Below are 57,597 nucleotides of genomic sequence, written 5' to 3' on the forward strand. Positions count from 1 at the left end.
GACATTTTGGACAATTTCATGCTCCCAACATTGTGGGAACAATTTGGGGATGGCCCCTTCCTGTTCCAACATGACTGCGCACCAGTGCACAAAGCAAGGTCCATAAGGACATGGATAAGTGAGTTTGGGGTGGAGGAACTTGGCTTGGCCCCTTAGTTCCAATGAAGGGAACTCTTAAGGTGTCACCATACCAAGACCCCAAATCCATATCATTTGGTGGAGGGAGGATTATGGTGTGGGGTCGTTTTTCAAGGGTTGGGCTTGACCCCTTAGTTCCAGTGAAGGGAACTCTTAAGGCATCAGCATACCAAGACGTTTTTGACAATTTCATGCCCCTAGCTTTGTGGGAACAGTTTGGGGACGGCCCCTTCCTGTTCCAACATGACTGCCCACCAGTGCACGAAGCAAGTTCCATAAAGACATGGATGAGCGAGTTTTGGGGTGGAGGAACTTGGCTCGGCCGCTTAGTTCCAATGAAGGGAACTAAGTTCCTCCACCTCAAACTCGCTCTTCCATGTCTTTGAAGAACAAGCTATTGGGTCTTGGTATGGTGACACCTTGAGAGTTCCCTTCATTGAAACTAAGGGCCAAGCCAAGTTCCTCCAGCCCAAACTTGCTCATCCATGCCTTTATGGACCTTGCTTTCTGCACTGGTCCATATCATTTGGTGGAGGGGGGGTGGAGGATTATGATGTCGGTGGTTGTTTTTCAGGGGTTGGGCTTGGCCCCTTAGTTCCAGTTAAGGGAACTCTTAAGGCGTCAGCATATCAAGACATTTTGGACAATTTCATGGTCCCATCTTTGTGGGAACAATTTGGGGATGGCCCCTTCCTGTTCTAACATGACTGCTCATCAGTGTACAAAGCAAGGTCCATAAAGACATGGATGAGCGAGTTTTGGGGTGGAGGAACTTGACTGGCCTGCACAGATTCCTGACCTCAACCTGATAGAACACCTTTTGGGATGAATTAGAGTGGAGACTGCGAGCCAGGCCTTCTCGTCCAACATCAGTGCCTGACCTCACTCTTCTGGAAGAATGATCAAACATTCCCATAGACACCCTCCCAAACCTTGTGGACGGCCTTCCCAGAAGAGTTGAAGCTGTTATAGCTGCAAAGGGCGGAGCCAACTCAATATTGAACCCTCCGGACTAAGACACAGCGAGTCGAGTTGATGCCAAAGAGCTGAATTTTGGTCTCATCTGACCACAGAACTTTCTCCTAATCCTTCTCTGAATCATTTAGATGTTCATTGGTAGACTTCAGATGTTCCTCTACATGTGTCTTCCTGAGGAGGACACGCCGTGTGTAGAGGAAGGAAAATGCTGACTATGACCCTAAGAACTCCATCCCTACAGTCACACCCTATCCCTACAGTCACACCCCATCCCTACAGTCACACCCCATCCCTACAGTCACACATCATCCCTACAGTCACACATGGAGGTGGAAACATTAGGCTTTGGGGCTGTTTCTCTGCTGGAATAGTGCCCCATCATTGGTATCAGTGGGAGGAATAGTGTCCCATCATTGGTGTCAGTGGGAGGAATAGTGTCCCATCATTGGTATCAGTGGGAGGAATAGTGTCCCATCATTGGTGTCAGTGGGTGGAATAGTGTCCCATCATTGGTGTCAGTGGGTGGAATAGTGTCCCATCAGTGGGAGGAATAGTGTCCCATCATTGGTGTCAGTGGGAGGAATAGTGCCCCATCATTGGTATCAGTGGGAGGAATAGTGCCCCATCATTGGTGTCAGTGGGTGGAATAGTGTCCCATCATTGGTATCAGTGGGAGGAATAGTGTCCCATCATTGGTGTCAGTGGGTGGAATAGTGTCCCATCATTGGTGTCAGTGGGTGGAATAGTGTCCCATCATTGGTGTCAGTGGGAGGAATAGTGCCCCATCATTGGTGTCAGTGGGAGGAATAGTGCCCCATCATTGGTGTCAGTGGGTGGAATAGTGCCCCATCACTGGTGTCAGTGGGTGGAATACTGCCCCATTGGTGTCTATTATTTTCCTGACACCAATGATGGGGCACTATTCCTCCTCCTCTGTTGGGGGGGAACGGATCAGATTTGTCTCTTTATAAGCCAATGAGCAGCGAGGAGACAGGAAGTTGTAATCCTGAAGAAGTAAATGGAATCTTCTGGATGTGGATCACATGACCGGCTGTACAGAAGATGTGCGGCTCCCTCTGTCCCTCTTTGTCCCTCATGTCAGTCTGATCTGTAAAGTTGTATATAAAATGTTCTATTTATCTATCAAAAAGTGTTTCCTGGAGCCAAACTTTTCATCTGATCTTTAAATTGCTACATTTGTAAATTTGAGAAGTCGATATAAAGGAATATAAAGAAATATAAAGGAATATAAAGGAATATAAAGGGATATAAAGGAATATTGGCTGGTAAAGGAGCCCTTGTGGGTTTAACTAATCAATTTTCTGTGCAATTCTACTTTAATGGGGGCGTGGCAGGGGCGTGTCCTGTGCCTGCATACTTTTGCTGATAGGTGTCCCTCAATCCCATCTCAAAAAGTTGGGAGGTGTGGCTTGAGGTCAGTGCTGATCCGGAGACGGCCAGGCACCCGGCATTTTCAGCAATCTCCCTATCTATTACAGTGGGAGCAATTCCTGGCCCCGCCCCCCTCATCATCATAATAATGACATTTGATTCCCCAGTTTCCACAAATTTATTTTATACACTGTGATGTCATCACCGGGTCTCTGTGCTTCTCTATGCAACGCTGGGGGGAGGGGCCGGCAAAAAAATCTCAGTCCTCCTCTCAAGAGCCCTCAGTGCTGATGCAAGCAGTGGGAGGAGTTATGCACATATCAGACAGCCTTGGTGGGCGGGTGTCAGTCTGGAGGGGTGGGCGTTCCCAGGCAGGCTGCATTTTTCATAGGTTGCCTGTTGTCATTAATCGTTAATGGCGCCACCCCCCCCCTACATCTGCAAGCGCCAAATGGCACAACGCGTTTCGGAGAGGCACACATTTTTGGACCAGGGTCAGGGGCTTCTTTTCTGCATTTCTAACTGGTGGGACGGCCCATTGAAATGGAGGCGTGGCTCACACCCCCGGGAAAAGAATCTCTCGGAATTGCATGGCGCTCGCGTTTGCAGATGCGCGGGGGGGGCCATTAACCACAAGGCTGCATTCACACCGGACCGCATTTTTCAAAGTTTTTTCTGGTGTTTTTTTAGGGTTTTCTTTCTGAGCATTTTTGAAGCTTTTTTTTTATTAGTCAATAGAGAAAAATATCAACTTTTCCATCTTTTGTGGCTTTGCTTTTTAGCTTTTCATTCACTTTTATTTATTTATTAGTTATTTATTTAATACTTTTTTTTTTACTTTTTTTTGTAAGAGGTTAAAGGTTATGGTGAGGGGTTCATTTATTTATTTTTACCTTTTTTTGGAAGGGGTTATTATTAATATTATTGTTTATGAATTAGTTTTACTCTTTTTGTAAGGGGTTAAAGGTTATGGTTAGGGGTTAATTTTATATATTTATTTATTTATTATTATCATTTATTTATTCTTTTTTTTTTACTTTTTGTAAGGAGTTCAAGGTTATGGTTAGGAGTTTATTTATTTATTTATTTATTGTTATTATTGATGAATTTGTTTACTGTTTTTGTAAGGGGTTAAAGGTTATGGTTAGGGATTAATTTTATATATTTATTTATTATTATCATTTATTTATTCGTTTTCTTACTTTTTGTAAGGAGTCCAAGGTTATGGTTAGGGGTTAATTTATTTATTTATTGTTATTATTTATGAATTTGTTTACTTTTTTTGTAAGGGGTAAAGGTTATGGTTAGGGGTTAATTTTATATATTTATTATTAACATTTATTTATTAATTTTCTTATTTTTTGTAAGGAGTTCAAGGTTATGGTTAGGGGTTTATTTATTTATTTATTTTATTTATTTTATTTATTTTGTTAGGTTAGGGTTAGGATTAGGGGTTAATATTATTATTATTATTATACAGGATTTATATAGCACCAACAGTTTGCGCAGCACTTTACAACATCGGGGAAGACAGTACAATTACAATACAATTCAATACAGGAGGGATCAGAAAGCCCTGCTCGTTAGAGCTTACAATCTAGAGGGTTAATTTATGTATTTATTTTTTTTATTATTTATTATTACAAATTTTTTTTTGTAATGTATTTATTAATAAATTATTTAATTTTTTAACCTTTTTTTTTGTAAGGGGTTAAAGGTTATGGTTAGGGGTTTAAATATTTATTTGTTATCATTTATTTATTAATTTTCTTACTTTTTGTAAGGAGTTTAAGGTTATGGTTAGGGGTTTATTTATTTATTTATTTATTTATTGTATTAATTTACTTATTATTATTAAGGTATTTATTTTCTTAGGTTAGGGATTAGGGTTAGGATTAGGGGTTAATGTTAGGGTTGATTTATGCATTTATTTTAATTATTATTTATTTATTACTACAATTTTTTTTGTAATGTCTTGTAATGTATTTATTAATAAATATTTTTTATTTTTTTTAACCTTTTTTTTTAACAGGGGTTAAAGGTTATGGTTAGGGGTTTTATTTATTATTATTATTATTTTTATTTTTTTTACTTTTTTATAAGGGATTAAAGGTTATGGTTATTGGTTAATTTATTTATTTACTTATTATTATTTATTTATTTTGTTATGTTAGGGTTCGGATTAAGGGTCAATATTAAGATTAGGGTTAAGAGTTATTATCAGGGATTTAATATTAGGGTTAGGGTTCATTTATGTATTTATTTTTTATTATTATTTATTTTTTTATTACTATTATTTATGTCATTTATTATTTATTTGTTCATTTTTTTTACTTTTTTTTATAAGGGGTTAAAGGTTATGATTAGAGGTTAATTAATTAAATCTTTTTTTTATTTACTTATTATTGTTTATTTATTTGTTTTCTGAGGTGAGGGTTAGGATTAGGGGTTAATATTAGGTTAGGAGTTCAGGTTAATTTATGTATTTTTTTTTTATGATTACTATTATCATTTATGTTATTCATTTGTTATTTATTTATAAAGTAGTAATATTTATTTTGATTTGATTAGAAAAACCCTCAAAAACGTGCAAATCGAGCATTTCCATGAATTTCTACGGAACCGAAAAAAAAAAATTCAAATACGCGCCAATCTGCACCGATTCGCACTACAAAAAAAGGGACCCGGGCGAATGGTCTGCCCGGCGTGCAGCGGCGATCGGTCACTCCTGTAGGTGGGAACCAATCCTTGGAGGATCATTAAATCAGGACAGGCAGCCAATGAAATCGGACCAAAATCCAACCTCCAGATCTGTCCGAAGCCAGTGGGTTGGTATGACAGCCAGGCGATGAGCATTTTCCGGAATGTGACGGTGCAGGTTCCCTTTAATACAATCCTGCCATAGCAGTGGCGTGCCTGGGGGGTGCAGTACCTTTTGTGTCCAGCAGGTGTCACCGCACCACCCTCTTCCTCCTCCTCCTCCCCCCTCCTGACTCACAGCTCACCTGGATCAGGAGCCGCCCAGGTGAAGGGACACCTGAGGGGAAGACAGACCCCCGCCCAGCACACCGAGACCCCAGAGGAGAGGGAGAGTCTCAGGAAGACCCCAGGAAGGGGGCAGAGCCGAGGGGCAACCTGTGTGAGACCTCCAGGGGGGCAGAGACTCTCACCTGGGCTACCTGCAAGATACTCACCTGGACTACTGAGACCTCCAGGGGTGGGGGAGACACCGGAGGGGGATGTGTATGTGACACCCAGGAAGACGACACCCCGGAGAACCCTGCAGCCCCCTGAAACAGCAACACCATGGTGAGTACTACCCCCCTCCCCCACCATGATCACCACCCCACTGACAGTCCCAGCAAAGTCTCCCCGCCCCCAGGGGATGAAGTCTGATCCTCCAAAAAGTGTATTTCCTCCCCCGGGTGCGGCCCCTAGAAATGTGAGCGACTACTGAACCCCCATTTACAGACCAATGGCCCCTCCGTTCCCAGCGTTACCCCCTAAAACCCACCCCATGTCCAGATCTACCCCTATACAATGTATTGCCCCCTCCTATATCCACATCTATCCCTATACAATGTATGGCCCCCACTATATCCAGATCTACTCCTATACAATGTATTGCCCCCACTATATCCAGATCTACTCCTATACAATGTATTGCCCCCACTATATCCAGATCTACCCCTATACAATGTATTGCCCCCTCTATATCCACATCTACCCCTATACAATGTATTGCCCCCACTATATCCACATCTACCCCTATACAATGTATTTCCCCCCTATATCCACATCTACCCCTATACAATGTATGGCCCCCACTATATCCACATCTACCCCTATACAATGTATTTCCCCCCTATATCCACATCTACCCCTATACAATGTATTGCCCCCCTATATCCACATCTACCCCTATACAATGTATTGCCCCCTCTATATCCACATCTACCCCTATACAATGTATTGCCCCCACTATATCCACATCTACTCCTATACAATGTATTGCCCCCACTATATCCAGATCTACCCCTATACAATGTATTGCCCCCTCTATATCCACATCTACCCCTATACAATGTATTGCCCCCTCCTATATCCACATCTACCCCTATACAATGTATGGCCCCCACTATATCCACATCTACCCCTATACAATGTATTGCCCCCACTATATCCACATCTACCCCTATACAATGTATTGCCCCCACTATATCCAGATCTACCCCTATACAATGTATTGCCCCCACTATATCCACATCTACCCCTATACAATGTATTGCCCCCACTATATCCACATCTACCCCTATACAATGTATTGCCCCCACTATGTACAGATCTACCCCTATACAATGTATTGCCCCCACTATATACAGATCTACTTCTATACAATATATTGCCCCCACTATATCCAGATCTACCCCTATACAATGTATTGCCCCCACTATATCCACATCTACCCCTCTACAATGTATTGCCCCCACTATATCCACATCTACCCCTATACAATGTATTGCCCCCCTATATCCACATCTACCCCTATGCAGTGTATTGCCCCCACTATATCCACATCTACCCCTATACAATGTATTGCCCCCCCCTATATCCACATCTACCCCTATACAATGTATTGCCCCCACTATATCCACATCTACCCCTATACAATGTATTGCCCCCCTATATCCATATCTACCCCTATACAATGTATTGCCCCCACTATATCCACATCTACCCCTATACAATGTATTGCCCCCACTATATCCACATCTACCCCTATACAATGTATTGCCCCCTCCTATATCCACATCTACCCCTATACAATGTATTGCCCCCCTATATCCACATCTACCCCTATACAATGTTTTGCCCCCTCTATATCCACATCTACCCCTATACAATGTATTGCCCCCTCTATATCCACATCTACCCCTATACAATGTATTGCCCCCCTATATCCATATCTACCCCTATACAATGTATTGCCCCCACTATATCCACATCTACCCCTCTACAATGTATTGCCCCCACTATATTCACATCTACCCCTATACAATGTATTGCCCCCACTATATCCACATCTACCCCTATACAATGTATTGCCCCCACTATATACAGATCTACCCCTATACAATGTATTGCCCCCTCTATATCCACATCTACCCCTATACAATGTATTGCCCCCCTATATCCATATCTACCCCTATACAATGTATTGCCCCCTCTATATCCACATCTACCCCTATACAATGTATTGCCCCCCTATATCCACATCTACCCCTATACAATGTATTGCCCCCCTATATCCACATCTACCCCTATACAATGTATTGCCCCCCTATATCCATATCTACCCCTCTACAATGTATTGCCCCCACTATATCCACATCTACCCCTCTACAATGTATTGCCCCCCCCCCCTATATCCACATCTACCCCTATACAATGTATTGCCCCCCTATATCCATATCTACCCCTCTACAATGTATTGCCCCCTCCTATATCCACATCTACCCCTATACAATGTATTGCCCCCACTATATCCACATCTACCCCTATACAATGTATTGCCCCCCTATATCCATATCTACCCCTCTACAATGTATTGCCCCCTCCTATATCCATATCTACCCCTCTACAATGTATTGCCCCCACTATATCCACATCTACCCCTCTACAATGTATTGCCCCCACTATATTCACATCTACCCCTATACAATGTATTGCCCCCACTATATTCACATCTACCCCTATACAATGTATTGCCCCCCTATATCCATATCTACCCCTATACAATGTATTGCCCCCACTATATCCACATCTACCCCTCTACAATGTATTGCCCCCACTATATTCACATCTACCCCTATACAATGTATTGCCCCCACTATATACAGATCTACCCCTATACAATGTATTGCCCCCTCTATATCCACATCTACCCCTATACAATGTATTGCCCCCCTATATCCATATCTACCCCTATACAATGTATTGCCCCCTCTATATCCACATCTACCCCTATACAATGTATTGCCCCCCTATATCCACATCTACCCCTATACAATGTATTGCCCCCCTATATCCACATCTACCCCTATACAATGTATTGCCCCCCTATATCCATATCTACCCCTCTACAATGTATTGCCCCCACTATATCCACATCTACCCCTCTACAATGTATTGCCCCCCCCCCTATATCCACATCTACCCCTATACAATGTATTGCCCCCCTATATCCATATCTACCCCTCTACAATGTATTGCCCCCTCCTATATCCACATCTACCCCTCTACAATGTATTGCCCCCACTATATCCACATCTACCCCTATACAATGTATTGCCCCCCTATATCCATATCTACCCCTATACAATGTATTGCCCCCACTATATCCACATCTACCCCTCTACAATGTATTGCCCCCCTATATCCACATCTACCCCTATACAATGTATTGCCCCCCTATATCCACATCTACCCCTATACAATGTATTGCCCCCACTATATTCACATCTACCCTACCCCTATACAATGTATTGCCCCCACTATATTCACATCTACCCCTATACAATGTATTGCCCCCCTATATCCATATCTACCCCTATACAATGTATTGCCCCCACTATATCCACATCTACCCCTCTACAATGTATTGCCCCCACTATATCCACATCTACCCCTCTACAATGTATTGCCCCCACTATATCCACATCTACCCCTCTACAATGTATTGCCCCCACTATATTCACATCTACCCCTATACAATGTATTGCCCCCACTATATACAGATCTACCCCTATACAATGTATTGCCCCCCTATATCCACATCTACCCCTATACAATGTATTGCCCCCTCTATATCCACATCTACCCCTATACAATGTATTGCCCCCCTATATCCATATCTACCCCTATACAATGTATTGCCCCCTCTATATCCACATCTACCCCTATACAATGTATTGCCCCCCTATATCCACATCTACCCCTATACAATGTATTGCCCCCCTATATCCACATCTACCCCTATACAATGTATTGCCCCCCTATATCCATATCTACCCCTATACAATGTATTGCCCCCTCCTATATCCACATCTACCCCTCTACAATGTATTGCCCCCCTATATCCACATCTACCCCTCTACAATGTATTGCCCCCACTATATCCAGATCTACCCCTATACAATGTATTGCCCCCCTATATCCATATCTACCCCTATACAATGTATTGCCCCCTCTATATCCACATCTACCCCTATACAATGTATTGCCCCCCTATATCCACATCTACCCCTATACAATGTATTGCCCCCCTATATCCACATCTACCCCTATACAATGTATTGCCCCCCTATATCCATATCTACCCCTCTACAATGTATTGCCCCCTCCTATATCCACATCTACCCCTCTACAATGTATTGCCCCCTCCTATATCCACATCTACCCCTCTACAATGTATTGCCCCCCTATATCCACATCTACCCCTATACAATGTATTGCCCCCTCCTATATCCACATCTACCCCTATACATTGTACTCCCCCCCACCCCAGATCTCTCACCTCATACCCAGTTTTACCCCCCCTTATATAATCAATTGCCCCCCTATACCCAGTTATACCCCTCCCCCTTGTACAATCTACTCTCAGGTACCCCTCCCCCACCTTCTGTACTCTCTGTATATATAATCACTTCCTGTCCTCCGTGTGTGTATATATATATATCTATATACTGTCCTGACATAACTGTACGCCCCGTTACACAGCGCCGGTACGCCCGGATCCAAACCACGCGTTTTATTACCTCCTCGCCCGTCGGGCGGCGATCTGTTCTTGGATGAGATCTCACCACACACAATCAGATCTCGTTATGAAGATCCGTCGCCATTTGTAACATTGTAGCTCCAAAAATCCCTCGAATCCCCCCCCCCGACAGCTGCATCCTGATTGGACGGAAATGAATCGTTTCTATAATAATGAACACAGGAGGCCGTTTTGGTAAATCTAGAGGAGATTGTACAATCAGATTGTAACGTGTGTGTCCGTGAGTCCCAGAAATTGATGGCGTCCGCGTGCAGAAGACGGGAAATCGTTAAATGACGGGCGACTGTGAAGTGAAGGGGGGGCTGGGACGCCCGGCAGACCGGACCGACCAGACAACCGGCATTCCTCGGTCTCTTCGTCTGCTATAAACAGAGCGATCTGCATATGAAGAGGACCGGCCAGCCGGGGGGAGGGGGAGAGACACCGATACCAGACCGGTCCTCATCACATGCAGATCGCTCAGTTTGCATGTCTATGGGGGGGGGGGGATGGGTGCTGAAATCTAAACCGTTATTCCAACACTTCATAGACCACACATGAACCAATCTCCACCAATCCGGTGATCATTTGGGGGGATCTACCTCTTCATGGGGGGCACCAACTGTGTGTGGGTGACGGGTCCTCTCTAAGATATTATCTTATTGGTTGGCTGTGGCATGTGATTGGAGAGGGCGGGACAAGAACCGAACTAACCAATAGTTGGCGCTCTTCTTCTAACACTCAATATCTGGACTCCGCCCACCTCTGCGGCTCAGACGCTTTTATTGGAAACGTTACACCGTCATATTTATTACGTGTCTTTATTTATTGGGAGATGTACGGTGTGATTGGAGAGTGTACAGTGCGATTGGAGGGCGTACGGTTAGATTCAAGGGCGTATGGTTTGATTGGAGGGCGTACAATGTGATTGGAGGGTGTATGGTGGGTGTGCGGTGGGATTGGAGGACGTACATTGGGAATGGAGGGTGTATGGTGGTTATATAGTGGGATTGGAGGGCATACAGTGCAATTAGAGGGTGTATGGTGGTTGTGTGGTGGGATTGTAGGGTATAAGATGTGATTAGAGGGTGTAAATGGGAATTGTAGGGTGTCAATTGGGATTGTATGGTGGTTATATGGTAAGATTGGAGATTATACAATGGTTTTGTGGTGCGGTTGGAGGGTGTACAGTGTGATTAGAGGGGGTGCGGTGGGTGTACGGTTGGATTGGAGGGTGTATGGTGGTTATATAGTGGGATTAGGGGGTGTACGTTGGTTGTGTGGTGCGGTTGGAGGGTGTATTGTGGTTATATGGTGGGATTGGAGGGTATATGGTAGTTATATGGTGGGATTGGAGGGTGTACCGTGGTTGTGTTGTGTGGTTGTAGGGTGTACAGTTGAATTGGAGGGTGTATGGTGGTTGTACGGTTGGATTGGAGGGTGTATGGTGGTTATATGGTGGGATTGGGGGGTGTATGGTAGTTATATGGTAGGATTGGAGGGTGTATGGTGGTTGTATGGTGGGATTGGAGGGTGTATGGTGGTTATATGGTGGGATTGGAGGGTGTATGGTGGTTATATGGTGGGATTGGATGGTGTATGGTGGTTATATGGTGGGATTGGGGGGTGTATGGTTGTTATATGGTAGGATTGGAAGGTGAATGGGGGTATATGGTGGGATTGGAGGGTGTATGGTGGTTGTGTGCTGCGGTTGGAGGGTGTATGGTGGTTGTATGGTGGGATTGGAGGGTTTATGGTGGGATTGGAGGGTGTATGGTGGTTATATGGTGGGATTGGATGGTGTATGGTGGTTGTGTGGTGGGATTGGAGGGTGTATGGTGGTTGTGTGGTGCGATTGGAGGGTGTATGGTGGTTGTATGGTGGGATTGGAGGGTTTATGGTGGGATTGGAGGGTGTATGGTGGTTATATGGTGGGATTGGATGGTGTATGGTGGTTGTGTGGTGGGATTGGAGGGTGTATGGTGGTTGTGTGCTGCGGTTGGAGGGTGTATGGTGGTTGTGTGGTGCGGTTGGAGGGTGTATGGTGGTTGTATGGTGGGATTGGAGGGTTTATGGTGGGATTGGAGGGTGTATGGTGGTTATATGGTGGGATTGGATGGTGTATGGTGGTTGTGTGGTGGGATTGGAGGGTGTATGGTGGTTGTGTGGTGGGATTGGAGGGTGTATGGTGGTTGTGTGGTAGGATTGGAGAGTGTATGGTGGGTGTGTGGTGGTTGTATGGTGGGATTGGAGGGTGTATGGTGGTTATGTGGTGGGATTGGAGGGTGTATGGTGGTTGTATGGTGGGATTGGAGGGTGTATGGTGGTTGTATGGTGGGATTGGAGGGTGTATGGTGGTTGTATGGTGGGATTGGAGGGTGTATGGTGGTTATGTGGTGGGATTGGAGGGTGTGTGGTGGTTATGTGGTGGGATTGGAGGGTGTGTGGTGGTTATGTGGTGGGATTGGAGGGTGTGTGGTGGTTATGTGGTGGGATTGGAGGGTGTATGGTGGTTATGTGGTGGGATTGGAGGGTGTATGGTGGTTGTATGGTGGGATTGGAGGGTGTATGGTGGTTATGTGGTGGGATTGGAGGGTGTATGGTGGTTATGTGGTGGGATTGGAGGGTGTATGGTGGTTATATGGTAGGATTGAGGGTGTATGTTGGGATTGGAGGGTGTGTGGTGGGTCTATGTTGGGATTGGAGGGCGTGTGGTGGGTCTATGTTGGGATTGGAGGGCTTGTGGTGGGTCTATGTTGGGATTGGAGGGCGTGTGGTGGGTCTATGTTGGGATTGGAGGGCGTGTGGTGGGTCTATGTTGGGATTGGAGGGCTTGTGGTGGGTCTATGTTGGGATTGGAGGGCGTGTGGTGGGTCTATGTTGGGATTGGAGGGCGTGTGGTGGGTCTATGTTGGGATTGGAGGGCGTGTGGTGGGTCTATGTTGGGATTGGAGGGCGTGTGGTGGGTCTATGTTGGGATTGGAGGGCGTGTGGTGGGTCTATGTTGGGATTGGAGGGCGTACGGTAGGATTAGGGGACGAACGGGGGGTGTCGGGTGTCCCCATTGGAGAGATTTCCTGTCCCAGAGACACAACAGGAAGTGAGGGAAATCCTGTAGTGTCCCCATTGGAAGATTCCCCTCTCTTCTTCTGTTGTGGGGACAACACAACATTTGGTCTTTCCTTTCACACTCGGTGATAACGGGACACATAGAGAGGGGAATCTCACTAACGGGGACACAGACAGCGATAAACACTCACAGGGGCTCTAACACCCCCCCACACTCCATCCAACACTAGAACAAACACTTCACCTTTCCTTCTTACACTTTATTATCGTCATACGATCGCCACATTCATTACATCAGTTTATGATTGCGGAGGCTCCTCCCCCTCGCAGTGGACATTACCGAATACGAGGAAAGAACGCCATCGCCGATCTGCCGCTCCTCTGGCTGCGTCCAGTTGGGACGTTTCTGCAGGAATCATGCGGCCAGTGAAAGTCTCATTGACTTCTTCTGACTGAAGATTACATGGAAGATCGACCGATTTCCCCGCGGCGAGGGAGGATAAAGCTTATCGGGGTCATTTCACCGGGGTTGGGGTGGGCGGGGGACACCGCCATGCTGCCCCATGAACCGCCACCAGGCGGATTACATCATCGGTAGGCGGGTGAGAGGCTCAGATTGGGGGCGGCGGAGCAGATTTAAACTGACCATACACTTTACAATCTGATTGTACAATCTTCCTTTAGCTCATCCAGTAACTGTGTAATTCCAGGGCTGGTCGATCGGATATAAACTGAATGAACGGTTAAGACCGGCTTCTCCTTTGTATACGGCTTTGGCAGATCTCCTGTGCAGAAATTGTCCAATCAGATTGTATATATGTGATTCTATCAGTAGTAGGAAGCAGATCCCGACTATGTAACCGGCCAATGTGGCCACCTCTGTCCTAAAGAACGAGAAACAATGTAACAGACATAATAAGATCTCTGGTTCCTCCTACCAACCATGGCAGAATGCCCCTCCCCCGTTTCTGTCTGGTGGAAGTGATTATTCCCCCCCCCCCCTCGTTTATTCTCTTCTGCCGACTTCATCCCAAGAGATTTCCAGCACTGTCTCTTTAAATCCGACCTGGGGGCGGGGCTGTGACACATTTAAAGGGTTCTTCCACCTGGATGGGGCTGAGCAGTAAGATTGGCCAATCGGGGAGCGATTCCCGCCAAGGTGACCGATCCGTCCAATGTTTAAGATTGGATGGAATAGAGGTGACCCCCCCTCCCCCACACACACATCGGTATCTCTGATGGCCTCGGCGCTCATTGCGGTTATTTTCCAGCACGCCGGACATTTTCTGGAGCGTTCTCCTTTCCCCATACAATAGGGGGCGATGTCTTTAGTGGATGACCCCCCCCCCCCATATCTGTGTGCAGAGCCTAGAGGGGTCACCCCGAGGCACCACAACCTCCCCTCCCCCTCATTCAGCAATCTGTAATCAGTACAGGATATCGATCGACTTGTCTGGACTTTGCCCCCCCCTCCCGGTGTCATCCACAGCACACAGCAGCCTCCCCCATCCCCCACCAGAGCATGATGGGAGTTCTAGTCCCCCCAAATGACCCCCCAGAGCATGATGGGAGTTCTAGTCCCCCAAATGACCACCCCAGAGAATGATGGGAGTTCTAGTCCCCCAAATGACCCCCCCAGAGCATGATGGGAGTTCTAGTCCCCCCAAATGACCCCCAGAGCATGATGGGAGTTCTAGTCCCCCAAATGACCCCCCCGAGCATGATGGGAGTTCTAGTCCTCCAAATGAACCCCCCCAGAGCATGATGGGAGTTCTAGTCCCCCAAATGAACCCCCCAGAGCATGATGGGAGTTCTAGTCCCCCAAATGAACCCCCCCAGAGCATGATGGGAGTTCTAGTCCCCCAAATGACCCCCCCAGAGCATGATGGGAGTTCTAGTCCCCCAAATGACCCCCCCAGAGCATGATGGGAGTTCTAGTCCCCCAAAATGACCCCCCAGAGCATGATGGGAGTTCTAGTCCCCCAAATGACCCCCCCGAGCATGATGGGAGTTCTAGTCCTCCAAATGAACCCCCCAGAGCATGATGGGAGTTCTAGTCCCCCAAATGAACCCCCCCAGAGCATGATGGGAGTTCTAGTCCCCCAAATGACCCCCCAGAGCATGATGGGAGTTCTAGTCCCCCAAATGACCCCCCAGAGCATGATGGGAGTTCTAATCTCCCAAATGACCCCCCAGAGCATGATGGGAGTTCTAGTCCCCCAAATGACCCCCCAGAGCATGATGGGAGTTCTATTCCCCCAAATGACCCCCCAGAGCATGATGGGAGTTCTAGTCCCCCAAATGACCCCCCAGAGCATGATGGGAGTTCTAATCTCCCAAATGACCCCCCAGAGCATGATGGGAGTTCTAGTCCCCCAAATGACCCCCCAGAGCATGATGGGAGTTCTAATCTCCCAAATGACCCCCCAGAGCATGATGGGAGTTCTAGTCCCCCAAATGACCCCCCAGAGCATGATGGGAGTTCTAGTCCCCCAAATGACCCCCCCAGAGCATGATGGGAGTTCTAGTCCCCCAAATGACCCCCCAGAGCATGATGGGAGTTCTAATCTCCCAAATGACCCCCCAGAGCATGATGGGAGTTCTAGTCCCCCAAATGACCCCCCAGAGCATGATAGGAGTTCTATTCCCCCAAATGACCCCCCCCCCCCCGAGCATGATGGGAGTTCTATTCCCCCAGATTACCCCCCAGAGCATGATGGTGATTTCTAGTTCCCCAAATGCATGATGGGTGTTCTAGTCCCCCAAATGACCCCCCCCAGAGCATGATGGGAGTTCTATTCCCCCAAATCACCCCCCAGAGCATGATGGGAGTTCTAGTCCCCCCCCCCCAAAAAAAACCCAGAGCATGATGGGAGTTCTATTCCCCCAGATTACCCCCTGAGCATGACAGGAGTTCTATTCCCCCAAATGACCCCCCCAGAGCATGATGGGAGTTCTAATCCCCCAGATGACCCCCCCAGAGCATGATGGGAGTTCTATTCCCCCAAATGACCCCCCCCGAGCATGATGGGAGTTCTATTCCCCCAAATGACCCCCCCCCCGAGCATGATGGGAGTTCTATTCCCCCAAATGACCCCCCCAGAGCATGATGGGAGTTCTATTCCCCCAAATGACCCCCCAGAGCATGATGGGAGTTCTAGTCCCCCAGATTACCCCCTGAGCATGACAGGAGTTCTATTCCCCCAAATGACCCCCCCAGAGCATGATGGGAGTTCTAATCCCCCAGATGACCCCCCCAGAGCATGATGGGAGTTCTATTCCCCCAAATGACCCCCCCCCGAGCATGATGGGAGTTCTATTCCCCCAAATGACCCCCCCCCGAGCATGATGGGAGTTCTATTCCCCCAAATGACCCCCCCAGAGCATGATGGGAGTTCTAGTCCCCCAGAGCATGATGGGAGTTCTATTTCCCCAAATGACCCCCCAGAGCATGATGGGAGTTCTATTCCCCCAAATGACCCCCCCAGAGCATGATGGGAGTTCTATTCCCCCAAATGACCCCCCCCCGAGCATGATGGGAGTTCTATTCCCCCAAATGACCCCCCCCCGAGCATGATGGGAGTTCTATTCCCCCAAATGACCCCCCCAGAGCATGATGGGAGTTCTAGTCCCCCAGAGCATGATGAGAGTTCTATTTCCCCAAATGACCCCCCAGAGCATGATGGGAGTTCTAGTCCCCCAGCTGACCCCCCATTGACTCTTGGTGTGATGGTGCTGCGGCCCCTTTGGATGCGTCATAACCTCAGGATCACATCTGTGTGTGAAAAATCGCAGAAACGCGTCGTCCTTTAGCAGACGCACGGCGGGGCTGTAATGTTTAATGGCGCCCCCAACACACCTGACAACGCATGTTTTCACACACGTCAGACCGCATGGTGCGGTGCGTTTTTGGAAGAGAGTCCTGGACTCCCTTTTCTGCGTTTCTCATGCGTTGAAATAAATGGGCCGCCCCGTGGCACATGGGAACGTGGCCACACATAGTGACCAACGCATGTGACGGACCCAACTGCAAAATGTGGCTTCTGTCCGCTTTCTTGGACGTGTTTTGGTGCGCTGCCGGCCATAAAGAAAAAAACAACGCACCGAGGTGTGCAATGGCAATCGCCGCATGCAAAAAAAACGCATGTGATGGCCATTTAGTGCAGGGAAGCCGGCCCCTCCCCTAGCAACCTTAGCGGGTTTTCTGTCCGTAGCAACCTCCAACTGTACTCAACATTTCATTGGCTGAGGAAACGCAACAAAGTATCGCGGATGGCATGAAAACGCACATAGAGGCGCATTAAAAACGCCAAACGACGCGCATGCAAAACAACGCAAAACACATGCTTTATGCAACTTCTTACGGGAAATGAGCGCTATAGAAGAACGCGCATTTAGGGCCCCTTCACCCGAGGTCAACCCGAGGTGGGCGTTGTGCATGCGCGTGTTTTTTTTTTTACTTTAAATAGAGTTTAAAAAAAAACAAAAAACTGACGTTCGTTTAAAATAAAAAAAATATGCAGTGCGCAAAATGGAGCGATTATTTCCTCGCCGTCTTTGCGTTGATGGATGCGGAATAATGCAAGGCCGGAAAGTCGCAACATTGTTGAGAAAAAAAAATGTCTGCTAAAAGATTTCTGATTGGCCGGTTGGCTGTGCGTCGCTTGGCGGTCGGCGAGCTGACAGGCGTTGGTTGTCGTCTGGCTGTGTACAGTTGACACAGATAACGTGATCAAGGCTCTGCAGGCTCCGCCCACTGGCAGGCGCATTCCTCACCCCTTGTCAGGACCTGCAGGTAGGAAGGGGGCGGAGCTTCCTGGAGGGCGCGGCCCGCAGTGCATTCCACAGGTGTACAGAGGTCTCCTCTGACTGTTCACTTAAAGGGCCAGCAACCCTCGGTGGTGGGCCTGTGTACGCTGACGACCCGAGAACTGAAATCGCGGATCTGACGCCGTACGAAAATGCAGAAGAATGAGCGAAACGTCGAATAATTCCCTTATTGTGACCGATCGGAAAAATACATAAAATGCAATCCCTGAGAAAGTTTGTTCCCCCCCCCCCCCTAATACTCATAGTAGCATGTCGGAGCTTCTCGAGTGTCAGCTCTGTGGGTCAGTATTATAAATGGCCCCATAATACACAATGCAATATGTCGGAGCTTCTCGAGTGTCAGCTCTGTGGGTCAGTATTATAAATGGCCCCATAATACACCATGCAATATGTCGGAGCTTCTCGAGTGTCAGCTCTGTGGGTCAGTATTATAAATGGCCCCATAATACACCATGCAATATGTCAGGGCTGCTCAAGTGTCAGCTCTGTGGGTCAGAAATATAACAAGTGGCCTTGTAATACACAATGCTGTAGGTCGGGGCTTCTGGAGTGTCAGCTCTGTGGGTCAGTAACATAAATGTATAAAATGCCCCATAATACACATAGCTGTACGTTGGGCCCACTTGAGTGTCAGCTCTGTGGGTTAGAAATAAGATAATAAACAGCCCTTTAACACATTACACAGTATTTCAGGTGTCAGCTCTGTGGGTCAGTATTATAAATGGCCCCATAATAAACAATGCAATATGTCGGGGCTTCTCGAGTGTCAACTCTATTATGGGGCCATTTATAATACTGACCCACAGAGCTGACACTCGAGAAGCCCCGACATATTGCATTGTGTATTATGGGGCCATTTATAATACTGACCCACAAACAATGCGATATGTTAGGGGGGGCGCTCAAGTGTCAGCTCTGTGGGTCAGGATTATAAATGGCCCTATAATACACAATGCGATATGTCGGGGCTTCTCGAGTGTCAGCTCTGTGGGTCAGTATTATAAATGGCCCTATAATACACAATGCGATATGTTGAGGGGGGGGGGCGCTCAAGTGTCAGCTCTGTGGGCCAGTAACACAATAACAATAAGTTGTCTTGTCTCCTCCCCCCGCAGGGCAGCAAGGAGCGCTACCATTGGCAGACGCAGAATGTGCGGCAGAGCGGAGTGGACGATATGGTCCTCCTGTCCAAGATCACCGAGGACGCCATTGTGGAGAACCTGAAGAAGAGATACATGGACGACTTCATCTTCGTATCCTTCACAAAGGGGAACCCATAGCATTACAGGAGGGGCGTGTCACCGCAGGGGGGGGGGGTAATTGAACGGAGGCCGCTGTATATCCCATTCTGTGCAGGCTCTGGAGTTATCTGCTGTGTCCAGGAAACAAAAGCAGTGTCTGTCGTTCCCGATGGCAACGAGCTGCGAGTACTTCAAGAGCCTGCGCTGGCATAAATGAAGGAGAATGGGGCGAGCAATACATTGACCAATACTTAATACACAGCCGATGATGTCACTGGTCTCTCTTTAGAAGAGAAGATGATGTCACTGGTCTCTCTTTAGAAGAGACGATGATGTCACTGGTCTCCCTTTAGAAGAGACGATGATGTCACTGGTCTCTCTTTAGAAGAGCTGATGATGTCACTGGTCTCCCTTTAGAAGAGACGATGATGTCACTGGTCTCTCTTTAGAAGAGACGATGATGTCACTGGTCTCTCTTTAGAAGAGACGATGATGTCACTGGTCTCTCTTTAGAAGAGACGATGATGTCACTGGTCTCTCTTTAGAAGAGACGATGATGTCACTGGTCTCTCTTTAGAAGAGACGATGATGTCACTGGTCTCTCTTTAGAAGAGACGATGATGTCACTGGTCTCTCTTTAGAAGAGACGATGATGTCACTGGTCTCTCTTTAGAAGAGACGATGATGTCACTGGTCTCTCTTTAGAAGAGACGATGATGTCACTGGTCTCTCTTTAGAAGAGAAGATGATGTCACTGGTCTCTCTTTAGAAGAGACGATGATGTCACTGGTCTCCCTTTAGAAGAGACGATGATGTCACTGGTCTCTCTTTAGAAGAGCTGATGATGTCACTGGTCTCCCTTTAGAAGAGACGATGATGTCACTGGTCTCTCTTTAGAAGAGACGATGATGTCACTGGTCTCCCTTTAGAAGAGACGATGATGTCACTGGTCTCTCTTTAGAAGAGAAGATGATGTCACTGGTCTCCCTTTAGAAGAGACGATGATGTCACTGGTCTCTCTTTAGAAGAGAAGATGATGTCACTGGTCTCCCTTTAGAAGAGACGATGATGTCACTGGTCTCTCTTTAGAAGAGAAGATGATGTCACTGGTCTCTCTTTAGAAGAGACGATGATGTCACTGGTCTCTCTTTAGAAGAGACGATGATGTCACTGGTCTCTCTTTAGAAGAGAAGATGATGTCACTGGTCTCTCTTTAGAAGAGAAGATGATGTCACTGGTCTCCCTTTAGAAGAGACGATGATGTCACTGGTCTCTCTTTAGAAGAGAAGATGATGTCACTGGTCTCCCTTTAGAAGAGACGATGATGTCACTGGTCTCTCTTTAGAAGAGCTGATGATGTCACTGGTCTCCCTTTAGAAGAGACGATGATGTCACTGGTCTCTCTTTAGAAGAGACGATGATGTCACTGGTCTCCCTTTAGAAGAGACGATGATGTCACTGGTCTCTCTTTAGAAGAGAAGATGATGTCACTGGTCTCCCTTTAGAAGAGACGATGATGTCACTGGTCTCTCTTTAGAAGAGACGATGATGTCACTGGTCTCTCTTTAGAAGAGACGATGATGTCACTGGTCTCTCTTTAGAAGAGACGATGATGTCACTGGTCTCTCTTTAGAAGAGAAGATGATGTCACTGGTCTCTCTTTAGAAGAGAAGATGATGTCACTGGTCTCCCTTTAGAAGAGACGATGATGTCACTGGTCTCTCTTTAGAAGAGAAGATGATGTCACTGGTCTCTCTTTAGAAGAGCTGATGATGTCACTGGTCTCTCTTTAGAAGAGAAGATGATGTCACTGGTCTCTCTTTAGAAGAGACGACGATGTCACTGGTCTCTCTTTAGAAGAGAAGATGATGTCACTGGTCTCCCTTTAGAAGAGACGATGATGTCACTGGTCTCTCTTTAGAAGAGAAGATGATGTCACTGGTCTCTCTTTAGAAGAGCTGATGATGTCACTGGTCTCTCTTTAGAAGAGACGATGATGTCACTGGTCTCTCTTTAGAAGAGAAGATGATGTCACTGGTCTCTCTTTAGAAGAGACGATGATGTCACTGGTCTCTCTTTAGAAGAGACGATGATGTCACTGGTCTCCCTTTAGAAGAGACGATGATGTCACTGGTCTCTCTTTAGAAGAGAAGATGATGTCACTGGTCTCTCTTTAGAAGAGACGATGATGTCACTGGTCTCTCTTTAGAAGAGAAGATGATGTCACTGGTCTCTCTTTAGAAGAGACGATGATGTCACTGGTCTCTCTTTAGAAGAGACGATGATGTCACTGGTCTCTCTTTAGAAGAGACGATGATGTCACTGGTCTCTCTTTAGAAGAGACGATGATGTCACTGGTCTCTCTTTAGAAGAGACGATGATGTCACTGGTCTCTCTTTAGAAGAGACGATGATGTCACTGGTCTCTCTCTTTAGAAGAGACGATGATGTCACTGGTCTCCCTTTAGAAGAGACGATGATGTCACTGGTCTCTCTTTAGAAGAGACGATGATGTCACTGGTCTCTCTTTTAGAAGGGCGGAGTTGCCCTTTAAGTACAGTGTTTCCGTTTTGGGGTTTCCTTAACGCAGCGCTCCGCAGACATACATCGGGCCGGTGCTCATCTCCGTCAACCCTTTCAAACAACTGCCGTACTTCACTGACAAGGAGATTGAGATGTACCAGGGGGCGGTGAGTGCGCAGATGACATCATAAGATGAGATTTCAGTTATAGGTGGAGAATGCAGGCCGATCACCTGTGGAGATCTCATTCCGAGATTCTCGCTGTGAGATCCAATGGGAGCCCCCCCAACCAAGGGTACAACCAAGAATTGTGTCCCCACCTCTCTATTACACCGGGCACACCAATGGGGACACAGCAATTGCTCCAGCCAGAACTACAATGTATCAAATATTATAACGTGTAACTGAATGATCGATCTGAGTCAAGTGAGTTCAGCCAATGCCGGAGCAGAGAAGATGATGGGAAGGCAGGTGAAATACAGGAAATCAGTCAGCTGGCACCACACCTTAATTAGGAAGGTGACAGAGAGAGAGGTTCATGTGACACCCAGTTATAAAACTCTGATTCTGCGCTGTCACTGTGTGGTCATCATCAGTACTGCATTCCATCCATGCTCCCTGTATGTATATAGCTCTGACATATACCGCAGCGCTGTACAGAGATCACTGAGCCAGTCACATCAGTCTCTATACAGAGGAGCTTACACTCTAATGTCCCCTCCCCCACAGTCACATCAGTCTCTATACAGAGGAGCTTACACTCTAATGTCCCCTCCCCCCACAGTCACATCAGTCTCTGTACAGAGGAGCTTACACTCTAATGTCCCCTCCCCCCACAGTCACATCAGTCTCTGTACAGAGGAGCTTACACTCTAATGTCCCCTCCCCCCACAGTCACATCAGTCTCTATACAGAGGCGCTTACACTCTAATGTCCCCTCCCCCACAGTCACATCAGTCTCTGTACAGAGGAGCTTACACTCTAATGTCCCCTCCCCCACACATCAGTCTCTATACAGAGGAGCTTACACTCTAATGTCCCCTCCCCCACACATCAGTCTCTGTACAGAGGAGCTTACACTCTAATGTCCCCTCCCCCACAGTCACATCAGTCTCTATACAGAGGAGCTTACACTCTAATGTCCCCTCCCCCCCACAGTCACATCAGTCTCTGTACAGAGGAGCTTACACTCTAATGTCCCCTCCCCCCACACATCAGTCTCTGTACAGAGGAGCTTACACTCTAATGTCCCCTCCCCCACAGTCACATCAGTCTCTGTACAGAGGAGCTTACACTCTAATGTCCCCTCCCCCCACAGTCACATCAGTCTCTATACAGAGGAGCTTACACTCTAATGTCCCCTCCCCCACAGTCACATCAGTCTCTGTACAGAGGAGCTTACACTCTAATGTCCCCTCCCCCCACAGTCACATCAGTCTCTGTACAGAGGAGCTTACACTCTAATGTCCCCTCCCCCACAGTCACATCAGTCTCTATACAGAGGAGCTTACACTCTAATGTCCCCTCCCCCACAGTCACATCAGTCTCTGTACAGAGGAGCTTACACTCTAATGTCCCCTCCCCCACAGTCACATCAGTCTCTATACAGAGGAGCTTACACTCTAATGTCCCCTCCCCCCACAGTCACATCAGTCTCTGTACAGAGGAGCTTACACTCTAATGTCCCCTCCCCCACAGTCACATCAGTCTCTATACAGAGGAGCTTACACTCTAATGTCCCCTCCCCCACAGTCACATCAGTCTCTGTACAGAGGAGCTTACACTCTAATGTCCCCTCCCCCCACAGTCATATCAGTCTCTGTACAGAGGAGCTTACACTCTAATGTCCCCTCCCCCACACAGTCACATCAGTCTCTGTACAGAGGAGCTTACACTCTAATGTCCCCTCCCCCACAGTCACATCAGTCTCTATACAGAGGAGCTTACACTCTAATGTCCCCTCCCCCACAGTCACATCAGTCTCTGTACAGAGGAGCTTACACTCTAATGTCCCCTCCCCCCACAGTCACATCAGTCTCTATACAGAAGAGCTTACACTCTAATGTCCCCTCCCCCCACACATCAGTCTCTATACAGAGGAGCTTACACTCTAATGTCCCCTCCCCCCACAGTCACATCAGTTTCTATACAGAGGAGCTTACACTCTAATGTCCCCTCCCCCCACAGTCACATCAGTCTCTATACAGAGGAGCTTACACTCTAATGTCCCCTCCCCCCACAGTCACATCAGTCTCTGTACAGAGGAGCTTACACTCTAATGTCCCCTCCCCCCACAGTCACATCAGTCTCTATACAGAGGAGCTTACACTCTAATGTCCCCTCCCCCCACACATCAGTCTCTGTACAGAGGAGCTTACACTCTAATGTCCCCTCCCCCACAGTCACATCAGTCTCGGTACAGAGGAGCTTACACTCTAATGTCCCCTCCCCCACAGTCACATCAGTCTCTATACAGAGGAGCTTACACTCTAATGTCCCCTCCCCCACAGTCACATCAGTCTCGGTACAGAGGAGCTTACACTCTAATGTCCCCTCCCCCACACATCAGTCTCTATACAGAGGAGCTTACACTCTAATGTCCCCTCCCCCCACAGTCACATCAATCTCTGTACAAAGGAGCTTACACTCTAATGTCCCCTCCCCCCACAGTCACATCAGTCTCTATACAGAGGAGCTTACACTCTAATGTCCCCTCCCCCCACATCAGTCTCTATACAGAGGAGCTTACACTCTAATGTCCCCTCCCCCCACAGTCACATCAGTCTCTATACAGAGGAGCTTACACTCTAATGTCCCCTCCCCCACAATCACATCAGTCTATACAGAGGAGCTTACACTCTAATGTCCCCTCCCCCACAGTCACATCAGTCTCTATACAGAGGAGCTTACACTCTAATGTCCCCTCCCCCCACACATCAGTCTCTATACAGAGGAGCTTACACTCTAATGTCCCCTCCCCCACAGTCACATCAGTCTCTATACAGAGGAGCTTACACTCTAATGTCCCCTCCCCCCCACAGTCACATCAGTCTCTATACAGAGGAGCTTACACTCTAATGTCCCCTCCCCCACAGTCACATCAGTCTCTATACAGAGGAGCTTACACTCTAATGTCCCCTCCCCCACAGTCACATCAGTCTCTGTACAGAGGAGCTTACACTCTAATGTCCCCTCCCCCACACATCAGTCTCTATACAGAGGAGCTTACACTCTAATGTCCCCTCCCCCACACAGTCACATCAGTCTCTGTACAGAGGAGCTTACACTCTAATGTCCCCTCCCCCCACAGTCACATCAGTCTCTATACAGAGGAGCTTACACTCTAATGTCCCCCCCCCCCCCCCACATCAGTCTCTATACAGAGGAGCTTACACTCTAATGTCCCCTCCCCCCCCACAGTCACATCAGTCTGTGTACAGAGGAGCTTACACTCTAATGTCCCCTCCCCCACAGTCACATCAGTCTATACAGAGGAGCTTACACTCTAATGTCCCCTCCCCCCACACATCAGTCTCTATACAGAGGAGCTTACACTCTAATGTCCCCTCCCCCACAGTCACATCAGTCTCTATACAGAGGAGCTTACACTCTAATGTCCCCTCCCCCCACAGTCACATCAGTCTCTATACAGAGGAGCTTACACTCTAATGTCCCCTCCCCCACAGTCACATCAGTCTCTATACAGAGGAGCTTACACTCTAATGTCCCCTCCCCCACAGTCACATCAGTCTCTGTACAGAGGAGCTTACACTCTAATGTCCCCTCCCCCACACATCAGTCTCTATACAGAGGAGCTTACATTCTAATGTCCCCTCCCCCACACAGTCACATCAGTCTCTGTACAGAGGAGCTTACACTCTAATGTCCCCTCCCCCACAGTCACATCAGTCTCTATACAGAGGAGCTTACACTCTAATGTCCCCTCCCCCACAGTCACATCAGTCTCTGTACAGAGGAGCTTACACTCTAATGTCCCCTCCCCCACAGTCACATCAGTCTCTATACAGAGGAGCTTACACTCTAATGTCCCCTCCCCCCACAGTCACATCAGTCTCTGTACAGAGGAGCTTACACTCTAATGTCCCCTCCCCCCACAGTCACATCAGTCTCTATACAGAGGAGCTTACACTCTAATGTCCCCTCCCCCCCCCCACATCAGTCTCTGTACAGAGGAGCTTACACTCTAATGTCCCCTCCCCCACCGTCACATCAGTCTCTATACAGAGGAGCTTACACTCTAATGTCCCCTCCCCCACAGTCACATCAGTCTCTGTACAGAGGAGCTTACACTCTAATGTCCCCTCCCCCACAGTCACATCAGTCTCTGTACAGAGGAGCTTACACTCTAATGTCCCCTCCCCCACACATCAGTCTCTATACAGAGGAGCTTACACTCTAATGTCCCCTCCCCCACAGTCACATCAGTCTCTATACAGAGGAGCTTACACTCTAATGTCCCCTCCCCCCACAGTCACATCAGTCTCTATACAGAGGAGCTTACACTCTAATGTCCCCTCCCCCCACAGTCACATCAGTCTCTATACAGAGGAGCTTACACTCTAATGTCCCCTCCCCCCACAGTCACATCAGTCTCTGTACAGAGGAGCTTACACTCTAATGTCCCCTCCCCCACAGTCACATCAGTCTCTATACAGAGGAGCTTACACTCTAATGTCCCCTCCCCCACAGTCACATCAGTCTCTATACAGAGGAGCTTACACTCTAATGTCCCCTCCCCCCACAGTCACATCAGTCTCTGTACAGAGGAGCTTACACTCTAATGTCCCCTCCCCCCACAGTCACATCAGTCTCTATACAGAGGAGCTTACACTCTAATGTCCCCTCCCCCCCCCCACATCAGTCTCTGTACAGAGGAGCTTACACTCTAATGTCCCCTCCCCCACACATCAGTCTCTATACAGAGGAGCTTACACTCTAATGTCCCCTCCCCCACAGTCACATCAGTCTCTATACAGAGGAGCTTACACTCTAATGTCCCCTCCCCCACAGTCACATCAGTCTCTGTACAGAGGAGCTTACACTCTAATGTCCCCTCCCCCACAGTCACATCAGTCTCTATACAGAGGAGCTTACACTCTAATGTCCCCTCCCCCCACAGTCACATCAGTCTCTATACAGAGGAGCTTACACTCTAATGTCCCCTCCCCCCACAGTCACATCAGTCTCTATACAGAGGAGCTTACACTCTAATGTCCCCTCCCCCCACAGTCACATCAGTCTCTATACAGAGGAGCTTACACTCTAATGTCCCCTCCCCCACAGTCACATCAGTCTCTATACAGAGGAGCTTACACTCTAATGTCCCCTCCCCCACAGTCACATCAGTCTCTATACAGAGGAGCTTACACTCTAATGTCCCCTCCCCCCACAGTCACATCAGTCTCTATACAGAGGAGCTTACACTCTAATGTCCCCTCCCCCACAGTCACATCAGTCTCTGTACAGAGGAGCTTACACTCTAATGTCCCCTCCCCCCACAGTCACATCAGTCTCTATACAGAGGAGCTTACACTCTAATGTCCCCTCCCCCACAGTCACATCAGTCTCTATACAGAGGAGCTTACACTCTAATGTCCCCTCCCCCACAGTCACATCAGTCTCTATACAGAGGAGCTTACACTCTAATGTCCCCTCCCCCCACAGTCACATCAGTCTCTATACAGAGGAGCTTACACTCTAATGTCCCCTCCCCCCACAGTCACATCAGTCTCTGTACAGAGGAGCTTACACTCTAATGTCCCCTCCCCCACAGTCACATCAGTCTCTGTACAGAGGAGCTTACACTCTAATGTCCCCTCCCCCACAGTCACATCAGTCTCTATACAGAGGAGCTTACACTCTAATGTCCCCTCCCACACAGTCACATCAGTCTCTGTACAGAGGAGCTTACACTCTAATGTCCCCTCCCCCCACATCACATCAGTCTCTATACAGAGGAGCTTACACTCTAATGTCCCCTCCCCCATAGTCACATCAGTCTCTATACAGAGGAGCTTACACTCTAATGTCCCCTCCCCCACAGTCATATCAGTCTCTGTACAGAGGAGCTTACACTCTAATGTCCCCTCCCCCACACATCAGTCTCTGTACAGAGGAGCTTACACTCTAATGTCCCCTCCCCCACAGTCACATCAGTCTCTATACAGAGGAGCTTACACTCTAATGTCCCCTCCCCCACAGTCACATCAGTCTCTATACAGAGGAGCTTACACTCTAATGTCCCCTCCCCCCACAGTCACATCAGTCTCTATACAGAGGAGCTTACACTCTAATGTCCCCTCCCCCCCCACAGTCACATCAGTCTCTGTACAGAGGAGCTTACACTCTAATGTCCCCTCCCCCACAGTCACATCAGTCTCTATACAGAGGAGCTTACACTCTAATGTCCCCTCCCCCACAGTCACATCAGTCTCTGTACCAGAGGAGCTTACACTCTAATGTCCCCTCCCCCCACACATCAGTCTCTATACAGAGGAGCTTACACTCTAATGTCCCCTCCCCCACAGTCACATCAGTCTCTGTACAGAGGAGCTTACACTCTAATGTCCCCTCCCCCACAGTCACATCAGTCTCTGTACAGAGGAGCTTACACTCTAATGTCCCCTCCCCCACAGTCACATCAGTCTCTGTACAGAGGAGCTTACACTCTAATGTCCCCTCCCCCCACAGTCACATCAGTCTCTATACAGAGGAGCTTACACTCTAATGTCCCCTCCCCCCACAGTCACATCAGTCTCTGTACAGAGGAGCTTACACTCTAATGTCCCCTCCCCCACAGTCACATCAGTCTCTATACAGAGGAGCTTACACTCTAATGTCCCCTCCCCCACAGTCACATCAGTCTCTATACAGAGGAGCTTACACTCTAATGTCCCCTCCCCCACAGTCACATCAGTCTCTATACAGAGGAGCTTACACTCTAATGTCCCCTCCCCCCACAGTCACATCAGTCTCTATACAGAGGAGCTTACACTCTAATGTCCCCTCCCCCCCACAGTCACATCATTCTCTATACAGAGGAGCTTACACTCTAATGTCCCCTCCCCCCCACAGTCACATCATTCTCTATACAGAGGAGCTTACACTCTAATGTCCCCTCCCCCCCACAGTCACACACTATTATTATTATTATTATACATTTATATAGCTCTGACAAAAACCGCAATGCTGTACAGAGGATCCTGAGCCAGTTCCAGGGTCAGGGGGATGAGGACTTGGGTCAAGATGTCATATCTTCTGATGATGTCATGTCTGATGATGTCATGTCTTGTGGTGATGTCATTCCAGGCTCAGTATGAGAATCCTCCACACATCTACGCTCTGGCGGACACCGTGTACCGGAATATGCTGATCGATGGGGAGAATCAATGTGTCATCATCAGGTGAGGAATGTTGACTTACTGTCACCTACCGTGGGGGGGGAAATAATGATTTGCTCCCCTGCAGATTGTGTAAGTTTTGCCCCCTTACATAGAAATGAAGGGTCTATAATTTTTATCACAGGTGTATTTTATATGATAGAGACAGAATATCAACCAAAAATCCAGAAAAAACACAGGATACAAATGTTATAAATGGAGTAAAATAAGTATTTGATCCCCAACCAACCAACAATAATTCTGCCCCCCACAGACACTACAGTAGGTGCTCATGTGGTCCACAGATTAGTCCTGTCAATGTAAGAAGGTTCTCCTAACGACAACTCGTTATGTGTATAAAAGACACCTGTCCACAGAATCTCTTTCTTCCATTCAATCCTCACCATCATGGGGAAGACCAAAGATCTGTCAGAGGACATCAGGGAGAAGATTGTAGACCTGCACAAGGCTGGAATGGGCTACAAGACCATCAGCAAGAAGCTTGGTGAGGAGAAGACAACTGTTGGAGCGATTATTCACAAATGGAAGAAATACAAAAATAATTATCAATCGGCCTCGGTCTGGAGCTCCATGGAAGATTTCTCCTCATGGGATGAGGATGGTCATGAGAAAAGTGAGGGATCCGCCCAGAACTACACGGGAGGAGCTTGTGAATGATCTCAAGGCAGTTGTAACCACAGTCACCAAACAAACCATTGGTAACACAATACACCACCATGGATTGAAATCCTGAAGCCCCCGCAAGGTCCTCCTCCTCAGGAAGACACATGTAGAGGAACGTCTGAAGTCTACCAATGAACATCTAAATGATTCAGAGAAGGATTGGGGAGAAAGTTCTGTGGTCAGATGAGACCAAAATTCAGCTCTTTGGCATCAACTCGACTAGCTGTGTTTGAAGGAAGAAAAATGCTGACTATGACCCTAAGAACATCATCCCTACAGTCACATCATCCCTACAGTCACACACCATCCCTACAGTCACACACCATCCCTACAGTCACCCATCATCCCTACAGTCACCCATCATCCCTACAGTCACACATCATCCCTACAGTCACCCATCATCCCTACAGTCACACATGGAGGTGGAAACATGATGATTTGGGGCTGTTTCTCTGATAAAGGTTCAGGCCGACTTTGCCGCATTGAGGGACCAATGGACGGGGCCATGTATTGTAAGATCTTGGAGGAGAACCTTCTTCCCTCAGCCAGAACACTGAAGATGGGTCATGGATGGGTCTTCCAGCATGACAATGACCCAAAACATACCTCCAAGACAGCAAAGGAGGGGCTCAAGAAGAAGCACATTAAGGTCATGGAGTGTCCTATCCAGTCTCCAGACCTTAATCCTATAGAACATTTATTGAGGGAGTTGAAACTTCGAGTTGCCAAGAAACCTTAAGGATTTAGAGAAGATCTGTAAAGAAGAGTGGACCAAAATCCCTCCTGAGATGTGTGCAAACCTGATCACCACCTACAAGAAACGTCTGACCTCTGTGATCACCAACAAGGGTTTCTCCACCAACTACTCCAGTCATGTTTTGCTTGGAGATCAAATACTTATTTTACTCATAAATATGTATTCAGTGTGTGTGTGTGTGTGTGTGTGTGCGTGTTTTTTATATATATATATATATATATATAATATATATATGTTTAAATTATAATCTCTCTGACTGTGGGCGGGGTCTCTCTGTTCTGATTCGCAGCGGGGAGAGCGGAGCCGGGAAGACGGTCGGCGCCAAGTATATTATGGGCTACATCTCGAAGGTCTCCGGGGGAGGGGCCAAGGTCCAGGTAGGGAGGAAGCTCCCTCTGATACTTTGTATTTTCACTGTATCCTTTTCTTGTGTCCTGTACAACTCCCGGCGTCACTGCGTTCTCTCCATCTCATCCCGCAGCACGTGAAGGACATCATTCTCAAATCCAATCCTCTGCTGGAAGCGTTCGGGAACGCCAAGACCGTCCGAAACAACAACTCCAGCCGCTTTGTGAGTATACGGAACTGAGCGACCTTCTGCAGAGGTCAGTGATGGCATAATCTGCAGAATGTATCAGAAGGGAGATGGGACAGAGCGAAGTTCTGCAGATCTCTAGAGAGGTCAGTGATGGAATAATCTGCAGAATTGTTCTGCCTCTCCAATCTAAACAAAAGTGTGATCTCCGTAACTTAGTTAGTTGTGTTGAGATGTCGATATCCCCAGTCTTATTTGGATAAACAGACAGTGACTCGATCCATAACAATGAACATCGGATAGGTCAAAAGATCATAATGTGATCCAGTCCACATGTGTGCTGAAATGCATTACTGGGAGAATGAACAAAGGGTGGGGCTAACTATACAGGATAAGCTGAGATACAGGAAGGGGAGGGACCAGGGACAGAATAATACATATAACATTTAAAGGCATATCACAAGGCATGTGAAACATGACACTCCCCGTCGAAATCTATGATTTCTATTATTAACAAACTTTAGTCCAAGTCCAAATATAAGTACTGAAGTTCTTTCCAAGAACACCTGCAAAAAAAGAGGGAAGGGAAGAACAAGGAAAACCATGCAAACATTAACATTATACTTGCAGATGTTGGTCTCGAAGGTCCAGGCTGTGACAAGGAAATATCCATCTTCAGAGATGAAGGCAGTAACATGCACCAATCCTTCGTACCTCCCTTTGACTCAAGTTTATGACTTGTCGTCTTCTTTGGGCAAAAGAAGTACTAGTTCATTTATAGGTCTGAAGTAAAAGTGTGCAGAACCTCCTTTCATTACTTTCCCGTCAATACTTGGCATAGTCTTTGTAATAAGACCCATAGGCCAATGGTTGCGATGAGAATCTGTAGAACTTGAGATGAGTTTATCATTCAAGAGTACTGGTGGAGATAGCCATGATGTGTCCATAAATGCAGTAGTAGGTACTGCACGACTGCTGCGATCAGCAGGGTTGAGGTTAGTGGGAACATAGTGCCATTGTTCAGGCTTGGAGAACTTCCTAATGCATTCCACTCTGTTATTTGGTAGTCTTTCTTGTGATACGAATTGGTAGAGGTGCTACCCAACTGTTGGAATCATATTGGTAGAACTTCTTTACTCATGGTTTTCAAGAATTCTTTGTCTTCCGTGGTAGCTGCCAACTCCTGGTCTTTAGTGGTTACTTCGAACACTGTGTTGCCGATGTTGTCATACCAGACATTAAGGGCTTTCTTATCATCTTGTATGATGTGCCATTGTGCACCTTTTTCAAACAGTCTATCTTTCACATTATATTGATGTGGTCATTGTGCAGAACAAGTAGTCCGTCCGTTTGACAGGACATGCGTTTTAAAGGAAGAGACTGAGTAAGACCCTTTGCCTCAACAGACATTGCCTATGATGACCCAGCCTAGATCCAGACACTGAGCATAAGGTGCATGATGTAGACCATTGATTGACGAACCTTGTGTACCCTTAAGATGTCTCGGCCGAGTAACAGCAGGATATCGGCACTTTCGTCGAAGGCTGGTATTTGGTCGGCTATGTCCTTCAAGTGAGAATGGTGAAAGGCATCTTCATGAGTAGAGATCTCCTCTTTGTTGCTTGGGATTTGGTTGCACTCAGTGATAGTGGACAAGAATATTTCCACATTGTCATTCAAGGGAGCAACTACAAGACCACTGGCTCTCCTACCTAAGACTTCTGTAGTGCTGGCACAAGTGCTCAGGGTATAAGGTAGAGCATCTCCTGTTATGTTCAACAATTCAAAAAACTGTGTTCTTGCAAGAGATCTGTTGCTCTGCTCATCCAGAATAGTATACAGTCTTATGGCCTTTTCAGGTTGACCTTTGGGGTATTCACGAACCAAGCCAATCTTTGCACAGGATTTATCGCAGAGTCCTTCTCCACAGACTTATGTACATGTAGAGAACACTGAGGTGGAAGGTGCTGTTTGATCTGTGTGCTCCCCGTCTTGCTTTGAATCAGGAAGATTGTTTGTGAGTGTAGTAGAGTTGTGCGGATATTGAGGAAGAGCTTGCACATGGTCATCACTGTCACACTCTATACATTTGATGATAGCTTTAGAGTCCTTTGCAAAGTGTTCTGTGGAGGCACAGCATTTGTAGCAAACTCCAAATTTCTTTAAAAGTTCCTTACGATCTTGTAGGGTTTTCTTTTTAAAGCCAATACATTTCTTAAGTGGATGTGGTTTATTATGTATCGGACATTGGCGATTTGGGTTCTCAATTTTCTTGTTTTGATGAGTCTTTTCGAGAACTGTAACAGATGCAGGTAGAACATTCGTCCTTTTCACTAACACTGGACCTCTACGGTCTCTGTGTGTCATACGTGTGTTCATAGGTCTTGGAGAGGGTGAACTGAGAGGGTTACAGTCACCATTGGAGAAACTTGGGTCATTTTTTGGTGTCTGCAATTCTTGTGATGAACTCTCAGAAGTAGGAAAACGGAGGAAAGGCAACTTTGAGTTTCCTTATACTTTGATCCAAACGCTGCCCATTTTTCTTAAATGTCATATGGTAGCTTGAGAACAATAGGGTTGATGCCACGAGCGGTGTCAAGGTAACTGAGACTAGATAAGTTGATGTCCGCCTTAGCAAGTTGAAGCTCTAATAGAACATGGCTGAGTTCTTGAAACTTGAGATTGTCTGTAGAAGAAATATTTGGGAAGCTTTGCAACCTTTTGAATAAGACATCTTCAATGGCCTCTGGGCTGCCAAAGGTACATTTGAGTCTGTCCCAAGCAGCATTAAGGCTTGCAGTGGGGTTGTCGATATGAACTGCTTTGAGCCTCTTGATGTGTTCAGTTGACTTGGGACCTAGCTATCTGATGAGCAGATCTAATTCCTCTGTGGCATTGATGTCTAGGTCGCTCATAGTGGCCTTAAAGGTGGATTTCCAGCCTCTGTAATTTTCAGGCTTGTCATCAAACTTGGTAAGGCCTGTCTTATTGAGCTCCCTGCGGAGCATGTATTTAGCAAACTGTGACATGTCCCTGTTCTTAGACTTTAGATGCATGACTGCAGGTGGAACAGAGTTAGTTGTGATGGCTGGTGCATTGACATTAAGTGACTTGGGAACATATGTTGGTGCGAAGGCATTCAATGCTGGAACTGGCTTTAAGTTCATTGACATGTTGGGTTTGTAGCTGTGGATTAGTGTGCTTGCCAGGGGGTACTTGGTTAGTGCCAAAGTAAGGTGGACAGTCTGTTATATGCATACCAGCGTCTGCTGCTTGCTGAGATGCTGCAGTCTGGTGTACTGGAAGATATAAAGGTAAATTGTCTTGAGGTGCAGTAAGTGCAGATAAGAGACTTTGAGTGCTTTGGTTGCTGTGACAGGGAGTTGACATTCTGGAGAGGTATGTGAGGAATCTGAAGCATAAGATACAACTGAGTGTCTGCAACTGTTGTCTCTTTCGCTTTCACTAGCGGCTTGTTCTAAGACCCTTAACTTTGCCATGGCTGTGGCATGCTCACATTGTTTTTCCAAAACATCTGTTTTTTGGCGTGCAGCTTCAGCTTCGTTCTCTGCTTTTTGGCATGCGGCTTCAGCTTCTTTCTCTGCTTTCTTTTGGGCGAAAGCTGCCTGAATTTTAGAAGCTTCAGCGTCTGCACGGGCCTTTTATGAGTTGTTGACTGAGTGCAGAAGATCTTGATTGTAGGGATTTGGAAGATCTTGTGGAGCGTCTAGTAGATGCAGAGCGATAAGATCTGGATTCATGAAGGCGTGTTATTCTCACTTCTGCCTTTGTTTGCACCATTAAATTGTCTCTTTCAAGATTGAGCTCCTCAAATCCCTTTTTAATTCTTCCAATGACCCTTGAGTGTTGTACCGCCTTAAGAGATCAGTATATTTAACACACCGTCTTTGATAACTCTCATAAGCAACATTTAATTGCTTGATAGCGCCCTCTAGTTGTAATGGCTCGTGAGATTGTTGAGGGAGAGAGCAGACATGCATTTAACAGTATTAAACCATAAGCAGCAGTTCTTCTTTGTCAGCTTTAAGATTCTCTTGCACCTTTCAGGTTGTTTTTGTTGAGCGTTTTTCCCTTTGGTTTGATTCAGGGTTTAATTCCTCATCTGGAAGGAGTACTAAACCTGGCTGTGCATCCCCAGATTGCATACTGTCTTGCTGAAACATCTTGTTAACAAGGAGGGGATTTATAGTACAGTTTTCAGCAGCAGAGAAATGTATCAATTTGCTGTGTCTGAGATCAGGTTTCTTAGGCTGCAGTTTAAGAAAGGTTTAATGTGATCCAGTCCACATGTGTGCTGAAATGCATTACTGGGAGAATGAACAAAGGGCGGGACTAGTTATACAGGATAAGCTGAGATACAGGAAAGGGAGGGACCAGGGGCAGAATAATACATATAACATTTAAAGGCATATCACAAGGCATGTGAAACATGACACTCCCCGTTGATCTCGAAGGTCCAGCCTGTGACGAGGAAATATCCATCTTCAGAGATGAAGGCAGTAACATGCATCAATCCTTCATACCTCCCTTTGACTCAAGTTGATGACTTGTCTTCTTCTTTGGGCAAAAGAAGTACTAGTTCCATTATAGGCCTGAAAGTAAAAGTGTGCAGAACCTCCTTTCATTACTTTAATGTCTACTTTCCGTACTTTTCCACCAATACTTGGCATAGTCTTTGTAATAAGACCCATAGGCCAATGGTTGCGATGAGAATCTGTCGAACTTGAGATGAGTTTATCATTCAAAAGTACTGGTGGAGATAGCCATGATGTGTCCATAAATGCACGACTGCCGCGATCAGCAGGGTTGAGGTTAGTGGGAACATAGTGCCATTGTTCAGGCTTGGAGAACTTCCTAATACGTTCCACTCTGTTATTTGGTAGTCTCTTTCTTGTGATACGAAATGGTAGAGGTGCTACCCAACTGTTGGAATCATCTTGGTAGAACTCTTTACTCATGGTTTTCAAGAATCCTTTGTCTTCCATGGTAGCTGCCAACTCCTGGTCTTTAGTGGTTACTTCGAACACTGTGTTTCCGATGTTGTCATCCCAGACATTAAGGGCATATCACAAGGCATGTGAAACATGGCAAGAATATATCAATATGGATCTGTCATGAGGGGATGAGATAGAGAGATGTTCTGCAGATCTGTGGAGGGGTCAGTGATGGCATAATCTGCAGAATATATCAATATGGATCTGTCAGGAGGGGGGTGGTAGGGAGTGATGCTCTGCAGATCTCTAGAGAGGTCAGTGAAGGAATAATCTGCAGAATATCTCAATATGGATCTGTCAGGAGGGGGAGGGGATGAAGTGATGCTCTGCAGAGAGAGGTCAATGGTGGGATATTTGGTGTCATCTCTCTTTCAGGGGAAATATTTCGAGATTCAGTTCAGCAGGGGCGGGGAGCCGGATGGCGGGAGGATCTCGAACTTCCTGTTGGAGAAGTCCCGGGTGGTCAGCCAGAATACTGGGGAGAGGAACTTCCACATCTTCTACCAGGTGAGATGACGTTCCTGGGTTCCTGATTTGGTCACGGTTCTCTCCAGGTTCACCTGTCTGTTGTGACCCTCAGATGGCACCTGGCGGGTCATTCTGGGCCATGAAGCTGACACTCTTTCTTCTACTTTCACAGCTGCTAGATGGCGCCACGGCAGAAGACCGCGAGAATCTGGGAGTGACGACCCCCGATTATTATTTATACCTCAACCAGTCAGCAGTGTACCATGTGGAGGACGTCAGCGACAAGCAGGAGTTTGCGGAGACCATGGTGAGTAGGGAAGGGAGACCATGGTGAGTAGGGAAGGGAGACCATGGTGAGTAGGGAAGGGAGACCATGGTGAGTAGGGAAGGGAGACCTTGGTTAGTAGGGAAGGGAGAACATGGTGGGTGGTGAGTAGGGAAAGGAGACCATGGTGAGTAGAGAACAGATACTCGCATTGGTCTTCGGACCAATTGATGCCAAAATGGAAAGATCCCCAATTAGCAAACTTCTGGAATATTCTGACTTTACTAATTTCTCCTCTCCCATCATCTTTGTCCCCCGATTGTCTCTGTACCTGGCTCTTATTTTTGCCCCTCCTTTTCACTCCGGACAGGCGGCGATGGACGTGGTGGGTCTCACCCATGAAGAGCAGGCCAACGTCCTTCAGATAGTGGCGGGAATCCTCCATCTGGGGAACATTGCCTTCAAAGAGGATGGGAACTACGCTGTGGTGGAGAGCACAGACTGTGAGTGCTGGCGGTGGAGACTCTGATCTCTGTTATGAGGGGCTGTTATTTCCTTGGGGGTCCCAAGATAGTGGTAGGGATTTGGTTCAAACTGGTTACCATCAGATGTATAGAAGAAGAGTTATCGTTCTTGACCAATGTGCCATTTAGATGCCAATCCGGCATCCAATGCACTGCCAGTATACAGCACATCTGATTGGTTCTTTTTCTGTCTCCGCTCAGTCTTGGCCTTCCCGGCCTATCTGTTGGGCATTGACCAGGGGCGGTTGCAGGAGAAGTTGACCAGCCGGAAGATGGACAGTAAATGGGGCGGAAAGTCAGAGGTGATCGACGTGACGCTGAACAAGGAGCAGGCGTGCTTCACCCGGGACGCGCTCTCCAAAGCCCTGTACACCCGGCTCTTCGATTTTCTGGTGGAGGTGAGATAGCGGAGATTGGAGCTCCAATAAATAGGTTGGCAAGTGACTGGTCCTCGTCCATGATATAGCTCTCTCCTCTCTTGGCAGGCGGTGAATAAGGCGATGCGGAAGGACGTGGAGGAATACAATATCGGAGTTTTGGATATTTATGGATTTGAGATATTTCAGGTGAGAGATCAGAGTATGTTGTACAAGTACACGGCACCCGTGGGCGAGATTAGCGGAGGGCTGTGTCCTGCTCCTGGACCAGGTGTATATAGATCAGTGCCGCACTGGGAAGAGGGGGATAGGTGGGGGAGGTGTGTGACATTAACTTTAATTGTTGCCATTTCACAGAAAAATGGATTTGAACAATTTTGTATCAACTTTGTGAATGAAAAACTGCAACAGATCTTCATTGAGCTGACCCTGAAAGCCGAACAGGTGAGCAAACCCGACCGCTGGGGTGTCTGTCCGTATGTCTGTAGGGTTGGAGCTTCTGTCCATCTGCTTGTAGGGTTGGGGCATATGTCTGTAGGGTTGCAGGGATACATCTGTTGGGGAAGTTTGCAGGGTTAAGGACATCCATCTGTAGAGTTGGGAGCATCTCTGTGTAGGTTTGTGGGTGTCCATCTGTCTGTAGGGTTTGGGGTGTACGTCTATAGGGTTGAAGGGAGTCCAAATCTCTGTAGGGTTAGGGATGTCCATCTATAGGGTAGAAGGGAGTCCATCTCTCTGTAAGGTTAAGGTGTCCCTATGTCCGTAGGGTTGAGGGCATCTATTTGTCTATAGGGTTAAGCGTGTCCATCTGTAGGGTTGGACACATCTCTGTGTAGGTTTGGTGACGTTCATCTGTCTGTAGGGTTTGAGGTGTTCGTCTATAGGGTTGGCGGGAATCCATTTGTCTGTAGAGTTTGGGGCATACATCTGTAGGGTTGGGGTAGTCCATTTCTCTGTGGGGTTAAGGGGTCCATATGTCTGTAGGGTTGAGGGCATCCATTTGTCTATAGGGTTGGGGGTGTCCATCTGTCTTTAGGGTTAGGTACGTTTATAGGGTCAAGGGCATCCATCTGTAGGGTTGGGAGCATCTCTCTGTGTAGGTTTGGGGGTGTCCATCTGTCTGTAGGGGTTGGGGGGAGTGCATTTGTCTGTAGAGATAGAGATGTCCATCTGTAGGATTGAGTGAGTCCATTTGTTGGTAGGGTTTGGGGCATACGTCTGTAGGGTTGGGGTAGTCCATTTCTCTGTAGGGTTAAGGTGTCCATGTGTCTGTAGGGTTTGGGGGCATCCATTTGTCTATAGCAGTGGTTCGTAACCTCAGTCCTCAAGTACCCCCAACGGGCCATGTTTTGGGAACTTCCCATAGATAAAATAGCTCTTATCAATACCATGTCCTTGATATTGATTTAAAACAACTGTGCAAAGTAAGGGAAAACCTGAAAACATGGACCGTTGGAGGGTACTTGAGGACTGAGGTTGAGAACCACTGGTCTATAGGGTTGGAGGTGTCTATATGTCTTTAGGGTTAGGAAAGTTTGTAGGGTCAAGGGCATCCGTCTGTTGGGTTGGGAGTGTCTGTGTGTAGGTTTGGGGGTGTCTATCTGTCTGTAGGGTTGAGGGCATCCATTTGTCTATATAATTGGGGTGTCCATCGCTCTGTAGGGTTAAGGTGTCCATTTCTCTGTAGGGTTGGGGGCATGCCTAACATTAGGAGCATACGTCTATAGAGTTGGGGATGTCCGTCTGTCTTTCATGGAATTTGTCCACTGAAATTGCCTCATGTTGTTGCAGGAAGAATATGTCCAAGAGGGGATCCACTGGAATCCGATTGAGTATTTCAACAACAAGATTGTGTGTGACCTGATAGAGAACAAAGTGGTGAGTGACCAGACATGGGATGGGGTGGATTTGCAATGGTAGGGGGTTCATAGATTAGAAGGAGGGGTATGGTAGTTAGAGGTATGGGGTGGTAGTGGGGTGTGAATGGGATGGTAGAAAGGTGGATTGGATGGGATGAAGGCGATGTGCGTAGATTGGGAGGGTTGTAGGATGGTAGGGAGCTGGATGGGATGTGGTGAAGGGTGAGTGTAGAATAGCAGGGGCAGGGGGCAAAGCAGGGGGTGTAGGATGGTAAGGGTGAGCATGGAATGGGGGTTGTATGTGAGACTGAATTGGCATCTGCTGGATCTTCCACAATTGAACACTTTGAACTACTTGTTGCTCTCAGTTCATAAACTGTCCTCTATTTCCAGAGTCCTCCGGGGGTCATGAGCATCCTGGACGACGTCTGCGCCACCATGCACGCCAAAGGTGAGGGCGCCGATCAGACGCTCCTCCAGAAACTACAGTCCGCCATCGGCAACCACGAGCATTTCAACAGCTGGAACAAAGGTTTCATTATCCACCACTATGCAGGCAAGGTAAGGAGCGGAGACGGCCCATCACTGGGTGGGGGGGAGATGACCCTTAAACTGGGATTTGTGAAGTAAGGTAACGGGGCTTAGACATGTGCGGTTCGTTTTGTTCCGAAACGAAATTTGGACAATTTTTTTTTTTTGCTTTTCGAAATTTTGTATGTAACCTGAATTTCTGAATTACAATAGTAACGAATTTTAAACAAATCCAAGATAACTAAATTAAATTCGGCCAAAATTCCAATCCAATTCAAAAACAAGAACAGAAAATAAAGGCATCGGATAGAATAGAAAAGAATAGAAAAACATATAATAGAATAAAATAGACTATACAATAGAATAGAAAAAAAGAATAGAATCAAATACTGTAGAATATAACCATCTTCCGAAATTTGAATAGAATAAAATAGAAAGAAATAGAATAAAAGAATATAACTGACTTCCAAAATTCAAATTTGAATAGAATAAAATAGAACAAAAACAACAGAATAAAAGAATATAACTGACTTCCAAAATTCAAATAGAATAAATTTGACTTTTGTATAGAATAGAGTAGAAAAAAATATAACCATCTTCCGATTTGAATTTAAATAACTAGACTAGACGATAAAAGATAATAGAAATAGAATGGAATAGAAAAGAAAGATTAATAAGTCTTTCAAAATTCGAATAGAATAAATTGAAATTTGAACACGAATAAACGAATCAAATTCCAAAAACGAATTAAATTATTTAACTAAACAAAATTATTTAAATAACGAAACAAATGTGTAATGGGGCCTGCGAACCGTATTTGGTCGATTTGACATTTTTCTCCAGTTCTTTTATTAGGCCCCGCCCCCGAGGGTCTCTGTGTACAGTTGGATCACAACTGATGAGACTAAACCTCAGCGTCTGTTTCCTGTCCTCAGGTATCGTATGATGTAGAAGGATTCTGTGAGCGTAATCGAGACGTCCTCTTCACCGATCTCATTGAATTAATGCAGAGCAGTGAAATGTGAGTTCTCCCCTCCCAGTCCCCCCTACCTACCTACTACCTACCGACCAACCCACCCACCTGCATATGTTTTGTATCTTTTATATTAAAGTGTGTCTAAGGGTTGACCTTTTTTTTCAGTTTTGGGTGGAGTGTGAAAGGGTTAGACCCTCTGTTGGGATGTTTTTATTTGTGGCAGGGCCTCTTTTAGAAATTTGGGGCCCCATCCATCCTCTATGACAGGTCGCCCCCCATGACTAAGACCCTACTGGGGAGAAATGTGTCAGGAGTAGGGGCCTTTCAGGAGAATACTTCTGGTTTAGTACATTTGGCTAGATGAGCAATAAAGCTTGTTGACAACACAGAAAACACAAATTGAAGGGTGGCTCTTCCATGTAATTTTTGGAACGATGCATGCCAAGTCTTCGGCCCCCCCCAGTTGACCCAATGGGGCCCATGCCTGCTATAGAGGTACTGTCTGTACCCCACCCTCCCCATCTGCAGCCTTGGTTGGAGGTGTAGAAAAAGCGGGAGGGAACCCCAGTTCTGCAGTCCAAAGAGATAATCTTAAAACATCCAAGGTGACAAGCCAACTCGTTTCCGGGGCTATAGGGGATCTTCATCAGGGCTGTGGAGTTATATAGAATTTATAAATTAAATTAATTTTTAATTTTACCTAAAAAAAAAAAAATTTGTTTCTGCTCTTGATATACTTGATTTGATGATGTGATAACATTTCCCTCGCAGACCGTTCATCAGGGCTCGTTTCCCCGAGAACCTCAACGCAGATAAGAAAGGACGACCGAGCACCGCCAGCAGCAAGATCAAGGTGAGACCTCTGACTTCCCGAAATGCGTGAATACAGAATATCTACAGTTCAGTTTTGTTTTATGGGAACTTTAAGGTGGAGTACTTTTTATTGCGGTGAATGTGTCGCCCCCTTTCCTGAGGTTTTCTGGCCCTCTAACCGGCTGCGCTGTTTTATCAACGGGGGGGGGGGGGGGGGGGGGTTGGTTGGCTGCGTTGAATGTCACTCCTGTGTATATCTCCCAACTGTCTTCCATGTTTGTTCCCCGTAGAAACAAGCCAACGACTTGGTGCAGACGCTGATGAAGTGCACCCCCCACTACATCCGCTGCATAAAACCCAATGAGTCCAAGAAGGCACGGGACTGGGAGGACAACAGGTAACTAGGAAAGTGTAACTGTAGGGCTGGGGGTGTCCTTCTGTCTGTAGGAAATGGGGCATCCCTCTGTAGAGTTGGGGGTGACCGCATGTAGGGTTGGGGCATCCGTCTGTAAAGAAAGGAATGGGAGGACAACATTAAACTGGGAAAGGGTAACTGTAGGGTCGGGGGTGTCAATCTGTCTGTAGGCTTAAGGTGTCCATCTGTTTGTAGGGTTGGGAACATGTCTCAGTAAGGTCGGGGTGTCCATCTGCCTGTAGGGTTGGGGTTCCCATTTGTCTGTAGGGTTGGGGACATGTCCCTGTAGGGTTGGGGTTCCCATTTGTCTGTATGGTTGGGGACATGTCCCTGTAGGCATGGGGTGTCAATCTGTCTGTAGGGTTGGGCTCTTGTCTCTGTAGGGCGGGGATGTCCATCTGTCAGTAGGGTTGGGGACGTGTCCCTGTGCAGTTGGGGTGTCCATCTGTTTGTAGGGTTGTAGAAAAGTCCCTGTAGGGTTGGACACATATGTAGGGTTGGGGAAACGTTTCTGTAGGGTTGGGGTGTCCATCTGTCTGTAGGGTTAGGGACATGTCCTTGTAGGGTTGGGGTGTCCATCTGTCTGTAGGGTTAGGGACATGTCCTTGTAGGGTTGGGGTGTCCATCTTTCTGTAGGATTGAGCATGTGTCTCTGTAGGGCGGGGCTATCTATCTGTCTGTAGGGTTGGGGACATGTCCTTGTAGGCACAGGGTGTCCATCTGTCTGTAGGGTTGGGCACGTGTCTCTGTAGGGCGGGGGTATCCATCTGTCTGTAAGGTTGGGCACTTGTCTCTGTGGGGTTGGGGTGTCCATCTGTTTGTAGGGTTTGGGACATGTCCCTGTAGGCATGGGGTGTCCATCTGTAGGGTTGAGCACATGTCTCTGTAGGGTTGGAGTGTCCATCTGTCTGTAGGGTTGGGCATGTGTCTCTGTAGGGTGGGGGTGTCCATCTGTCTGTAGGGTTGGGGGGGCTATTTGTTTGGGTTGGGGCGTCCATCTGTTTTTAGGGTTGGGGGTGACTGTAGAGTGGGGAGCATCTGTCTGTAGGAAATAGGGCTTCCCTCTGTAGGGTTGGGGGCATCCATCTGTCTGTAGGGAAAGGAATGGGAGGACAAAAGGTAACTGTGAAAGGAAGGGGCTTGCAATTAGCCGAGGGTGGGGTCTGACTCTTCTTAATGTGCCTTCCCTTCAGGGTGAAACATCAGGTAGAATACTTGGGTCTGCGTGAGAACATCCGGGTACGCCGCGCTGGATACGCCTATCGCAGAATCTTCCGAAAATTCCTCAACAGGTGAGAGACAGCTCGTGCACATGGGCTGCCATCTTCTCTATGCTCCACTGAGTATTCATTGGATGACACAATGGACCTCTGGGGTGCGGGCTCCAATCCTAGGTGGAGGAACATTAAGATGCTCCTACCCCTATAGGCTGAACCGCTCTTTTTGCTCAGTGTCCTGGTAGACGTAACTCCGATGCAATACGCAAAGGCCTGGAGGCCCCTAAATCTTCCACTTATTGTAACATCAAAGTCACCGTGAGCTTTTTTGGTACCCTAAGTTCTGTTGGGCTTTCCTCCATCTTGCAATGACCACTGCCTGTCCTCCTGGTCTGATATTTTTTTCTCTCCTGCTTGACCAACAATTTTTGGGACCACTCTTCTGTGTCCCTAGAGGTCAGTCTTTGCCCCAGAAGTCTGCAGTGTCCCCCCAGATAACTCAACAAGGAAAGGATTTTAGAGGCCGTCTGAAACGCGCACACTTTTGTTACTTGGCTTTATTTTGCTGGTTGATTATCTCATCAGGTATGCTATATTGACGCGGGAGACGTGGCCGGAGTGGCGGGGGGACGAGAAGAAGGGCGTCCTCCACCTACTGAAGTCAGTGAACATGGACGCCGATCAGTACCAGCTGGGCAAGACCAAAGTCTTCATCAAGGCTCCGGAGTCGGTGAGTCCTTTGGCTTTGTGCATTTTGACAGAGATGGTGGCTGGGCACGTTTGGTCATCAGAAGCAGCGAATCGGAGAAGACATCTGGGAATCTGGTCACTCAGGTTTTTTTTTTTTTTTTTGTTTGTCTCTTTAGCTGTTCCTGCTGGAAGAGATGCGGGAGAGGAAGTACGACAATTATGCTCGTGTCATCCAAAAAGCCTGGCGCAAACATACCGCGGTCCGCAAGTACATCCGAATGAGAGAGGAAGGTAGGCACAGGATTGCAGAAAGTACCTGAGTGAGAAGCCTACGTTAGAAGCTTTTATTCAGTGCATATCACTATTTAGCTTCACCATGACATCATTACCCCAGAGCTAGCACACCACAGCTTCTATCTGAGGCTTCTCACAAAGAGTAATAAGCACAATTGCAATACTTAAAAAAAAAAAAAAAAAAATGGTTTCCTGTCTGCAGCTTCCAACATCATCTTGAACAAGAAGGAGCGAAGGCGGAACAGCATCAACCGCAACTTTGTGGGCGACTACATTGGGATGGACAGTCGCCCAGAACTGCGGCAGTTCGTTGGGCGCAGAGAAAGGATCGATTTTGCCGACACGGTGGTGAAATATGACCGCCGGTTCAAGGTCAGAGCCAAAGACCCGCATCCCCCACACCACACATCAGTGGATCTCTTCAAATGGCAATCGATAACTGTTTTCCTTTTGGTGTAGACACTGAAGCGCGATATGGTGTTGACTCCGAAGTTTGTGTACCTGATTGGTCGGGAGAAGATGAAACAGGGGCCCGAGAAAGGCCAAATCAAAGAGGTTCTGAAGAGGAAGATTGAATTGAAGGACATCCAGTTCGTCTCAATGAGGTAGGTAGCTGAAGGAAAATGTACACTGTCTTTAAATATCAGAAAACAAAGACTATGGCTGCCCGTGTCCCCATTGGGGGGGGGATTCCCCTCACTTCCTGTTCTGGTGACCACACAGGAAATTAGGAGGAATCTCCCCAGTGGGGACAAAAAAAAAAAAATCCACACATTGCACTATTCCATCCAAAACTAAGAAAAACGTTTCAGCAGGAGTTGGGTCTTAGCCAAAGCCCTGAAAATGGGTAGCATGTGCAGTACGCTATATGACCTATTCGTGTATGTTTCTCTCCAGCACACTTCAAGACGATTTCATTATTCTCCACGAAGCGCAATACGACAGCGTATTGGAAAGTGTCTTCAAGACCGAGTTCCTCAGCCTGCTCTACAAACGCTACGAGGAACGAATGCAGAAGAAGCTGGACGTCAGATTCAGCAATCAGTAAGCAGGGGCGGGGACTGCTTTACTTGTCCGTCCTCTGCGGGGCTCATGTAGCTTCCTATTGATCTGATGATCTTCAGATGGCCACGAATGGGCAGATCAGATATATGTTGCCAGTTGAGATGATCCACGATTGCCTGGATTGGGTTATGTCCAGGGTTTTTTTAGCAAGAACTCGGGGGGGGGGGGGGGGGGACACGCCGTTCCACCACTGAATAGGGTACTGGGGTGAGCTGGAGGGTCTGCTGATGTGACTGCTAGGGGATCTATTGTATTGTTGCTGGGGGGATCTATTGTTGCTGTGGGAGTCTATTGTTGCTAGGGGTCTATTACTGCTGGGGGGATCTATTGTTGCTGGCTGCAGTGGATTCTGGTCGGAGATGGGTAGGGGGTAGAGACAAGGGGTGACCTGGAAGTGGGGAGCACCTGCACCTATTTTCTGAGAAAAAAAAAATCCCTTATTACATAATTTCACTTAGTTAAGATGGTGATGTTCCTTCTGTCAGGTTGGAGTTCAAGGTGAAGAAGGAAGGTTGGACCCCCTGGGGAGCAGCAGGAACCCGGCAGATCCAATTCCAGACTGGATCCGGTGATGTGGCAGTACCGAAGGTAAATGGAAAGGTGCTGCTGGTTATGATTGGAGCCGGATTGCCCAAAAATTCCCGTGAGTATTCTCTGACCTTTGGGCATATCTTGTATTCTGGTTGAGAAGTGTCACAGTGGTACCTAACATCGTGCTGACTCTCTCCCGCCCAGGACCCACCAGGAAGGACAACCGCAAGAGCCAGTACCTGGGAGTCCATACCCAGAGCACCGGTGAGTGATACGCCAAGGACCAACTGAGCCAGACTGACGCCATTTTGTTTTGTTGTTCTGTATGAGTGGTGGTTACTGATTTATTTTTTTTGAAGGAGCGTGTTCCAAGGCTTTGGTACTATTTGAGTTCTCGACCTGAAACAAGCATGCAGGTCTGGAGTTCCGTCTCCACTGGCTGCATTGTGACTCCATGTCAATGACATTATGTAGTGACAAGGGTTTTGAAGATGACTGGGCGGGTCAGCAATGGTAGCGACTTCATCCAGTAACTGGAGAAATTAAGGGCATTGATTTTCCACAAGGACCAATCATTTACTTGTTTAGATCCTCCAATCATTGGTTGGTGTAGTCACATCATTTTCCTCTCCTCAGCTCCTTGGGGGAGGAGCTGTGTAAAAGACTATTTCTGCCCAGGGATAGAATTTTCTATGTAATCCTCTGTGTCTCCAATAAAATTTGTCATTAAATGTTCCTTCTTGTTGACCTCTGCAGGATCCCGCATCGCCAACGGAGGCAACAAAAAGGGTTTCCGGCCTTCTCTGCAACAACGAATGTCGTTCACATCCCGTCAGAGCAGCATCGACCAGCCGAGTCTTCCTAGGCAGGGCGCCAGTCCTCATGCCCGGGCGCCACCGAGCAACATGGACTTGGGATTCATGAGTGTGCCCGACCAGGGGGTGGCAGGGTTAGTATGGCAGACAAGGGAGAACAAAGGGACTTGTGTATATAAAGGTTAGAGGAAATGTTATCTTTAGGTTTCAGCCATCTAAAAAATTGGAGAATACGCAGTTTAAGGTGTGGGAATTATTTGCAAACACCCTTTACAAATCGTATAATGGCGGGAGAAAACACTGCTCGTGGCAGCCTGTTCACATTATTGTTTTTGCTTTCTAGCTTACAGCGGAGACTTTCCAAGGAGATGAAACCCGTGCCTGGAGGAGGGAGGTCCAAACCTGCGCCAAAGCCGAAACCTCAGCCGCAGCTCCCCTGCTGCCGCGCTCTTTACGCCTACGATGCCCAAGACACGGATGAGCTGAGCTTCAACGCCAATGACGTGCTTGAGATTGTCCGAGAGGGTTTGTATTAATGAGCCTGACTGTCCCTGGCACACCCCTTGGGTTTTAGTTCTTCCAATCATGGAGTCTCGGCATCACATGTGGGCATTACCTATGTAAATACAGCCTGCCTAGGAACACCCACGCTGACACCCACCTATTAAGGCGTGTTGATATTTGCATAGCCCTTCCCATGAGGAGTTTATTGGGGGACAATGGGGGTCTCTGAAGCTTTAGTTCTTGGCATAACTGAGGTCTACCTGTGACATTAGGCTCTTCCCCCACCAAGGGAATCTCAAGGATTTTACCTCCTGTTTTCTCCCCTGCAGATCCCTCCGGATGGTGGCAGGGCCGGCTTCGTGGGCGAGAAGGCCTGTTCCCCGGGAACTACGTAGAGAAGATCTGACGCCCGAGAACTACCGAAACCAAGACCCCGAATGTCGCCTGACACGGAGGAGGATGGAGACCTCAAATTTATAGAAGAATCTCGCATCGCTCATCTGCTGTGTAAGCGGAATTGGCACTCCACTTTGAGAAGGAAGCTCGGCGGATGCCTTCCCGCACTGTACATACCGAACACAATTCAGTCATCTTTTATTACTGCTTTTTACAGTTTTTATATTTTGTGCTAGGGGTGAACACTGCATATATTTATAGAAAAATAAAGTGAGGTCCCTCAGCGGAATCCACAGTCTCTGTGTAATTTTTGCTCTCTGGGTAGCTTAGAGGTGAGATGTGAGAGTGGAGCCCTGCTGTGGAGGAACCGGTGCAGTGGTCTCCAAAAAATTAGTGCCCTCTGGGTAGCTAAGGGGAGGGGTGTGGGATGGAGTCCTGCTGTGGAGAAACCAGTGCTGTTGTCTCTGAGGAATTACTGCCTTCTGGGTTGGGGTGAGGTCCTGCTCTGGAGGAACCAGTGCTGCGGTCTCAGAGGAATTACTGTCCTCTGCGTAGTTCAGGTGTGGGGTGTGGAGTCCTGTTGTAGAGGAACCAGAGTTGCGTTCCCTGTGGAATTACTGCTCTCTGGGTAGCTGAGGGGTGGGGTCCTGCTGTGGAGGAACCAGTGCTGTGGTCTCCGAGCAATTACTGCCCTCTGGGGTGGGATGTGGAGTCCTGGTGTGGAGGAACCAGTGTTGCAATCCCTGAGGAATTACTACCCTCTGGGTAGCTCAGGGGAGGAATCCTGCTGTGGAGGAGCCAGTGCTGCGGTCTCTGACCAATTACTGCCCTCTGGGTAGCTCAGGGTTGGGGTCCTGCTGTGGAGGAACCAGTACTGCGGTCTCTGAGGAATTACTGCCCTCTGGGTAGCTCAGGGTTGGGGTCCTGCTGTGGAGGAACCAGTGCTGCGGTCTCTGAGGAATTACTGCCCTCTGGGTAGCTCAGGGGTGGGGTCCTGCTGTGGAGGAAACAGTGCTGCGGTCTCTGAGGAATTACTGCCCTCTGGGTAGCTCAGGGGTGGGGGCCTGCTGTGGAGGAACCAGTACTGCAGTCTCTGAGGAATTACTGCCCTCTGGGTAGCTCAGAGGTGGGGTCCTGCTGTGGAGGAACCAGTGCTGCAGTCTCTGAGGAATTACTTTCCTCTGGGTAGGTCAGGGGTGGGGTCCTGCTGTGGAGGAACCAGTGCTGCAGTCTCTGAGGAATTACTTTCCTCTGGGTAGGTCAGGGGTGGGGTCCTGCTGTGGAGGAACCAGTGCTGTGGCTTCTGAGCAATTACTGCCCTCTGGGTAGCTCACTGGTGGAGTCCTGCTGTGGAGGAACCAGTGCTGCGGTCTCCAAGGAATTACTGCCCTCTGGGTAATTCAGGGGTGAGGTGAAGTCCTGCTGTGGAGGAACCAGTGCTGCATTCTCCAAGGAATTACTGCCCTCTGGGTAGCTCAGGGGTGGGGTGAAGTTGAGTTCTGCTGTGGAGGAACCAGTGCTGCAGTCTCCGAGGAATTACTGCCCTCTGGGTAGCTCAGGTTTGGGGTCCTGCTGTGGAGGAACAAGTGCTGCGGTCTCTGACGAATTACTGTCCTCTGGGTAGCTCAGGGGTGGGGTCCTGCTGTGGAGGAACAAGTGCTGCGGTCTCCAAGGAATTACTGCCCTCTGGGTAGCTCAGGGTTGGGGTGTGGGGTGGAGTCCTGCTGTGGAGAAACCAGTGCAATGGTCTCCAAAAAATACTGCGGACCACTTCCCGCACTGTACATACCGAGCACAAGTCGTGTTTTATTACTGCTTTTTACAGTTTTTATATATTGTACTGGGGGTGAATGCTGCATCAATTTATAGAACAATAATAAGATGACCCTCAGCTGAATCCACAGTCTCTGAGGAATTATTGCTCTCTGGGTAGCTCAGGGGTGGGGTGTGGGAGCATTATTTTCAGAGAACTGTGACCCTGGTGGGCGGCGGTGCAGTGACATCACAGGACACCAGGTTTGTGTTAAGCAGACATTTTTATTTTCTGTACACAGGTGATTGGTTGAGTTCATATAAAAAAATCTCTATGTAGTAAAATCAGAAATTTCAAACCACATTTACAATCAGAAACCGCAGAGATGACAGAGAGAAGACACACCGCATAGTCACATACTAGAGGGTGACACCATCACCCTGCGCCGGACCGAGCGGGGACACATGATTGTAGGACAGCTGAGAGCGCATCTATAGAGTCCGCCTACATCTACCCATCATGCACTACTCCACCCTACATCCGAACCCTATTATGTATAACTCAGCCTTTACCCCTCTTCCATTATATGGGCTCTAGAGTAGCTTTTCTCAACCTTTTTTTTTACCCCAAATGAACCCTTGCAATCATTTTCAGGTCTGAGGGAACCCCTGCTAAAAGTACTCCATTGGTGGTCTTCGGGAAATTGCCCCTTCCGTTGGTGGACAGTGGGAAGAATGCTCCCTTTACAGAGATGGCTCTGGCTCTGCCAGGTAGTGTTGGATCTGGAACTAAGCAGCTACCATCACATGGGAGGTCAGTTAGCCACAGCTCAAGGAACCCTTAGCCACCTCTGGAGAAACCCTAGGGTTCCACAGGACCCTGGTTGAGAATGGCTGCTCTAGAGTATTTATTATAGCCAATGACAATGTAACAATGATTCCTGTAGCTGAAGAAGGGGGAGCGGTGTACACATCATAAACTGTGTCTATACAAAACAATGAAAATACTAGTGGACCTGTCACAGACAACCACAGCCTTAAATTCAGAGGTGGCACTAGTTTTGTGATGGGTGCTCAATGTGTGGGGTGTTTCATAGAAGGCTCTTGCCCTGCAACAAGCCCCCATCCTCAAAGTTCCAGTTCTGGATAGGGCCCCGAGTGAGACAGGTAATGGCCCTCCCGACAGCTTCTCTTTACAACGGCCTACAGTGTTGCCATACAGTCCAGGTACATATTTTTGACTTTGTATGGCACTTACAGACCAACCGTTTAATGACAAAAGCACTGTGTGAAGGCCTGAATCTCATCTCCTCAGGGGCGTGCCCTGTGACCAGGAAAGCCTCCTGGGACCTGAGCAGCACCAGCTCACTTATACTGTCTGCTGGATGGGACACGGTGAGAGAAGCCTGTAGACCCCGATTGTTCCTAACAGCTCACAATTCCTCCTCTCGCCTTTGCTAGAATTGTCAGTCTGGGCCTGACTGGAACCTCGAAGGAGGTGCCATGCCAGAAGCAGAACTTCTATATTCTACTAATGTGAAGGCCTTTTTCAGTACATTTGTATCTGGTCAGTGAGGCCATCACACTACAGAGTTGTTGGGACATCTAAGGGCCCATTCACGCCTAAGTGTTCGGTTAACATGCGTTGCATTAAGGCAACCCAGCAACTGACAAATGGATTGCCAATCCACCACAACAGATGAAAAATGCCCATGACCCTTAGCAACGTAGTTCACCACAACACTGAGTATTTACATGTTACCATAACACACAATTGTAAATGGGCCCCAAAGGAGATGCATCATCAAGGGCCAATTTTCATTTCCAAAAACATGCTGAAAAACACAATACATGAGTTGTGGTGCCATTCATTTTGAATGGTACCCTAATGCACTGAGGTGATGCGCCTGAAAAAAATATAGGTCACATCTGGGACGTTGGGGTATGTAGGCAGCCCAATGGGTTTCCTTGATACAGTGCACAGTAATGCAACGCAAAAATGTAATAGGGGTCCTAAAGTAAGTCTTTGATCCCCCCACAACACATGCCTCCTTACCCCTCCTCCATTCAGTTCCTTCATAAGGTTTTTAGCCTTGGCAGTTAAGTGGGAGCAAAATGAAACTAAAGGCTGCGGCTGGGGAGGAGGCATTTTAGGAGACCCATCTCTTATGAATAGCCCAGGTTTCGGCCAACTTTTAGGGTTGTGGTCTGATATAGAAGACTGATGGTGCCTGGAGAGGGAGGGTTTCTGTTGGCTCACTGGTAAGTGCTTAGGAACAGATGACTTTGGAGCCCTGAGTTCAATCTCAAATTGCGCCATCTCTATTACACCTGAATCTTGGACCCCAGAAAGAGATCTCAGGACCAGACACAAACCTTCTTTCTGTTTCTTGTTATGCGAGACATGGAAATCGTATCCCCGCTATAAAGGAAAGAGAACCCAAGAACGAGCCGGCCTGAGAAAGGCGATTACTTTTATAATAGAGTCCTATGAGCATAAAACACATCACCCGTTCCGACACCAGGAGACGCCATCTCCACCAATCACAACTCATCTCCATACTGAGAGATGGATCTCCACAGATCTGAAGATCTCCCCGCACACCTCTTCTACATCACCCTTCATTCACCAATTACACGCTGACTTTCTGACCTCATTACCAAATACATTCCCATCAAATATATGGCGGGGGATCCATCTGTGAATTATTTTGTTCCTGACAAATATCAGAGCTGAATTACAAAGAAGAAGACTCCTGCCTTGACCTGTGACCTCATCGCCTTAACTGGATTTAGTTTTTTTTTTTTTTAGCGTCAAACGGGCACGTCAGAGGTGGCTCAGCAAGTAGTGGAGGTGCAGCTGATGATTTTACGTAATGGGTTCAATCCCACTCATTGCTATTATAAACCTAGCATTGAAGGGATTCAGAACTGAGCAGGCCAGCACTGGTGGAGGAGATGGCTTAAAGGTAAGTTTTTTGAGACAGAACGAAGGAGCTGTGGGTTCAAACCATTCCTTTACCACGTTATTATCACACCGGTCCTTGTCCTGGAGAAATAGGAGGAGGAAGACACCATACTCTGTAAGGAGCAGATGAGAGGTAAGTGCTCTATATACTGAGAAGGCATGGTGGGCTTCAACCATTTAACCTTTAACTCTTTATAATTCCACCAGTCCTTGTCCTGGAGAAAACACACTCCTAACAACACAAGGAACCGTTGGCTGTGTGGTAGGTGCTCTGCCTGATGAGCCAGCTCTGTGAGTTCAAACCATTTCTTTACTGCCCTATAATTCCACCAGTTCCAGTCCTGGAGAAATAGGAGGATGAACACATTGCTGAGCGTGAGGAGGAGATGGCTCAGAGGACTCATAGCCCATGATGAGGGCTGGTGGTATGATAGGGCTGAGAGTTCAAATCCCTGAGTGGTCTCCTGGTGACTCTGGACAGGTCACCTCACCTCTGGTGTCCTGGGCACCAGGGTAAAGGTTGTCAAGTAACCCCCAACAAATCCTCTGGATGGTGGCACCACAGAAAGGTAAAGACCTTCAGGTAACCCTGACCAAGGGGCTTCTGGCAATCAGACAGTTGTCCCCTGGATGGTGGTAGTGTTGAAGGTTAACAGGTAAGATACACAGGTCTCAAAATACCTGTTTTGCCATAGCCCAATTTTTTTCTTTTTTTTAAAAATCCCACCCCAAATGGAGACATGCCAACTGGGATTGTGTTGGGGGTTACACCCAAGCAATGATGCCTGGGCTCAACCCTCATTGGGTATTTGAGGTGCCCCTGGGCTTGTGATGATTGGGAGGGGTACCTGTCACTCAGTACTGAGATCCCATATGCAATTAGGATCCCATGCTGGGAGAACATTTGAACCCTGAGAGGTGAGGCAACCGATGCAGAGTCACCAGGAGATGTTGGCTCTGGGATTCGAACTTACAGCTCCAGGAGCTAAAGCCGAAGGACTTATCTCTGGGCCATCTCCTCCTCCCACACACTGATGTGCTCGTCCATCATACTTTAGGAGTTTCTCATTTCAGGACTCAACCTAAACCAAAAGGTAGGAGGAATAAGGTGAGAATCGAATTGAGGGCCCCCAGTGATCTCTGAACCATCTCCCCCTCCAACACACGGGGGCGCTGGACCTCCTATTTCACAAAGGCCAGAGAACACACAACTAATGATTGCTCCGGCCTATAAACCCCAGCATCTTCTCCAACATGCGAGGAGATGTCATTGGCTTTCTAAGATAAACAACGCGTCCATCTCCTCTTCCCCAAACGCGAAAATATTCACAAATGAAGAAACAGGCAACCACAGGGAGACCCTCGACATTCAAAGATCACTACCAGTCCACCCTTCTCCATGATCAAACACAGAGAAGTCAATGCAGGGATCTGAGATCTCTGGAGTTGGCTGCAAGACAGGCATTCAGATGTGTTCATAAACATTCACATCCCAAAAGAAACCAGAAAATGAGGCATATGTGTATCAACACCACAAAACAGCCGCTTACGCCAAGCCCAAAGAAGCCTCAAAAACATCAGAAACAAATTCAGTTGGAATGATGAGACCAAAATTGGTGGCCACAACAATTAACACTGTTTAAAGGGAAGACAACAAGATCTATGAGAAGCACACCATCCCAACCGTGAAGCATGGTGGTGGGACCCTAATGTTTAATCTACCATCGCTTAAGGAATGGATGGAAAGATGAATGCAGAAAATTAACAGAAAATATTGGTGGGAAATTTGCATTCAACAGACTGGAATGCACATGATGCATGCTTGGACTTCCCAACCATAAAGCCAGGTGGACCCTTCAGTGGCGAAGGGAAATAAAGGTTCTGCCGTATCTCCCGACCTCACTGAGCCACACTGAGGAGATATAAAGCATTGCATTCATGATAGACGCTCACGATAGATAGGCTCTGATCAAAGACTGAAAGCTGCCATTGCTGGTAAAGGGGGGCAATACAAGATATCAGAGGACTGAGGGGGACGCACACCCAATCAAGAATATTTTATCATTTCCTGGCGCTTGTTTCATGATTGATCTGCGAGGTCTCATAATGAAAATGAAAGAAAGGCGTTTGGTGGTCATCTTACACATTCTGCCCGGGGGGGGGGGGTGAAAGGACAGGTGCACTTTAAGACACAATGCATTTATTCTATTTGCTCAGTTCCCCGGTCCCAACCAGGCCCCCCCCCCCCCCCTCCACTGATGTGTTACTTAGCTCATTCCGCAGAATCTGGGGTTTATTTACATCCAGTGGTGAACAGCTCCCCTTCCTGGTGGTGCCTATGCATTACAACCCCATAGACTTCTATAGGAAGGTCTCCCTTTATCTCTGAACAAAGAGAAATATAAAGGGGGTGTGAGGTGCAGGAAAGGCCAGAAGGGGGAGTAATAGGGGGCTGAATGTAAACAAAACCCTAGAGGCCACGGCTGTCACATTTGTGGAGAGGGAGGGGTTACACTGGATCGGGGGGGGAGAGCACTTATCCTTTGGAAACACAACTCCAGCAGGAGATAGAGGCAGGACAGGCATATCGGGAGAGGAACACAGGACAGGTATATTAGGAGATAGAGGCAAGATAGGTGAATCAGAAGACAGGACAGGCATATCGGGAGAGGAACACAGGACAGGCATATTAGGAGATAGAGGCAGGATAGGTGAATCAGAAGACAGGACAGGTATATCAGGAGAGGAACGCAAGACAGGTGTATCAGGAGACGGAGGCAGGACAGGTGTATCAGGAGACAGGACAGGTGTATCAGGAGACGGAGGCAGGAGAGGTGTATCAGGAGACGGAGGCAGGACAGGTATATCAGGAGACAGGACAGGTATATCAGGAGAGGAACGCAAGACAGCTATATCAGGAGACAGGACAGGTGTATCAGGAGACAGGACAGGTGTATCAGGAGACAGGACAGGTGTATCAGGAGACGGAGGCAGGACAGGTATATCAGTAGACAGGACAGGTGTATCAGGAGACGGAGGCAGGACAGGTATATCAGGAGACAGGACAGGTGTATCAGGAGACGGAGGCAGGACAGGTATATCAGTAGACAGGACAGGTGTATCAGGAGACAGAGGCAGGACAGGTGTATCAGGAGACGGAGGCAGGACAGGTATATCAGTAGACAGGACAGGTGTATCAGGAGACAGAGGCAGGACAGGTATATCAGGAGACAGGACAGGTGTATCAGGAGACGGAGACAGGACAGGTGTAGCAGGAGACAGGACAGGTGTATCAGGAGACAGAGACAGGACAGGTGTATCAGGAGACGGAGGCAAGACAGGTATATTAGGAGACAGGACAGGTGTATCAGGAAACAGGACAGGTGTATAAGGAGACGGAGGCAGGACAGGTATATCAGGAGACGGATGGAGGACAGGTATGTCAGGAGACGGAGGCAGGACAGGTGTATCAGGAGACAGAGGCAGGATAGGTGTATCAGGAGATGGAGGCAGGACAGGTATATCAGGAGAGGAACACAGGACAGGTATATTAGGAGATAGAGGCAGGATAGGTGAATCAGAAGACAGGACAGGTATATCAGGAGAGGAACGCAAGACAGGTGTATCAGGAGACGGAGGCAGGACAGGTGTATCAGGAGACAGGACAGGTGTATCAGGAGACGGAGGCAGGATAGGTGTATCAGGAGATGGAGGCAGGATAGGTGTATCAGGAGATGGAGGCAGGACAGGTATATCAGTAGACAGGACAGGTGTATCAGGAGACGGAGGCAGGAGAGGTGTATCAGGAGACGGAGCCAGGACAGGTATATCAGGAGACAGGACAGGTATATCAGGAGAGGAACGCAAGACAGCTATATCAGGAGACAGGACAGGTGTATCAGGAGACGGAGGCAGGACAGGTATATCAGTAGACAGGACAGGTGTATCAGGAGACAAAGGCAGGACAGGTATATCAGGAGACAGGACAGGTGTATCAGGAGACGGAGACAGGACAGGTGTATCAGGAGACAGGACAGGTATATCAGGAGACAGGACAGGTATATCAGGAGACAGGACAGGTGTATCAGGAGACAGGACAGGTGTATCAGGAGACAGAGACAGGACAGGTGTATCAGGAGACGGAGGCAGGACAGGTGTATCAGGAGACGGAGGCAGGTGTAATCAGGAGACGGAGGCAGGACAGGTATATCAGGAGACGGATGGAGGACAGGTATATCAGGAGACGGAGGCAGGACAGGTATATCAGGAGACGGAGGCAGGACAGGTGTATCAGGAGACGGATGGAGGACAGGTGTATCAGGAGACGGAGGCAGGACAGGTGTATCAGGAGACGGAGGCAGGACAGGTGTATCAGGAGACGGAGGCAGGACAGGTGTATCAGGAGACGGAGGCAGGACAGGTGTACCAGGAGACGGAGGCAGGACAGGTGTATCAGGAGACGGAGACAGGACAGGTATATCAGGAGACGGAGACAGGACAGGTATATCAGGAGACGGAGACAGGACAGGTATATCAGGAGATGGAGACAGGACAGGTATATCAGGAGACGGAGGCAGGACAGGTGTACCAGGAGACGGAGGCAGGACAGGTGTATTAGGAGACGGATGGAGGACAGGTATATCAGGAGACGGAGACAGGACAGGTATATCAGGAGATGGAGACAGGACAGGTATATCAGGAGACGGAGGCAGGACAGGTGTACCAGGAGACGGAGGCAGGACAGGTGTATTAGGAGACGGA

General features: G+C 47.7%; 1 protein-coding gene across 1 annotated transcript; it reads left to right on the top strand.

Moving 5' to 3' along the window:
• Positions 1-5,451: 5,451 nt before the first annotated feature.
• LOC141116410 (unconventional myosin-Ie-like) lies at positions 5,452-48,405 on the top strand. Its single transcript, XM_073608665.1, has 28 exons — positions 5,452-5,817; positions 19,339-19,476; positions 22,064-22,153; positions 29,315-29,409; positions 31,116-31,203; positions 31,308-31,397; positions 36,752-36,883; positions 37,017-37,151; positions 37,480-37,612; positions 37,835-38,031; positions 38,119-38,199; positions 38,368-38,454; positions 39,802-39,888; positions 40,263-40,430; positions 41,336-41,421; positions 42,148-42,229; positions 42,480-42,586; positions 43,798-43,896; positions 44,407-44,551; positions 44,688-44,802; positions 45,008-45,177; positions 45,265-45,410; positions 45,703-45,849; positions 46,356-46,513; positions 46,606-46,665; positions 47,158-47,350; positions 47,560-47,741; positions 48,050-48,405. Exons 1-28 carry the CDS (start codon positions 5,815-5,817, stop codon positions 48,124-48,126), a joined length of 3,291 nt encoding a protein of 1,096 aa, XP_073464766.1. The 5' UTR covers positions 5,452-5,814; the 3' UTR covers positions 48,127-48,405.
• The last annotated feature ends 9,192 nt before the right edge of the window (positions 48,406-57,597 follow it).

Source organism: Aquarana catesbeiana, linkage group LG13 (genome assembly GCF_042186555.1).
Source record: "Aquarana catesbeiana isolate 2022-GZ linkage group LG13, ASM4218655v1, whole genome shotgun sequence".
Classification (NCBI taxonomy): Eukaryota; Metazoa; Chordata; class Amphibia; order Anura; family Ranidae; genus Aquarana; species Aquarana catesbeiana.

Excerpts from the sequence above, each read along its gene's own strand:
- LOC141116410 (XM_073608665.1), top strand. Across the intron at positions 41,422-42,147 it reads TTAATGCAGAGCAGTGAAAT|ACCGTTCATCAGGGCTCGTT; the intron begins GTGAGTTCTCCC and ends TTTCCCTCGCAG. Across the intron at positions 44,803-45,007 it reads CATCCGAATGAGAGAGGAAG|CTTCCAACATCATCTTGAAC; the intron begins GTAGGCACAGGA and ends TCCTGTCTGCAG.